General features: G+C 34.3%; 2 protein-coding genes across 3 annotated transcripts; both read left to right on the forward strand.

The window, feature by feature from the left end:
• Window positions 1-2,720: 2,720 nt before the first annotated feature.
• On the forward strand, window positions 2,721-41,237 carry LOC129235879 (sodium-independent sulfate anion transporter). Of its 2 annotated transcripts, none has more exons than XM_054869938.1 (6): window positions 2,721-2,807; window positions 31,561-31,981; window positions 39,148-39,925; window positions 39,994-40,296; window positions 40,364-40,509; window positions 40,579-41,237. In XM_054869938.1, exons 2-6 carry the CDS (start codon window positions 31,619-31,621, stop codon window positions 40,918-40,920), a joined length of 1,932 nt encoding a protein of 643 aa, XP_054725913.1. In that variant the 5' UTR covers window positions 2,721-2,807; window positions 31,561-31,618; the 3' UTR covers window positions 40,921-41,237. The 2 variants fall into 2 exon arrangements, with proteins under 2 accessions (XP_054725913.1, XP_054725912.1); XM_054869937.1 differs by lacking the exon at window positions 2,721-2,807 and adding an exon at window positions 31,289-31,425.
• A 10,243-nt stretch (window positions 41,238-51,480) lies between these two features.
• Window positions 51,481-62,283, forward strand: LOC129253204 (sodium-independent sulfate anion transporter-like). Its single transcript, XM_054891485.1, has 5 exons — window positions 51,481-52,096; window positions 57,182-57,959; window positions 58,028-58,330; window positions 59,829-59,974; window positions 60,051-62,283. The coding sequence occupies exons 1-5, from the start codon at window positions 51,734-51,736 to the stop codon at window positions 60,390-60,392; spliced, it is 1,932 nt and encodes a 643-aa protein (XP_054747460.1). The 5' UTR covers window positions 51,481-51,733; the 3' UTR covers window positions 60,393-62,283.
• Window positions 62,284-67,907: the final 5,624 nt, after the last annotated feature.

Raw genomic sequence — 67,907 nt, forward strand, 5'->3', positions numbered from 1 at the left:
ATTTTTATATCATTATCTTTTTATCACTCATATTTTACAAATTATTATTATTATTTTTATTATTGTGAGGGAATTTAGTACTGCGACCTGAAGGATCTATTCAGCCCTCTTCATGGATTCAGAGTATTTCTCTTCATATTTCTTCAATAATTTTAAGTATTTCCGTTAACTTATTGATTTTTATTTCCTTCTCTGGTAAGATATGTTTACCCATTGGTTTGTGCCGCTTATGCAACACTGCTGGACATGATGACAACATAAGTTTGGCGGTTTCAATTTCCTCCCTACAGAATTTGCATGCTCCTAATTCAATCCATGATGTTCTGCTAGAATTCCTATGATGATTCTAAAATGTATTGTTATTTAATTTCCTCCTATCTTCAAATCAATTTTGATTGCGATAGACCCGGTAGATTATCGCAGGGTGAACTTCTTTGCCTTTCTGCTACTTCCTGGATAGAGAGAAGAATTAACCCCAGAGGAGAATTTCCCAGGCCATAATGTGGATATGTGCCTATAAATGGGGAGGAGATCCCTTTGCTGTCTAATTTATTTATATCACGTTCTGCAATTTCTATGAACGGGGAACCCGGATATGTGTTTGGTTGTTATTTTCTAAGATATAAAATTTATCAAGACATTTCAGCAGCATTTTCGATGTAATTTGGAAAGAGTTCAAAGCCTTGAATGTTGCTTGGCTATGAATCTATTGTTTGTGTTATGTTCAAGGTTAAAGTTAGCGCGAAAGGTTAAAGTGAGCACTACTTTTTTATTGAATTATATGCATTTGTGCTATATTTTGTTATGTCCTAAATGAATGCATGCCAAAATGACCAATATTGTAAGATTGTTGCGAATAATAAAAATTATGTACACCATGAGCATATTATGAAGAGCATACATAATACTTACGGCTTGCATTTGGCACTTTCCCATTCTCCTTCCAAACTTGGTTTTTCTTCTGTATGTTTTGATATTCCTTCAGAGATAAATCGTACATGCTCTTGTATTTTCGCACTTCATCCAACACGTTCAAGCTCTTTTTACAAAAAAATTGCTTTTTCAGTAATTTAATATATTGCGGGTTTTCTTCATATATTATTTGCTTGTTATTTGTCCTCTATTGGTTGTAAACAAACAAATTGTCATCAGAAAAGTAATCCTGAGTATTCAACCCTGAGGAGAAAAATTTCATTTTTAAATATTTTTCCGCCGTAAAAATAACCCGTTCCGACCGCAACGCTGTGCAATTTCATGCGAACAAAAGTGTTCTAATTTTGACAGCGGGTACCATTCAGCCCGTTACCCGCTGTTCGCTGCAATTCTGTTTAAGGGGTTACATGGGTTTCGTTGGTTCAAAAAATCGATTTATTTTTTTTTGGCTTATTAATTTCTACAACATCTCAGGAATATTATCTTAAATTTTCAAGTCGATCCGAATAATAAATTCGAAGATACAGCGTTTGGAATGTGCGCTCCAAGCCACTTTTATTGTTGCTCAAAACTTTAAACGCGTTTTTCTCGGAACTGTGCTTTCAAAGTCGGTTGTCAAATGTTCTCAAAAACTACTCAACCGATCTTGGTGAAATTTTACACAGGTGTTCGAAATACAATTTACTCGTGCTTGAACTAAAGATTTTGTTTTTTTTTTCAATTACAACTAATTAAAAAAAAAAATGTCAAGCAAATTTGACCGAAATTTTCATTTTTTTGGAAAAATGTCTGCCAAAATTCGAATGTTTACTTTTTTTTCTTTCCTTCGCTCAAGCAAGAGTTTATGGTCTTAACTAAAAAACGTATTTTTGTTTTTTTTTCATTTTTGATGAGCCTGTCAGGAGTTATGCTGACAACGCGGACGCACCTTTTTTTCGAGGGGTCACCGGAAATGACGTCACAATGGAGGAGTTTTAATTTTTTTTTGAAAATTTCAGAAATTATTCTTTAAATATGTATGTATCTATAAGACAAAAAAGTTTGAATTAAATTAATAATTTTTTACATAGAAAAAAAAAATATTGAAAATAGGCCATTTTTTACCCGACGAATCCCATGTAACCCCTTAAAACACCACGTATTACTTTTTTACAAAATATTTGTTGACTAGTGACTGCTATTGATCACCGTCGTTATTAAATGGCCTTAGTGGGACTTTCGCTACAGGAATATACGCACCTTTCTCTCAGTATTATATAATTTTCAGATATGAGTTGTTCATAATTGCATGTATGTATGTGTTTATGCACGTCATTATTGGATTGCATCCGATTAACGAGCACTGAATTGTATGATTTCATTAAGCCTAATATTTTACCGCACGATCTGTCGCAGTCGTCGGTACTTCTACTTCCACTACACCTCGCAATTTTTCTGTTTATTTAGCATGGGTTTTTGCATGCCCATTAAAATATGTGTGTTCATTTATATTGCAGTTGTTGTGCGTCTGCGTATGTGTGAGTGTATGTGTATGGGAAGGGAGCACCAAAAATATTGACTCAAGCTCTTATCATTCCATTTTATCTCAAAACATATACAACTATGTTCCGAAGACCATTCAAAGGCCTTCTCATAATTCAGTTGATTTCGAAGTATAAAACGTCGTCTGTCGTTCACAGGGTAAGAGTCGATTTATCGGTTGCGAACGGTTTAAACGAAAGTCAGTGCTGTGCTGTGAGACAAAATACTCGAACGTAAACTAATGGAAGAGCTATAGTGATGATGAAGTAGTTTATTTCGCTACAGAAAAAAGGATATTCGCATTGTAAAGAATTGCATTGCAAAATTTTAACAAGAGTTTCTGATTTTGAAGTGTAAGCATGTAACTTTTTTACATTCGATAAAATATATTCTAGCGCATGCTATGTATTTCCAATAATTCGTATCACGTCAATTCGGTTTCCCTATGAACATTAATCCTTATCAGTGAGGATTCCACAGCTACGAGTAGTGTAAATACAAAAACCCATACATCTTCATCTCGGCAGCACGCGACTTATTAGAGTAATTAACATTTACATTGCGAGTTTTTGCTAAATAAATATACATCTAAATCATTAGAGTAAATTTGCCGGCGCCTCAGTTACTGTATATATGTGAATATAAATGAGTGTTTGTGCAATGGTTGAATTACTATCCTCAGCGACAGCTGGCTATGCGTCAATTTGAAGTAAAATATGTCGTGTGTTTGTATATTTTTGTGGGTATTTAAGATAGCAGTTTAGCCCATTATATCTCAATACAATTTTTCCATCATCACCTGAATTTCGAGCTTCCACAGAAAAATTCATGACTACTTCGTTTATCCGCGGATTTTCAAATTTTTTTTTGTTCGAGTAAAATAAGACATTTTTGTTATCTAAAAAATTTGCATATGCACATAAAACTATAGTTTTTATATAATATAGTAGTGCTGTTTACTCAGTGTTTCATTTCCCTACCAATTTCATTTTTTCAAGGACTTTAAAGTTCGAAAGAGCTAAATTTCCAAAAAATGATTTTAAATGCTTATAAATACTTACTATGAAATATTAATATGGATATCCAACGAAAGAGGGTACAACTAGCTATTATGAAAAGAAATTATTTACTTTTCAACTTCGTTCAAGTTCTGAAAAATAAAAGTTGAACTTTCTGCTCACGGAATGAAGTATACACATTGGGTACTATGAAAAATATATATTTGTCCTGGCGAAAATCAACAATTTTTTTTTAAGAGCTGAATATTTTCTCTAGTTGTCTATCCATATTAATATCGGTTATTTTTTGAGAGCTTGAAAACTTAAAATAATAATATATATTTATATATATTATATAATAGGCGCTTACACCTTTTTTAGGTGTTTAGCCGAGGGGGAGGACCCATATTTGTGATGTGTGTCTTGATGTTGTTTCACAAATGGAAGGACCTACAGTTTTAAGATATTTCTTTTTTTAAGAGAAGCTTTTTCATGGCAGAAATACACTCGGAGGTTTGCCACTTTTTCTTCATTATGGAGTTTCACGGAGAAAAAAATGTCTTATATAATTAAAAAAATTGATTTTGAGCCGAAAAACAAAATTACCGATAAATCTTCGAAAAAATTTTTTTCGGGCGAATAAAAAATACGTGTCTCATTTTATTGACCAGAGAGCAACATATTTGAGTTACTTCGAAATCGAAGAACATGTCCCGAATAGCCCGATTGAATTTAAATGGAAAGCATCACCTACGTTTTCTAAATGATAATACAAATCAGAAATATTACTATTAATCTTTCTTTTATTAAACTCTATAAGCAATAAATCTGTTATTAAGCGCGCTGTACTCGTATAACAAGTTGAACCATTTAGTTGGAAACAAATCTCGTCGATTTTTAGCCGATTAGTTTTTGGAAACAATAATTTATTCAGCATGACTCGATAGTGTTAGCCATTCACCGCGTCTCCTTTCTCATTTCTAAAGACATAGGGGCCGATATGCCGCCGGTGCTCTATGAACTTCGCGAACAGATTTAATTATTATTTTTCACAGTAAGTTTCCACAATTTGGAAGGGTTTTTTTCGTTAAACGATTCATGACGACTTGCCAAATCTTTCAATACAGTTTGCCATTTTCAGCAGTCAATGCACAGTTATCTATATCGATAGTTCTTATGCAGCTAAAAAAATACCCGAGTACAAAGTGTGAATAAGTACCCAATTATTTATTGAAAACTTATTTTTTCGAAATTTGAAGGTTCTTTAAGCATTCAATTTATGAAAAAATGAAAAAGTTAATATGCAGCCTTACTAATACTATTTTGAAGGCATTTTGCACTGCGCCCTGATTTGACCCATAATTACAACATTTGCATATTCACGTTTTCTTGGATGACTTTTACTATCGCCTGATGTTCTAGATGATGGCGCAAAATCAATTATTCAATTTTTTTTTTTGAATAGCTTTTTTAAAAAATTAAAAAAATTGTTTTGAGTGAGGAAAACCTTTATTTTAACATTTACGCGCTCCATTGTTTGTCTGTTCGTATACCGTAGCTGTCTAGTTCAAAAGTATTAAATATGATTGACATACGACGCTATTTGCAAACGTTATAAATCTTTCGATGGGGTGATTCATTTTGCGTCACCTTATTTATATAAATGTTATGCGTCATGCAATTCATAAAAAAGTCAGATTTCTGGCAAAACAGCTCTGGGGCTTTGTATAATGCAACTTCTTATCCATTTTTTTGGACCATTTAACCAAAAATTCGACCCGTGTACTTATAGTACTCCAACCACAGAATTTGCTGGACTTAGATTGCGACTTCTGATTAGTCAATAAATTATAAGGCTACCAATCACTCCACTTCAAATATCGAATTTAACGACTTTTTCTAGAATTAGAAAATATGTTGTCATTTCGGAGGTGACCACTTTGTAGAATATGAAATAAATTTCACGGAATAAATAAAGTTGAAAGCTTCGTTTTTCAAAGTTATATGCATTAATTTTTAGTTTTATCGCTTTTTATAGCCCCATCTCTTAAAGAACTAGCGATGCTCATAAAAATGCTAAAGAAAATTTTAATAAAAACCGAAAGTGCTTAACTCGATGGAGTTTTAATGCGTAAGTGATACATGGGAAAGTCATAGTGAGAAATGGTGTGCCAACCGAGTATTGGATTTTGCAAATCGATGCCAATCAATTAATTTTGCATTAAGCCACATTTAATTACTTTTGCGAAAATTTAACGTAAACTGATTGTGACACTGTTTCGTGCGTTTCTGTGTAACACAAACAATTTTTTTAATTTTTTTACCATGAATTTCAAAATGTGCTAATTAAGTTTGCTAAGTTTTCCACATTTTTTAATTCTTGCTTTTCTTTTTAATACTCATTGAATTTCTGTGATTTACCTTTAATTCCTGATTTTATCATTCCGAAAATATTGTAATTGAGTTGACTTCTCCTGAGTGCAAAACTATCATACAAATATAATCTGGAAAATCTTTCTCACCAGCCTTAATTATTTTGAAATTCATTTTTTTACTTTTCACCGCAAATGATTTTTTACGCTCATCACTACTGCATTTTACGAATGCCCTTGATTGTAATTTATATTGCATGTAGTAAAGTATATAAGCATGTTAGTTTTAAAGAATTTATTCACACACATTTAAAATCACAATTTGCAATACATTATTCGCATGCAAATTGCTAGCGAATACATTCCAGTAGCGGCCGGCGCATAGCTATACTTATTTCCAATACTGCATATATGTTGGGGCATACATTTAGCCCAGGTGCATGATTTTAAAATTTTAAAATTTTAGAAACGTGACTTATTAAACATGGAAAGGCGGAAGTAGTTTGATATATGTGATAAGAAAATAAATGCTTGTTCATTACAATCATACTTATATGGAATTTAAATGATTTAGTTGCGTATACGCCATGACAATCGACTGCGACGATTTCCGATTTATCTCTTCAAATGCACACCAACTAGCAAAGATCGTTGTGCTCTGATTTGAGTACTTCACAGCAACATAACTCGTGATTATTAAGTAAGAAAGAGTGGGCAGATTGCTGTAGAAGCTGCCAAATGGCGAGAAAGATGAAGAAGTAACTGTCCCGCTTGTGTAAAAGAAGGCGTTGTCGCTTTGTCGATACCTTAGTGGAGTGAAGTTGACCAATAAAGTTCATAAAAGAGTTGGTGCAAGAAGTGAAGTAAAACCAATCAAGTGCTATAACTTAACTAGAGGAATTGTTGAGTTAGCACCTTGGGGAGTGACTTATTGAAAATTCTATAAGCAAAGAAAACCATTCTAAAATATGTGTGAACATGTGACTAAAAAAAAGTAATATATTCTACTGTATGAGAGATAACTACAGTATCTGTTATTAAATTTTTCATGTACTATGCCCTATGAGTTAAATGAAAATCATTTATATATAATATTATTAAATTAATATCCAAGTTTATAGCCAAAAGCTGAAGAGCCAAACCATCCAATTCCTATGTAAAAACGGTCGTTGAGTCCGAAAATTCGCATATTTTTCTCTGTAATGTTTTGAGATATTAACAAATAATGGGTTTGGAATAAATAAAAACAAAGAAGACCAAAAAAGTGTATAATATTTTGAGAGTGATTTAACCGATGAAAACAGGTCACATACATCAAATCAAAGGCAAAGAAATTTGCATCCAACGAAATAATGATACTACAAAAACCGATTTTTGTTGGTCAGTTATTAAACTTTACTTAAGTAAGGTCAATGAAAAATGTGTATTCTCCTGCGAATAGCTTTGATTTCCATTAGATGATTTGTTTCATTCATATTATACATTTTTTGTAAATATATTAGGCTTAAGAGTTAAGTAAAAAAATTTTCGAAAATCGTTTTCTTATACATACACGTTTATATTTCTTACAAAATGAATTGAAAAATTTCATATTTTCTTGTTAACTTTGTAAATACCTTAAAAACGTTTAATTTGATTGAAAAATAAAGTGAAGTCGAAAGATTTTAAATTCTATCACCTTTCTTCTTCTTCTTAATTGGCGCGATAACCGTTTTTGCGATTTTGGCCGAGGTTAACAAAGCGCTCCAGTCGTTTCTTTCTCGTGCTAACCGACGCCTGTTGGACACACCAAGTGAAGTCAAGTCCTTCTCCACCTGATGTTTCCAACGCAAAGGAGGCCTTCTCTTCCTCTGCTACCACCAGCTGGTACCGCATTTAATACTTTCAAAGCCGGAGCATTTGTATCGATTCGTACGACATGACCCAGCCAACGAAGCCGCTGGATCTTTGTTCGCTGCGCTATATTTATGCCGTCGTAAAGCTTTTACAGCTCATCGTTCCACCGTCTACGATATCCGCCGTTGCCAACGTGCAAAGGTCCAAAAATCTTGCGCAGAATCTTCCTCTCAAACACTCCAAGTGTCGTTCCTCGGATGCGTTAGAACGGGCATGATGAGAGCCTTGTAGAGTGTTAGTTTTGTTCGTCGAGAGAGCCGATTGTTTGTTTAAAGACAGGAGGTACTTTACCTTTACCTTTAGTTTGATATATTTTTAATACACTTGAAAATGTCGAATTTCGTGCCAAATAATGTGTTTTTGCGGGGAATTCTTTAATATGAAGAAAAAAGCAGCCGAAAGTCATCGTATCTTGGTGGAAGTTTATGGTGAGCATGCTCTAGCTGAGCGAACGTGCCAGAAGTGGTTTGCACGCTTTAAAAGTGGTGATTTTGGCTTGGAAGACGAAGAACGCGAGGGTGCGCCGCCAAAGTTCATGGATACCGAATTGGAGGAATTGCTCGATCAAGATCCGGCTCAAACGCAAGAAGAGGTTGCAAAAACTTTGGGAGTTGATCAATCAACCATTTCCAAACGTTTAAAAGCCATGGGAATGATCCGAAATTCAAATTTCGAAAAAAAACCGCACGAACTTATTCATAGACCATTTGTTTTATCCAAAAAAAAGAGAGAAAGTTAGTTAGGATGAGTTCCATGAGGACGGCATCTATAAGTATCGCAGGTGTCCGTGGCATAAATATTATTTGATGAAAATTTTTCTTTCAAAAAACACGTTAACTAAATTAGATCTGCTCTTGGCTGGGCTTTGTAAGACGGAGTGCTTCCAAGTTCCAAAGCCACATAAACGCGGTGTTTATTTCGCTGTTTAACGTTTATTATTTGACCGTTCAATCAAATGGTCATAAAGAGACTTTAAACTTTTCAAAACACATGCCGCCTTCTTCTCGACTAATGCTCTTAAATCTTCAGTATCTTGATAGTAGTAGATCCGTATTGTGGGTATCTTTTACTTACGATGTTATTTACAGTGCTGTTGATTATTAGAACGATTTAATGGGCCCAAGCGATCTCTTTGATTTCTTCTTCCATTTTATTGTAGCAACGTGAAAACACTATATGTCAGTATTACTCCTATTTACCGTACCATTAGAACGTTGAATGACCTAAGCAATGCTACATCGCTTAATTGTTTTTTTTTTTAATTCCCTTAGATTCTTATTTTTAATATTTTTTGTTTAAAATATTTTTATTATAATATTGTGAATTAATTTTCCGTTCTAAGTTATTTTGTACATATATAGTCTGTAATTGGTTAAAATTGGTTAAATAAATAAATACAAAAAATAGTGTGTAACTGTGCTAGAGGCTAATAATTGTGTTGATGGTCATTAAATTTCTTCGCCCTACCAGCTCTAGTAAGTGCGTCGGCTTATATGAAGTTATATGAATGAATAAGAGCGGATCGAAAAAGGAATAAAGAAACTGTGTGTGAAGTATTAACAAACATCTTTTTTTTTTCAAAGGCACATGTATGGTATAACGGTGACACTGACCTGTGAAGTCCAATTCTTAATAGCTTTGCATTGAATATGGGGAATAGCCAATGGTCATGTTAACTTTGAGGGCATCGACCGATTTCAACTTATTGGAGTAGACGTGCACTTTGTACAAATGTATAGATTAGTATTAATATAAATTTATACTTGATACGTTTGGCGTGTTTTTTTAATATGCATACTTCGCAACAAAACGATGGCACTTCAAATTATGTCCAGTTTTCAATATTTTTTTCTTTGTTTTTTTTAATGTTCATTATTATTTCTAAACGTCTAACTCATTGTCTGACAAAAACAAAATAAATCCAATTTTCAAACTTTATACAAGGTTAGAAAATTTCCACTTTCCATCATAATTCTACGGGTTTTAATCAGAATTTCTAGAAAAATGGTAGGTATGCAGTTTTATAGCTTATTTTTAGTATAATAAAAGGGGAATATGAAGTTACAAACAAATTCTGATTGATTTTTATTTTTATAATTCTTACAACTTCAAAATTGCCCTTTTTTATACAAAAGTTTATTAAGCTGTAAAATAACCACATAAAAATTTGTGTAAATTTGCCGTGAAATTGTGATAAAAAGTTTGTGGATTTTTAATTATTTTTATATCAAATGCAGCTTTCGTTAGACATTGAGCTATAGTTTTACAAAAAAAAAAAAAAACAAAAAAGGGAATTCGAAAAAAATAAATAAAAATAGTCAAAGCTGGTCAAAATGTGGATGAGCTGTCGTTAGCCGCGGTGATGGATCATGGTATAATTTTAGCAATATGGTGACACATTTTTTTTTAATATCAACATATAACATCCTGCATAAATTTTGAGTACTTTTTGTACTATGGATTTTTCACATTTAAAAATTTATGATTTTCATAAACTTTCGCAATTTAATGCAAAAAAGTGATTTGCTGATCTTTTTTTTTTCTTCGCTATTTTCAATGACCACCGTAGTCGATAGTGTTTATGAATTTTATATTCCTTTTCGCTATGAGTACATTTAAATTTATCGCAAGCTTTCATTCAACTTTCCATATAAAAGAATTGCAATAACTGGCACAAAAAAGATTAGCATTTCAAGCAGTAATAATTTATGTGGGGCCTTCAGATGCCATTTACAGGTATATGATAAAGAATGTCGTCGTATTCAAGCTTTGACATTTTGTATCAATTTGAGTTACTGCTGTCGTATAATATTATATTAAAATATTAATATATTAAAATATTAAATTAATGACATTTTGAAAAAAATTTTGTTGGTAATGCATAGTATAGTAAGAATGCGGAAAGACTGAAATTTGAATATGTGGTCAGTTATGTGGTCAGTGACTCTGCTATCAAGTTTTAGATAATTTAACGTGCATACCTATGCTAGAAAATATATTATAATATTTTCATTTTTTTATTAAGACACGTTTTTTTATACGTACACATTTTGGAGGGCATCGTAGTTGGTTAAAACAGAAGCAGTTCGAACTTAGCTTAGATTTCCAATATTCAATATTTTTTCTTATACGTAGTTTCACCAATTCGTTACTATCAATCCTTACTATTTGAGTCAGGTGTATATTCATACATATATGGTATGAGAAGTTTAGGTATTTAGAGTAGGTTTACAAAAAAACAAAAAAACTGTTTGTTTGCATATCTTTTAAAATGTTATTTGTTTACACTGGGGTTGCTTTTGCTTGCACCACGAAACACTATTCAGCCGACACTGTTCTCGGTCACTAAACTAGCCATTACGGCGTTCCCTGGTGCTTGTTATTCTTTTTTATTTTCTGCCCCCTTTTATCCATTACGCCATCATGAGTGCTGAATTAATATTGCAGCAGACTTAGCTTGTGATACCATTAGGACCAACTCCTAGGTTAACTTTTACATAGACAGCCATGGAGCCAGATGCAGGGAAGTAATAGAATGGTTGGCAGCATGTAAGCTACATTTCTATTGCATTCCAGGCCATAACGGCATTGAAGGGGAAGGAAATAGTAGACGATATAGCGAAAAACAGGGTCTCTCTATCCTCGAATTTTTTAAACAAAATACCAAAGCCAATTCGAATATTATACTTGATCAGAAGAGATGGAATGCAAAGATTATGTGTAAACATGACGATCACAGTCATACTCGATTTATATATACTACGACTCAACTTGAAAATATTGTAGCACAAGGATAGGCGTCTGACGGGCCATAGCCCAGTAGCAGCGTATGCTTTTAAGAGAGAAATCTCGGACAGCGAGGAATGCAGGAAATGTGAAATAAACGCGAGTTACTTGTATGAAATTTCGTTAGTGAACGAGGATTAATAACAGCTATTTTTGGTAACCTTTACAGTGGGATCACATAGCGGAACAGTTGCTTTTTATAAAGTTTACGATTTTATATGAATGTGACACATCTCTTTCCCCTCCGCCATATATCCCAAAAACAGAGGGCAAATAATTAAACATTTCCCATTTGGATATCTACCCTAAAGTCGCAAGAAATCTTTCAGCGACCATGATCGGAGTTTTATTGAAATTTAGCCATTGTTTTTCAATAGATGGTTGAATACTTGGCGAAATGTAAACAAACGTATTAATTATTATAATATTTTTATATTTTCGAAAAATGTCTGTCCGTCTTGCCGTCACTCTTCATACAAGTGGTGAAATTCTCCAAAAGTTTTCCTACACAGATTTATTTCGTGAATGGTTTCACTTTAGTTTTATTTATGGTTTTACTTTATTTTCCTTTACTTTTACGTTGAAAAAATGTTTTCACTTAGAAACAATTGCTCAACTGAAGACGAATCCATTTTAATTCTTACTGCATCTCGTCTCACTATTAACTCTCGCCAGCTTGCCGGCAACACAAGCAATTCGTCTTCGGTTTCGCATCCACTCTGTCTGCAACTTAGGTATTACCTGCCAAAAAAATTACCGGCCTAATGTTTGCAAATATTTGTGTTGGATTATTGCATCGCTCAACAAAACGCAAATAACGTATAAATGAGAATTAGAACCGACTGTAAACATAATCCAACATATAAACAAAACATGCACACACATGCATACAAATTAGTTGAGCAAATAAAATTTATGAGCAAATAAAGTGATAAAATGATTGATGGCATTTGGCGGGCGGCTGATTTTTTTGTTTAATTTGCATGCGTTCAGCGTCTTCTAGTGGCACTTCCACAATCCATAAAGAGTTCAAGTGCACAATGTACATGTAAGTGATAACAAGTACTATTAGTGGCATGTGCGTTTATAGTACTTGGAATACATGACTTGCGAAGTATTGCAAATACATACATACATAGTTACTTTCACTGGTTGTGAACAATTTTTTTTATTGATTTTGAATTCGCATTCTTAATTATTATTGTATTTGATCCGAATCATTTTGTTTGGAAATATGCGCAAATGATTTACTGCACATGACTTCAATAAAATATCAATAGTGCTGGTGCAAAGCAAAGAACATTTTAAATTGAAATACAACTTTTTATTGATGTTAACTACGCCACGCCCTCTTTATCTTTCTTATTTGTCACCATCAACATAATTACCACAACGATAAGTGAGCTGCGCAAAAACCAAAAACACAATTAATTTTGATGATAATAATTGAAGTAAGCATTGTGATTTGACTTTAAATTATTCTTTTATGATTGTAATGAAACCAAACGTACATATGTATATGCATAAGTATGTATGTATGTACATATGTATGAATACTTGTAATGAAGATATGAATAAACTGTCTGGGAATACTTATGTAAATATTTACCAAAATTTGCATGGATAGTAAAAGTGTCTCGGCCTTGTCACATTTAGGGCTATCAGTGAATTCGCAAAAATGGAGCAGTTACATTCCTATGTATATGTATGCATATTAGGGTGGGTCAACTCGAGTGGAACGATTTTTTTCGATTTCGAGTAGAATGAATGAGCAGAATGAACTGAAATAAAATTGAAATCAATAATTTACAAAACAGATTCTTGGGCAAAGAAAATTAAAGCAAAATGGGAAAATTATAAATATGTTTATTTAAAAAAATGATTGGGTTCAAAGAAATGTTAAAAACAAATTTTTGAAATAATTTTAAAATTTAGTTATTTTTGTTTTTTGCAAGTTTTATTGCGCATTTTCTTCCGTATAAAATGCTACCGAATATGTGCTTTATGCAGAATATAATTATCAGCATCGTATTGAATTTATTATCCAAAACTGAAATCAGTTTAAAAATTTTATAACGGGAAATTTTCTAGAAATTCTGATTAAAAAATTTTAAGTTTTCAAAATAATTTTTCGAAATTTCTTAAATTTTTGTAAATTTTGCACAATGTATGTACCATGAATACCCGTGTACAATGTCTGCATGAATATATCTGGAATGCGCGTAAAATTAATAAGAACAGATATGCAAAGCCATACGTACATACATATTCTACGCACATACAAATATAAGTGAGTAAGATAGTGCTAAGCTACGCGTGCAAGTACGTACCAGTCACTGCGAGTCAAGTCCGACGAGGCCAAGATGCGAAGATTTCAAATTGGATGCCTTTTCTAGCTATTTATACTTATAGATAAATACATCAAGTCACATGACTAGACAGTTAAAGTAAACTTTTTTGTTTTGGTCAACCGAAAGCATTTTAAATATGTATGTCAAAAAACTCCAGTTATCACATACGTACATATATACCTATGCACCTATTCACAGCTTGTGTGCCTTGCAGGAAAGCTATTGTGGGTGCGTTTATGCTGGAAACACGATGTAAATAATGCGGACCGCTAATCGGCTGTCAACGATTTAGAAGCAACTAGCTGATTGGCTGACGTAACCAAGATCATGAGAGCGGTTTGTTTACGAAAAGTCTGAGATGCTTGGCGATATACGAAAATATCAACATACTATACACCCACGGGTGATAGATTTCAAGGTTTCCTATAAAAGTTATGATGAAAAAAATTTTTTTGATTACAAAAAAAAAATTTTGGCTGCCACGTCACTTGAGATAAGTTTAACAAAGTTTAGCTTGTATTACTGATATGCCATGTAAATCAACACAGCCAATGCTTGTACCATGCCAACGGTTTGTTTATGCGTTATTAAGAAGTGAGCTTTTGTTTAATTAAAATTGATAAGCCAGTAGTAACACACTTACATTTAGCCTTGCGTCTAACTCATATATAGCTGCGAATGATGCTACGTGGTTTCCAAATTGTGGTTTACGCTCGCCCTGAAAAACTGTTTACTTCATTTGGAAAAAGTTATGAATATTAATTAAACTAAAACTCACTTAAAATAACGCACAATAAAATTACGCACTTTCGCACATCTGTATTCACCGTATTCTTAAACAAACCGTTGCCATGGTATGAGCATTGACTGTATTAATTTTTTTAATATCTTACTAGCACAAGGTAAATTTTGTGAAACACATCCCAAGTGACGTCAGGCCATCTGCTAAATTCGCTCTGAGCTGAAAAACGATCTGCTACGTGGTACATCTCTAAAAATATTTTCACCATGCTATACACCCATGTTGCTTCGTTGCCATCTCAATAACGATTGATTGGACGAGCTTGTAAATACGTGCGAAATTAACGGGTAGGTTCAAGATGAGTCTATTAAAAGTGGTATTGGTAGACCAGCCGATTTGTTTTTTTTTTCTTTTGCGTTGTGTATCCGGATGTCAGTATAAAATTAAATCACGAAAAGCCCTTCCATTCGCACTATCGTAGTGTGCTTCTAGCTCCAATTCATATCGGCTGTGCAACATAGTTCGCACTTTTAGTTACAAAACATTGTTGTTGGTCTAACGCCACCAATGAGTGCGCCTTGGGTGGAATTCTCCTGGCGAGCACCCAGTGACGTGGCAGCCGCAGTTGCTCTCACAACTTTGCTTCGGATGGCCAAACCGAAAATAGCGAAGAGACCAGCGATTAAAGCTAAGCAAAACCTTTACATTTTGTTATGGCGTTTACATTGGAGCTGCAATATAAGCGCAGATCTCTGTACTATTTTAGTACCTCAGTCGAAACAAATAGTAACACCGAAGAGGAAATGTTGCTGCCTTCAAGTTCTAATTTATTAACTAAAATGTAGAGGATGCCCACATTTCTGCATCTCCTATTAATGGAGAAAGTCAAAAACTCGGTTCGTATTATAATTAGTACGAAACTTTAGGACTATTCTGTAAAATTCACAAAATTTATGGAAATAATTATCAAAACGTTTGATTACGTTTTATTAAAACTTGAAAAAAAAACTTAAAAAAACTGTTACGAGGGTTGCCGAATAATGAAAATACAGTAAAGTAATAATGCAAAGAGCTTTATTGTTTTTCAAAATGTTCATCTTGAAAATCAATACACCTCTGCATTCGCTTGAATCAATTTTCAAAGCACTTTTGCCATTCAGAAGTGGTTACCTCCAAAACGAGCTGTTTAAGCATATAGGTGAGAGCTTGCATTGGCTTGGTGAAGCATGATTCGTTTCCGGCAACTGGTTTTCCGAAAAGTTGTGGCAAACAAGATGTTTTATATTACACAGAATTGACTGCTTTAAGTTTCTCGACATGCCCACATTTTTTAAAAGACAGTCCATCCTTTGTTTTGAGATACTTTTCCCGCTAGCAACTTTTGTTAGATTAAACTCGTCTTGGAAGACCCATACTATTGATTGCTGTTTTGTTTCCAGCTCACATGCATAGATCTAAGATTAGTCATCTGTTACATAAACGTGCTTTGAGCCATCCGGTTGAATTTCTTCAATATTTCTTTACACCAATCACATGAGCCTTTTTTTTTGGGCAATTGTCAAATTATTCTCGGTTACAATTGAGAACAAACCTTCTTAACGTCCATATGTTTATGCAATACTGGTGATCGCAAGAATATCCATGGATTCCTCTATCTCGCGATATGTCAAATGACGATCTTGCATTATCAATTGGGGCACAGCATCGATTGCTTCTGGCACAACAACCGTTTTCGTACGGTCTTGTCGAAATTCATACTTAAAGGAATGAGGGCCTTCCAACGTGTACCAATGTTTGATAGTGGCTAAGTGTAGTGCTTCAACGCCAAAAATCAAAGTAAGGTAATCAATGCATTCCTGTCTCGATAATCCACGTCGAAAATCGTAATAAATCATAGCACGAAAATTTTCACTAGTTAATTCCATCTTTTGGGCGAGATGAATTTTTCGCCAAACTGAAAAAAGAACAAATAAAGCTCATAGAAAAAAAATTTCGATAAAAATATCGAATTACAGTTCATTGCACGTAGTGTTGCAAAGACAACTCTATTAATAGGCAATTCATTTTCATAGTAGAACCATTGTACCTAGATTAGATTTGATTAGATTTTGGGGGGGTTGGACAAATCCAAACACTCAGGCAGGAGACCATTGTACTACACTCGGATAGATTTCAGTAGAAAGAATAGAGAGATAGGAAAGATAAAATGTGGGTGGTAAGACGGAAATATTAGTTTGAGGCCACTCTTCTTGGATTCATTGATAAATCTTAAGAGATCCGGAAGAATAGGAACTTTATCCATACTCAGCACATCGTAACCCAATATCCTAAGTCTGATTCTGGAAAACGCCGGAATCGCACCTAAGAAACTATTAATGGTAACCATAAGGTAAGTTGTAAGTTATTTAAGTATTTAAAAATAACTAACATAAATGTAGGACTTCAAAATTCCAAAATACGTTAATTATGAAGAAAGAATGAAATTCAAGGCGCGTTTAATATGATAGAAGTGGAAACCCAGTCGAACTCTTTTATTTCTGGAAGTCTACTAAATAATTCGACGAATGGTAATTCCGATACGAAAGAAAATTGTGAAATGTGTTGTGATGAATGCACAATTTTTACTATCGCTCAGTGTCATTTAAATTGAAATACCGACATTTTGGAAATATTTCAAATTATCGTAAAATCAGCTTCATTTCTGTAGTTATTGCATTTGAGTTCTAAAGTATACGTGAAATTAATTAATTAATAAATTACATACTAACTAAACTGAGACACTTGCATTTATAAAACCATTTTAGTAAAATTTTTGTTTGTATTCGACCATTGTTTTTGAGCACTCAATTTGTTATTGAAATACTTAATTTTAAAGTATATTCGACATTCATTAAAATATGTCTTGATTCCTTCAGCTAAATTTACATCAGAATAATTTAAATATTAAATTTTTGCAGTCCGAAAATTCAAAAAAATACTTTTTTTCTTATATTCACAATGAATTCTAAGTAAGATTTTATCAGATCATCATTTGAAATTTAGTTCACTCACGCATTAGAGGAGAAATTTTCTCTTCATATTCGGTAATGTATAATTTTCGTTTAATAAATTTATGTACTGAAATTCGCGCCAATCGCGCAGTTCACAATTTGAAATTAAGATGGAAAATTTTTAATTACAAATTTTAAAAAGTTAGGAATTTACATTTCCGTCGCAGCTCAGAAGAGAGAAATAGCGAAATCACTTCTACCTTCTTGAATATGATTTAGGTGAAATCCTATTCTACACCCATCCCAGTTACGTATTGTTTCTTAAGTTTCTTTCAACGTTTCCACAGGTTTGGTATAAGAGGTGAAAAATTCAAACCTGTTCTTTCTCTAAACGCGTACCCGATTTTCCTGCTGGGGTCTTACTTACTTAAATCGCTACCTGCAATACATAAAGAGTTCATGTTTAACAATTGGCTGGGTTAGCCCGGAAGCCGACTACTCATACGTCAGCAAAACAAAACGCGCAATTTTTTAAGCCATACTTATTTTTAGTTTGGTAAAAACCTGCACGAACAATAAACTGATTGATTGACTAATCAATGAGCAGACTACTCGCAACAAAATTTTGTCAAAGTGTTTCTAAGAAGTAGTTTTCTTGCCAAAAAAACTGATCAGCTTTTTCAAGAATTGAATGTTATTAGCCATGTATGTATGCACGTATATAAATGTCCATGTATCCATATATAAAAATATAAGTACTTATGCACATGAACAAATTCTAATAAAATGTCTTACAATAAGCGAATGCTATTGTACGGGTGCTTATCCGATTAGGTGAGTGATTTTACAATTGATCACAAGTGGCTACGATGTAATTAGCGCATACATACATGCATAATAATAATTAATAAAAAAAAAATTAATATTTAAAAATAACTACATAGTGAAATGTATGCACGTGTACATAATTATTATATCTAATTGCATTTTAATAATCATAATTTCTTTTAAATGAAATGCATTCATATAAATCTTAACAGAAAAGTGCCACAATCCCTGCATATATGTATCTACATTTGTTTGTTTACCAACACTAATTGAGGCACGCTCGCCTTAGACAATGGTTGAGCAGAAAAAATCCCCATACGTAAAGTGTAATTGTTCCGCTAAGTAGTTGTCTGGTGCATTGCACTGCCGTCGCAGCAGACGTTTGCGAGCCGGTGAGGTGATGTAATTTTATTCTTTGAATGAATAATACATATTTTTTTTTATTATTATTTAACGGGTTATAATAAAAACTGCACTACTTCTACGCACGTTTTCTCCCAAAAAATGTTGGTATTGCATTGCCCGCTACTTTTTGCATGTTCGATTCTTAAAAAGTATAATCCGGCGAGAAAATTCTATGCTCAATTCTGAAAATGCCACACCCAACGAAGGGAAGGGAAGCAAATGCTCTCCGTTAAGTGAAAATGGCTTTAAAGGAGCAATATTTCCGGTGGCATGTTGTACGCTTTTATCAAAAGAACATAAATAAAGATTAAAAATTTACATGTGCTCACGTGAGTGTGAAGAGCGGGTCAAAAATAACTATTCAATCCACAGACTTAAAGGCAAGCCAGTTCTGTAAGAAAACTGTAAGACTAAAGTTTATGATAAAAAAACCGTAAGACTAAAGCTTATGTCAAAAAAAGCAAAATGCTTTAACCCTTTGTCAGTTAAGGTTTATGTTTAGGGCCCCTTCTCCGAAAAATGATTGGACCGTGTATTTCTGTTTCGCGCCAATTTGAGTGCAGTTTTAGTGAATAAAATTTACCAAAAAACATTATTCTCATTATTTCCAAGTATCGAAGCCGAAGGTGTGTAGAGTGGAAACGGCAAAATGGCATTGAAATGTTGGATTAGCTTTCACAGTCGTTTGATGCCAACCTATTAAAAATGTTTGATCAATAGTTAAGCAAAAACTCAAAGGCAAACAACTATGGATGGTTAAAGAGTTATCAGGCCAAATTTGGCTGATTTCGAGCTGATTACCTCCACAACGTGCGTAGAAATGAACACGGAGTATATCTCGAAGATGTGAAGCCATTATAGCTAATTAAATACATATATATATATATATATATAGCTCTAATTAATTAAACTATAGCTAATCGAATTACTCAAATAGTTTCTATTTCAAATAGTTCAAATATCCATTAAACAGACTGTACATCATACCAAATCAGTAAGATCACCTCAGCTCTTACATGCTAAATTTGAGTCATCAATATCTGAATACCAATTCTTTGTTTTCGTTATTCGGAATAGTTTATTATGTTGAATAGATATAAATAAATAAGCAAATAGTTGCATGCCAATACCCTCACTACAAACAACGCCCATTTTAACTCTCTTACTTTCTTACTTACTTTCCTCACAAAGCAGCTGATATTTCTGTTAAGTTAGGTAAGCTCTTTGCCTCTCAATACTTTATGAAAATTCTGTTTTACATTATCACTCTCGCCATTAGTTATGTTAAAGTTATATTTGCTTGCACTTAGAAGAAGGCACTTATTTTCATATATTAAATATTTTTATACTTGCATATATGTACTTATATTTTTATACTGTCCCAAAAAACGAGGCATTTAAGCAGCTGCTAACTTCTGTTCTCTGGCAACAAAATTTTATTTCACATGAATAATCAACAGCAGTTATTATCTAAAATAAGCATATCAAAATAAAGAGAACCAAAATAGGAAAATTTAGAATAAAAAAGTCCTTAATGGAAGAAGATGCTTGCATAGAGAATTAAGAAATAGTGGCATTGTTGATTGAGGTGATGAAAACCACCTTCTTTCTTTAGGGCTTTAGTACTTCAGTTATTTACGCATTCCACTGTTAAAGCAAAGAATTGCGGATAATTTTTATTTGAATACAGTTTTTAAATTCGACAAACTGCCACTTCTCACGAAATTTTAAACAGCAAATGCAATTGAAGCAGTTGCGAATAAATGTTGCTAGCATCACGTTGGCAACATGTTGCGTTCATAGCTTTTTATTGTGAAGTTTCACATATATTTTATGGCGTGAATTTTTATATGAATTTTGATAGCTGTTGCATGTGAAATAAGAGCTGAGTACTATTCCCAATACCTATTACTAAACAGATACTAGTAATAATAATTGGCGTTTACACCTTTGTTGGTGGTTTGGCAAAGATCCTCCTCCCATTTGTGGTGTGCATCTTGATGTTTTTCTGCAAATACAAAATACTTACAGATAAGACTCAAAAGTAAATTTGATTTCAGCTTAGACAAATTACAGATCTTGGAAAGCGAAATCAAGATCAAGTCCATTAAACATTCAATTAATTTATTAATAGTCATAATAATAAGGCCGTAATTTAAATAATTTAATTTAAAAATTTTGGAATCCCACGGAAAATGAAAACGCAATAACCTTTGGGGAATATTGAAGCTTATCTGTTCTAGTAGATCTGGACAGTGATACCACAAACAATGTCGGAGATAAACATCGGTGAGCAAAGTAGATTTTAAATTTAATAGCTACATTTGCAGACAACTGCCAGCTAATAGCAACTAAGAAGCAGCAAAAACACTGCAAAATACGCTATTAGCTACAACAATTTGGTTTGAAAAATGGGGCGACAATGTGAATAAAGAGAAAATCTGCCAGACAGCCTATCCAAATTAACGGAAAAGGCATAAAAATACTCTCAAGTGCAAACTTACGTGGAAATAGCACATATTGAACAAGAGAAATGCGATGAAAAAGCAATTCCGACAACTCAAATAGCTATCAGGAAAACAATCAAGCCTAAGCTCATTTAATAAGCAAATAATATACTCGTATAAATCAATATTAAGACCGGCATAGGCATCCGGACTAGAGATATATGAGACTGCCAGTAAATCAAAACAACAAATTGTACAGAGAAATCAATCTAAGATACTAGGAACAATCACAAATGCAAATTGGTACATAAGAATAGACACATTCACTGGAGCAGTAAAGAGAAGCAGCAGTAAGCATATCATCTGACTACTGGAGTAAAAAAACATAAAAATGAGACTACTACCGGGAATGGAACTTCAACCAAGAAGATCAAAGCTCAAAACAACCACAGATCTTGCTCGTATTTTAATATTATTATAATTATAGGAATCCATGTTGTTTGTCCAGAGCAAAACGACAAAGCTGCGTCGAACTCTTTCTATCCTTTGGGAATAAACAGTATGAATTGGATTCGAAATTACCGAGTCGTACTCCACCTTTAGCTTCGCCAGAGAATTATAAAGCATTTTCCTAGTACAAGGGCCCGTAAAATCTCGCCCATAACGTCCCAAAAGGCCAATATGGGAATAGGGGAGAAACGCAATTTTCATGTCGGTAGATCAATTCTTAATTCTTCAAGGGTCAAGTTTACAAACTCAATACAAATCTGACTATGCTTATGTAGTTCTGATCTTCATTTAGACGTTTACGGCTTTTTGGATCGAAACTAGGAAAATTGAGGAAGGAAATTCCGCAAGCTCTCAATATGCAGATACCATGGCTACAATTTTCCCCTCGTCAACTCAAGAATTGGCATTTCTTTAATTGAAGTTTTGAGAAAGGCTAATAACGGAATAAATTGGATCAACTTTTACAATAAACTTTGAGTTTTTAAATTTCAATATTGGCGCTTGTAATGAGACTTCCCATGTGTCCGTACCTGCATTCGTATCATTGTTGCAATTTTTTTCTCTGTATTTTATTCGTTTTTTGTGTATTTATGTGTTCGTAAGAAGCGTGTACGTAAATTTAAGTCATTGTAATGTAAATTTATATAATACATACAAATATGCATTCATACATGCTTACACATATACTATGCAGTTGAGCGCTGCCCTTTCTTTCGTTTGCACACATCCAGCTAGTGCGAGTATGTTGAGCAAATAATTTTTTATTTCGCACAAGCCACTCAACGCAAGTTCATATCCTCGAGTAAATCGAACTGTTCCAACTTGGTGCAGTGGAAATGCTTTTGGCCGTCTACTCACTGCAGTTGTAGACTCCTATACACACAACGAACAAAATCATGCCTTAGTCTACAGCCACTGCACTCTCCATGCATTTCTCGCTAGTTGAAAGACAGTTTCGTGATGATATAAAACCAGTTTATTGGTGCAACTACCCATGCTTACAAATTTACCATAAGGGCACAATTCGGGACGAATGGATTTCCTTGCTTGGTGCTGCCTCATCGTTTAACGCGTGTCCGGCTATAAAAAACTTGACTTTCACGTGACCGTATTCGATATTTACGTATAGTTTGTTTACTGTTGTTTGTTTTTGATGATATCACAACTTTTGTGCCCATTCTTTTGATGGCTGTTTTAACTTTTGTTATTGGCCATTATTTGTCTCTGCGACCGTCTGACATGGCACGTGAGCATCATATGGAGAGGAGCATGCGCAGAAAGTAGGATCAAAATTAAGTAAATAAACAAATAAGTGTATGTGCCATAGTGCGTGCTTATGTAAGTAATGAAAAATATCAGTATAATACATACATACTTACATATATTCGTGTGTAATGCAATCAATTACTGGCAATGAATATCAGAAGTAGCTGTTGCAACAGTCGCTGGAGACTTCGTAAAGTTAAATTATTTATGTATAAATGTGTGTCGACTGGTTCTCTTCGACTGGACATGGGACTTTCAAGAATTATTCTTGGGCTATTATTATTTTTTTTTTTCAAAAGACCCCAAAAAAAAATACAATTAAAATGTAAATAAGTAAAATATGTATAAAATAAAATTAAGTTGTTTATAATTGTCACATCATTATACATAGGGTGCTACTCTGCTGGTAAATCTTGGCGGCATTTCTTCATTAAATCTTGCACTTTTCGGAGGCGGGGAGAACTCTCCAATTAATAGAAGAAAGATAAGGGATGTGTCAAATCTTATGGAGTTGCCATAGTGAGCATAAGTGAACTTAAGTGCTGCATCAAACTTTTGCGGAAGGAATTCCTTTTCTTCAGATGAGGTAGAGTCATTATTATTATGACAGTAACTCACTCGTTGATCATACTTAGTAATATAGGAATATTATTTACGGCAATTTATTTGAATGGCTTCATAAAAATGTTGCCGGAATCGTTTAGCTGAGCAGTGTTTCTCTTTAAATCGCTGCTTTGATTTGGTCGCATTTTAAGATATTTGCAAGAAATAGCAATTGAGTGCTTGAATATGATATAATCAGCTTAATTTTCCATTTTCAGATTACGTTGTCGCAGTGCAATTAGAAATGAAACTTTTGTAATAGTCTGTTAATTTACTTGACAATAACAATCGTTTGTGGTAAATTGCGTTACCAACGGAACAATAAGAAAAAGTCTAAATATTTTCTTGAAACTGTAAAATGTTTAAAATGAAGCCCAGACTATTGAAACTAAATGTGAACTTTCAAATTTAAGATGATTTTAAAAGAGCTGGAACTAAAACCAAATTTTTAAAGAAACCAACAAAAAGAGCCAAACTTGTCTCAAAAGCACCAGTTCTTCATTCGCGAATGCACGACAATCACAATTTTTTACCTACTTTTTCACTTTTCAACAAACTGCATTTACTTCTTCGTGTAATTTCTTCAAACTTCTTTGTCGTATTCGTGAACGTAAACGACACAGAAAATGGTGGAATGTTCACGTTGTTGAATAAATTCAAAGATGTATAAATATGAACGTTCTTAAATTAATATTTCCGAGCACTGCTTATAACATAATTATTTAATACTACAATTCATGCAAAAAAATAATTGAATAATAATAATAATTTTTTTTTTTTTACAAAATAAAACGCTATTAGCCACTTATTCCAATTAAGTAATTTACTATTTTGAATGTAAAAAATTTTTAATTGCACGGTGCAATTCAAAATTTGGACAAAGGTGTGGACAGCTGGCCTTACTTAATCGGGGTCTTCTAAATTCAATAATGTCTTCTGTTTTATCAGATTTACTCCCATTTTCGAGAAAATGGTAATAGAAATGTGCGGCGGCTGAGATTCTCATGTTTGAACAATCGTGTCGCTGGGAGCTATATGTTAAAGTGATCCAATATTGATGCTTGTTAGAAATGACTGAGATTATATTAAAAACAGTCCCCTACAAAATTTTAGCCGAAAAGCTTTAAGGGGGGAAGCTGGTCTAGAATTTTGAAAAAATCGAAAAATTTTTTTTTGTCTTAAAAGGTGCTTTAGGGTCTTAGAAATAATACACCAAGTGAGGGATGCCAGCAAAAATGTCTAAATGCCCAAATTTTTCATTCGACGGCAGTGCCTCGCAGGTATGCCCCGAACGCTACTTACAACTTTAAACGCGTTTTTCTCGAAATCACTTTTTTTAAACTGGCCGAAGACATAACTCGAACAAATCTTTACCGATTCTTACGAAATTTTGACAATACATTCGAAATACCTTTCTCCGGAGACGTAGTAGGATTTTTTATTTATATTACATAGTTTTTTTTTAATCAACAATTTTATGTCGTTCTTTATAGTGAAAATTGTAACTTTTTGTTCAAACGTGCACCATTTCGCGAAAAAACAAAATATCGAAAAAATCCTACGTACGTCTCTTTCTGTTGTTATATAGAAACTAAAAAAATTTTATTTTTTGATCCAGGACAAAAATTAAGGAGTTTACGTCTTCGGCAATGGACCCACTAGAAAAAAAGGCGCCTTAGGAGAACTGCTGGACAGCGGCCATTTTGAAATTAATTCAGACGAAAAATTTTGTATTTGTACCATGAAAGCTATATTATTAAACCTATTCCACAGATTTTCGATTGATTCCTTTGTTGAGTCAAAATAAATTCATAAAATATGCCCATTTTTTGCGCTCTAGACCAGCTTCCCCCCTTAAAACTGGGGTATTTATTTACAAAAAAGCTAAAATTCAAGTTAAATTGTTAAAAATCCACTAAAATAAAAACTAAAAAAATATTAAAATATATTGAAAATAATTATTTTCATTATACACAAGATGGCGCAAAATTAATGACCCTTAATGAGCCGGAAGATTTATAATTTTTTCAAATGGCATCGTACGTACATATATCATCTTTGGCACTTGTGAACTAGACGGTTGCAGTATACAAAAAAAAAAAAATAAGCAATGGAGTGCATAAAGAACAAAATAAAGATTTCCATCACTAAAAACTTTTTTTAAATAAAATTTATTGGTGATTAATTTTGCGCCACCTTGTAGAATAGTAGTTTTAAACAATTTTCTCATTTAAAAATGTATAATGTAAGAAAATTTTCAAATACCGTTTTCTCTAAAACTTTAGTAAATCTGACAAAATGGGGGATGTCATTGAATTTAAAAATCCTCAATTAAGTGGGAACAACTTTCAAAACCCTCGCTCAATACAAAATTATTAAATCCGAGCACTGTGTTAATTGTGTCGGTTTTAATCAAAGAGAACTTTTATCGATCAACGATAATTTAAAAGTGCGCTTCTGAAAGAAAGCTTCGTTTGACAAATATAGTCATTACTCGTAATCTTCAATGATCAGTTAACAAAAAACATTTCACTGACTTTTTTTCTGCGCATACATACAAATCTTAAATTTTGTTAATTTACGTAATATATATGTATGTACGTATATTAAGGTACGAATTGCCGTACTTCGATTGCACTTCGTTACTTTTCAATGCGACAGAATTATCATTAAGAAATGCAGTAATATAATATTGATCAAAAGAAATGTTTCTGGATGGAAATACAAAAAAAAATAATTATTCAATTTTGTTTTTGAATAACGTTACTTTACTTTTCTAAATAAAAAAAATATTTATTTCGATCTTTACGGACTCCATTACTTGTCTGTTTGTATAAAGTACTTCAGCTTTCTAGTTCATAAGTGTCAAATATGATTGCAGAAATTATAAATCCTCCATTTACAAAAATTATAAATCTTTCGATAGGAGATTTTGCGCCACCTTGTAATATTAAGAATTTCGAAAGCAATCAACATCATTTTTTAAGCCGCACACACTAAAGTTCTAAAAGTTGCATATTAATGCCAAATGAGGTCAAATCTTGAACTACTGAATCATCAACCACTGATTCACTAGCCAAATTTATAACTCCAATCGATGTGTGTGCTTCCCCACAAAGTTTGCTTTCAACTTTTCAATGCGGCTTTATCGTCTTTTCCAAAAAACGTCTACTTCGGCTTAAATCAATTTTTTACAACAAGTAATAAAATTACACGTTTGCGCATCTTTAATATAATTCGTGGAATTTCTTAAGAGAAAGCCTCCGTAAAAGGTACGAGTATAAGTAGAAACTGGCCACTAATTTGTTTGTTTATTTTTTCTTGTTTTCGAATATGCATTTTATCCAAAATAAAAGAGAGTTCGTTGCACCAAGATTTGGATCGCACTGAAACGGAAATTTCTGCATTAAAATATTCGTGAAGTGGATTAATAAAACCTGGTCGGCGGTTAAATAAGCCTTACAGTTTTTATTTTCGTCTTCTTAAAGCCATTAATTTTGAATTTCGTTGTCACGTGACGTAAATGCCACAATTCCTTTGCTCTTCTTCGGGACAAAGTACAGTATGCAATAAACGTCCATGGCAAACATTAAAATTTTGCACAAAGGCCACAGACGATACATTTTCTGACCAGCGCTGCGCTTTTTGCGCACACACACGCCTAATGACTTGCATGATTGTGAAATCGAAGTAATTTTCGTTATAGGTACTTAATTTCGTATTACTTAATTGGTTGTTTTTATAAGTACTTCTTTTTTTGTTTTGCTAATTAGCTTTGTGCCATTAGAACATTCGAGTTACTCACAATTGCTTTGGCTCTAATTATTAATTACAGCCAGATGGTACTGAAAAACAAGGAAGTGGTTAAAATAAATTCAGTGGCTGCCTTTTTGACCCTAAGGTGCTCGCGCTTTCAGCATTTTGAGACATGCGAGAAGTTGCTTAAAATTGAGGAATGTTTATCTAAATTTTTCCAAAGTTTTATTTTTGTCTAAAAAACTTTTAGACTCCTAAAGTTGAAATACATGAAATTAAACATATGAATCTAACTGTGAATATTAGTACGAATTTAATAAGAGTAAGAATAATAATATGAATCTAAATAAATATAAATGAAAATGAATTGGCCACGGGCACATTTGCCGTAACGTTGATTCTCTAGATTAGAAGTTTTCCTCTTGTAAATACCTCGTAACGTAAGCCCTACAGTATAAGAGATACTTCTATTAAATCTTCTTCTATATTTTTCCATAAATAGAGGGACCTACAGTTTTAAGCCGCCTGCATATGGCAGATGAGTTTTTTCTGAGGAACTTTTTCATATCAGAAATACACTCGGAGATTTACCATTGCCTGCCGAGGGGCCTTAGAAAAATTATTTTCTATAATTTTGGTGTTTCGTATCCGTAATGGGTTTCGAAGCCGCACACTACCGACTAGTAGTCACGTATAAATCGATTCGACTACGGTGGCTCAAAGCTAAATAATAACAAAGGTAGTGAAATTCAGTCAAGACAACTTTTGCTAAGACTGCCAGCCCACCAAAAAGAAATTTTCTCGCTGGCTCGACAATTATCCTGGCAGCCAAGCTGCTATGAAATGCTTCCAATTTAACAGTACAACACCAATCCTTTAGAACGGAGGGAGTTCTGAATTTGCATCACGGGTTTCAGGTTACAGGCGCATTCCAGGATGTCGTTTCGCATATGGACTGGTATGGAAAGGGATCAATTTACTCTTTACTCTTACTAGAATGCAAGCATACATATTACTATTATTTTGCAATCAATCCAAAATTGGCACCGACGGATTCAACTAGTTCAGCTTATGAAGGAGCCACAAAAGATGCTGGAACTGTCTTGCCTTGACACTTAAAACCAATTTATCTGTCAAACCTGTGGTTTTAAACATTTAAAGATTAGCACTTATTAGAATACAAAATGCCGACATAGACAAACCAGCTGCCGCCACAATAACCGCATCGACTTTTACGGAAAGGCGAAATTACGCATGATTTACGACATTCACGCTCCATGTAGACACCGCTACTTTGTTCTTGTCGAATTTGACAATGCAGTGACGTCAGTAGAATAAAAATTTTTTTGTTTACAAGTTAATTGTTTATGAATATTAAGTGAATGGTTTTGCGAATATTGGGATTTTTAACTTTTTTTAAATTAAACAAATAATAAAAAATAAGTGCGGCGGGTTAAATTGCGAACGTACGAGTGATAATAAAAGCACCAAATGCAGGATTTTTGCTTTCCCGGCTGATGACGCTGTGGCAAGAATGTAGGTAGAATTTTGCCGGCAAGATAACCCATTTAATTTGAGCTCGAGCGTGATTCGCATGAATCACTTCACGGACAGCCATCAACAAACTCTTTAATCAAGCAATTAATTTATTTATTACAATTTGACATTGCCCAAGCCTCAGTTGCAAACAAATAAAAAGAAAAAAGGTGCTTGTGTTTGACAGTTTCCACTTCCCTTCGCTTGCTCTGCCTCTTCGTTTTGTTTGCTTTTTTTGTGTGCTGACGTCACGGTACTTGGGAAGACATAATCTAGTATTCTATCATTATTGGGCTCTATGTACAATGGAATTGGACCTAGGAATGGAGGGCAAAATATCTTGATCGCTCTAGGCTCAGCGAAAGGTATATAATAGCACACTCTCTACTGGATATACTCGGCAAAGGGATTGAGAGACACAGAAGCAAGAATAAAGTGGAAATTGTAGTTACTATATCTGTCACTAAGTCATAGCGGATTTTTTACGTAATTTGTATAGCTTTAGGGGAACGTAAGGGAAGAGTGAAGATCCTGCGGTCAAATTCCCCCTCAAATACTCCCTCTTTTCGTGGTACAGTGTTGAAAAAGAGAAGCAAGTTTTCACGTCAAGACAAAAAGGTAAATTACAGAAACTGCTGCGGTTTGTTTGATTGACTTCCCGTTGTTTTTTTTTTTCCTTTTAAATTCAGGTGCTCTAAAATTATCTGCATTTACTACTTCAACATAAAAAATCCAAAACTGCGAAAAGTGGTGGGATTGACCGACTGGCTGCATTGAAACTGAGTCATTTAAAATTAATTAATTATAAAGCCAGCATTCTTGGTTTGTAAATACTGAGACTCCTGAGTTGTTGTTTACTACACAAAGTATATTTGTACTCTTCTTTTTAATCAATTACAACTTTTGAATGAAATCATTCTAAATACAAGCCGTACTTGCGGGCTTTGTAACGAGCGTCGAGTTTCTTAAATTCCGGCCAGGCGCATCTTATTTTTAAACACCTGCAACAGCATTGCGATACCTTTTTTTTTTGTAATATGTGGTATCAGTGATTTTACGTAACAAGGTCTTATTGTGCATAATTGATTTTCTTCTTATAAGTATGACAATAACAGGTAGCAACAACAACCGGAGCTGATTAAATGCGTCACAAGCTTTTATGCAAGTCTGGTAAATTTTTGATCACACGAACACTTACATTACGGTACAGAGGGTTTGGGGCGAATGTGAAATTGCAGTTGTGATTTTCATAATTACAACATCACATGGCAAACATTCCAACTGAAGTGACCTGAAGTGACATGTTTTTGCTGTCTTCCCAGAGTTGTTATTAAAATCGCGTTATAGTAAGCTTAATTCTTTTTTTTTTTGCTTTCGTTTTTGTGTTTGAGTCAGTAGCTGAGGCGATTGAAGGTATTGCGGCACGTGCTGCTGTTGCCACCCATAATTCCCACAATGACTGACAATAGCAGTGGCTTTACAAGTGCAGCACGCTTTTCTTGCTTACGTTTCAATGTCGTGATTCAAGTTTGATCAAGTGTCGATCGGTGGGAGAGTTCACACGATCACTTAACGAATGTGGATGTAAAAAATGTCCTCTAGACAGGGAACCATAAATGGTTCAATTTTCATAAGCACTTTTTAAGTACAACTGCAATTATTTAATTTCGCGGGAAAGCGCATTTAGATTCTAACCTCTGAAAGCTAATCAAAGTACGCTGCTAATGTCAATCTATATTTAATTAATTTTGATTACTTTTTAATTCCGCCCACTGGGTTGTGGTGATTGTTGATATTCATTTGTTGGTAGTGTAATTTCGTAAGTTGTAATTATGTATATATGCATATATACATATGTACATTTGTGAATTACCTCCAAGTGTTAAGTGCTTGCTACGCGCACGTTCTGCTTTTTTCTTTCTGTTTTGTGCTCCGCGGTCGTCATCAGTATTGATGAACGAATGTACGAACGAATGTACGAACGAATGTACGAACGAATTACGGCTCGCCGATAAAGCCTCCTCACTCAACAGGTGAACTGTATGCACACACATTCAGCTGTGCGCGCGCCATTGACCATAAAGGGTTCGGCTTTAAGACGTGAATGATCAATGATCGTGCGACTAAACCAACTTACGAGTCGATTTCGGTTACAAAAACCACCTATTAAAAACGCAGTTACAGGCAGTTGCAGACAGACGTGAACTAATTTCAGCTGTTGCTGCTGTTGTTTTCGCTGCATTCCGAGTGTCAAGTTCGTGTATACGGGATTTCCGCTCTTTCCAGAACTGATACAACCGTTCAAAGCGCTGCAAGATCGCCGTAGTTTTTACACTTGACACGCCCTGAGATTGTGGCATTCGCGCACTCGACGTTGAGTTAGTGACACACGTTTAACGCCGGTAATCCTCGCAAAACATACGCGTCCCTACTTAAGTGATAATAAATTATACCTCCTCGTACTTGATGTATTGCATATTTTAGTGTACGTAAATCATAACTTACAAGCTGTTATAATCTGTATCTTTGGTTAAATAATATAAGGACACGCGTGTTAATATACTACTCAAGTAATTCTAAATAAAGTGGTTTGTTCTTCTTTTTAACTCTTCAATTGCAGTGTAAACAAATTATTCTTAGTGAATTGATAAACACACCAAATTCGCACTAGTCGACAAATGACTTCAGACAGATTGAGTACGGTGAACCCCAGTGGTCAAGGCAACGACAATTACGGTTTGGAAGTATCCGTAGATATACCACCAAATGGTCTATATTCAGGCAGCAGTGATTGTATAATCCAGGATGATGATCCCAAAAATAAACGCGGCTGTTGTAATACAACTGGTGATTGGCTAAATCGCACTGCTTCGAATGTTTTTCGCAAAAAAACGCTCTACAAACGGTTGCCAATACTAGAGTGGTTACCCAAATATGATCGACAGGATTTTGTCGGTGATTTGGTGGCTGGTATAACCGTCGGTTTAACTGTGATACCTCAGGGATTGGCTTATGCAGGCATAACAGGTCTTGACCTACAGGTGAGTGTAATGAAATGTTTGTATGTTAAAATGTGATAGCATCAGTGATATAAAAAGTAAAGAAGAGTTATGAACTATAGTTCGGTTCCTTACCAATGCTTAAGTGGATAGTGCATTGATCTAAGGAGTTCAATGATCACTGTCTTTTTTTTTTATGCAGTCTGTGATAAATATTACAATCTTAGATGATTGCCTACTAAAGTTAGCCTATATAATGTAGAAGACATTTTTACGTTCAAGAGAGCAATAGTTCCTTGCTAGCAATATTAGCTACAAGCTAAATAAAATAAAAGAAAAATAAACTACGCACTATTTCCTTTGGTAGAGATGGAACCAAACGCGAAATATTATTTAATTCAAAAAATGTTTTCCTTAAATGAGAATTTTTGTAGTAATTTGAACTGCGTATACCCATACAAACTCTTGAAAAGTGTCTAAGGTTACGAGTCGGTACATTGAAATGTAGAAACCATAGCTACTCGCAGTATAATAATCACTGTAAATTAGGGTCAATATGAAAATAATCCTTTCTTTCTCAATATAAATTTGTCTATCTTCATAATCGCAGAGATATAATTGGCGTATTTTTCTTGGTTAAAATACTGCATGAAATGGCCAATGAAATAAGTCCCTGTTAGCATGCTTCTGGTTAGTTTTTGTAATTTGGAATACTCCATTTAGGGCTGATTTGTCAGTTAAACTCTACCATGACAACTAATTTTAATGCGACAATTAAGTACATTTTGGGTATCTTTTAAAGTTTATTAAATTTTCTTGACGGTATTTAAAGGATGGTTGGTGTGCGCTTTAAAATTCGTAGTAAGGTTTAAATAAAACGAATTGACTAAAGCGAACTAAAATTAATTACTGTAGCCTATTGAACCATCCATGGATGTTAGGAAGGGCTCTAGGATAGATTAGGCGGTAGAGGGGTTTTACGTGCTACCTATATATGAAAGAAACTTGTGCACGGCTCATATCTGGGAAGTCTACATCTCGTTCCATCTTTTCTATCAAAATAAACGATTTTTTTTTACGGATAGATCATGAAATTCCAGAGTACATTATCTACAAATGTGCAGCTCTTGCAAGACGAAGATTCGTACACCTAGGTATGGCGACTCTAAATCCATTAGTAATATTGGACAAAAAGCCTGAAAAGGTACACAAATTCATCAGAAGCGGTCATGTACAATATACAACATCAGGTGTCACAGTGCATAATACACCATTAATAATAATTATTATGAAACTGATATAAGTTCTGCATCAGTTAACTGGTGCAAATCCATGACTTTTTCCTTTAGGAAAGTAGTCAAGCGATCAGAGATTTGCTCATGAAAATTTTTATATATTCGATTCCTTTATGGTTAATGTCCTGGTAATAAATTTTCACGAATTTATCAATGCTGTGTGGTATAAATAAATATAAGCTAGTTAATTAGCTAAATTAAGGAGTTTTTAGCTTCAAAGCTAATCATTTGTTATATTACATTAGATTTACCTAATAATATAACATTTAGATGCACATACAGGGTTTGATTAAAAGGTAATGAGCCTTATTTTTTTAAGCAGTTTTATTAAACCTTTTGGCTTATGCAACTAATATTCTTCAAAATAGGAGCCCTGAGCGTCAATACACCGCTGATAGCGGTCCTTCCACTGCAGGAAACATTTTTTAAACTCATCCGCCGGAATCGTGTTCATTTCGGCTGTCACAGTTTTTTGGATCGCCTCGATGGAGTCGAAACGCCTCCCCTTCAGCTTTCTTTTCAGGCGCGGGAACAAGAAGAAGTTCGGAGGGGACAGGTCTGGGCTGTAGGGAGGGTGGGGAAGCACCGGAACCCCCATCTTGGCCAATGCAGAGGTGCAGAGGAAGGCGGTCGTTTGCGTCGTCGAAGGCCTTCTAGGACGCTGTTCGTCTTCGACGTCCTCCCGGCCTTCCTTGAACGACTTGTGCCCCGTAAGCCTCCTTGAGTAGCCCAATGGTTTCGGTACTCGTTTTGTTTAGCTTTACACAAAATTTGATCGAGTAACGTTGCTCCAACGATCGCTGCATTTTCGCCACTGCAAAATCCTAACACACTTTTAAAACAGCTTTCACGCGCGGAGCTATGTTGACTGCACCGCTGTTGCCAGCGAACTGGGATCGGTTTCTAGTGGAAAGGGAAGGTCCAACGATCATTTTCCCCCACTAGCCGATTCGGTTGATCGCTTGGCAGACGCTCCGCGCGCGAAGGCTCATTACTTTTCAATCAAACCCTGTACATCTAAATTTGTATATATTAATACATACCTATAAGTAAACTTAACGCTCTTCATTTATGATAGTTTGAATTTTTTATGCACACATATGATCTCACTTCATCTTTTTACAAATTGCAAAATTTCATAAAAATCTGAGGCCATAATACACATTTAAACGCAAAAAGAACCCCTGAAACAAATATTTCAGAGTTCGCTTTCAACCATCGATTTGGCAAACTTTCCAAGTCATGAGCAAATATGAGCAAGCAAATTTTTTTGGAAGAATTAGTTGCTTATTTTTTGTTTAATTTTTCGACTTGGCACGTCTTTTGTTAGCCACTAAATTGCTTGCTTTTCTCAAAATATTTAATCAATAACATCATGAATTTTTTTTTTTAATTTTTCAACGGCAAGACCGGAGTGTACTGTTGCCCCGTATTTCGGTTATGAAGAATATCACCAGTGCTTTAAGTTTTTTGCATGCTTTCAGACTTTTTTTCTTTAAATGTTGCCTATAAGGAACATGACTAAATACATGAATTATACATAATAAGTAAACCGTTGCTTAACCCTCAGGCGGACGCTATTTTTAAAACCTTCGATGGGGCACCCGGACCTGGTATTTTCTCAATAGAAATCCATAGTTGAAAGAAACTACCTGGAACCTCAAGTCGTTAGCTATAATAGAAATATGTTCCAAGGTCGAAGCTTAAACCGTTGTCGGCTAATTTTACACGTCGAACACTACTGTTGTGGTTGATTTTCCACTTAAAAGTGTCCAAGACTTATTTATTCTAGTTTGATATGTTCTCAAAAGTTATGTAGGCTTACAGATTACTTACATACTAGTGATGTAGTTCGATTCCCCATACCTGAAATACGGCGAGACTGCCCTCTACAGCCATCCCATTTTTTGCGGTTAGAACAGTGGTTACAGTCATACCTTTAGTCACCATTTGAATAAAATTTCAATAAAATACTAAATTTTTCTATGTTATATTAGAATTTATTATTCAAAGCAAAGCCTTTCAAAATCACTTAAGTTGTTGTGTCAAAAGATATAAAAAAGTACGAGCACATTATCGAGTTTCTGATGCGTGCATCAAAGAGATGTTCTTCCAGGGCTGACTGTATAATAATAATTTAAAACAATATTTCTTGTTTGGTAAACACCTCAGATCAGATGGAAAACCAGAGTGTTTTTCCTTATTGGGTTAATTGATTCAATAATGTTCCTGTTTGGTCTCAAAGGGAACGGAAATTAACCCATACAAGTAATTAACCAAATATGTATGTAGCCTTTTATTTTCGTTCATACTCATTCATAAGCTATATACAAATATGTATGTATATACCAGTATATAAGGTATTCATAAGTATTGACGCATGTAAGAATTATTCCCCAGGATTTGCAAAAAGTTTTTTTCAATAAAATACCTGTTTAGCGCTTACGTTTCAAAAGTCTCTTCCTCAAAATAAATATTTCTGTTTTTATTTGAAATATCTTAAAGAAAAGATTTACGCAAATAAAAATTGACCAATTTTTTCGGTCTGCGTAACAAGTTAAAGTAAGCATAAATTTCCATCCATTCGTGTATTTAGAGGAAGGTAAATTAATTTAGTCCATCTGATACCTCACAAAGTTTACGTCATACAAGTGGATTACAAAACAAAATAAATATTAAAATACATTTCCAGCAATTAAGTTGAACTCAATGTAAATATTTTATGTGTCTTTTTGTTTGTTCACCTGTTAGTAACACACCTTAAAGTGTTCATTATTGAATCCTGCTGAGTCAGTAACTAAAAATAAACGTCTGGATGTCATGAAAGGTAATCTCATTATGTGATATTATTTTTCCTGCAATCCAAATAATCACAAAAATAAGTATTGTGATTGTATATAAATATAATTAGTTGAATTTGGTTACCAAAAGAATATTCAAATTATCTTTTCATTTCCTTTGTTTACATCAACTCTTTCGTTTTGAGTTTGCGTTGATTCGAATACGTAAAATTCTACTCGCATACGCGCATCATCTCTCACTAATTTTTTTTTATACGAGTTTGATGTAATGAATTATTATTTTCGCTGTTGTTAAGTAACTCAATCGACTAAGTATGAATTTAATTGTTTCAAGTTGAAAAAAATATATATTTATAATAAATTTAAAAAGAAAGCAAAATTTTCAACGGTCATTCATAAAATGCAAATTAATATTGAGGTATTGAGATTTTTACCAGTTGTGTATTTCATAATATTGTAGCATAGTACCTCATACACTTGTATAAAACAATTTATTGAACTGTATTAAAAATTGGAATGCTCCTTTACAGCGCTCAGAAGAGTTCAAAATGCACTTGTTGACTTAAGCCTATCGATCTCAATCCTGTCTAAGAATTCGAACAAAACACTTGTATTTTATTTTATTGATGTGTTTATGTACGTATGCACCTTTATACTCGTACATATGTACATATGTATATGAATATTATATTTTTAGACGAACGTAGTAGGCGAGCTAATTTTTTTGATTTTTACGACCCCAGAATTTCTCTCTCTTTATTACAATCCCGATATTTTGGGACTAGTTCCGGGATTTGGATATTAATTATTTCTTGTAATGTTTCTAAACAAAATGTATCAATAATGTTTTAGAAGCTCTCCGACTATATAATATTAATAAATCAATGGGTTTTAAATACACTTTTTTAATTTAAACTGAAAAATATTTCATTAGTAACGAAACAAGGACAAATAGTTGAATGTATATGCTTATAATAATACTTTGTATACGTACGTGTATATGTACATCAAATAAAACAAAACCAAAAAATCGAGAGTTTGAGAGTCGCTACAATAAGAATGCTGAGTTATAATAACCCAAAACTACTATTTTATAGACAAAGCCGAGTTTCGTATGAACCCAGAATGCAATCGCTTTTGAAAGCAAAGAAATTGGAGAATGTAATACTTATACAATAGTGCTTGGTATACTTTAGATTAGATTATATTAGATTTATGGAGGGTCGGACAAGTCCAAGCAATCAGTCAGCAAAACCATTATACTACACCCGAATAGACTACAGTGAAAGAAATTGGGAGACAAGATAAATACAGTATGGATGGTAAGACGGAAAAATTGATTTGAACATTCATTGACAAATATTAAGAGATACTGAAGAGTATCAAATATATCCATACTCAGTCCATCGCACCCCAAAAGCCTAACTCTAATTCTAGAGATCGCTGGAGAGCTCCCAACCTTTCGGGAAGATGCTTACTTCAAATAAATATTCATTGACTTTTTGAAAGTAAATAAATAAAAAATTATAATTTCTGCCCTTAAGAATAAATAAATACCAGTCTAACGGTTAGACGCGATAGAAGTGAAACCTTCCGTAAAACAAACTGAGAGAGAATGAGACGAAAGCAGCATTAGGAGCGGGATAATTATAGGTTCATTATAATATTGCTATAAAGTTCATATTTTATTTTCTTCATTTTATTATTATTCATCCTCAATGTTTTCAATTTTAACAAATGATACGAATGGCTTATGATAGCTAAAATATGATACAAATGCTTTGGTTTCGATGTTGTCAACATATCTTTGAAATACCGCGTCAATTGTTATTTTTGATCGTGTTGTCGATTCAGTGCGATTGTTACACATTTTTAAATTGAATGTTGTATTGAGAAAGTCAATTAAAGGAACCGCTGTGTCCAATGCAAAATTTTCGTTAAAATCGCCTCTTAAAATCATTGGAACTTTATCGTAATCTTTTCTAAGTATCCGCGATACTTCTGGTGTATACTTTATAAAATTTTCGTGAATGAATTCCGTGATGCTATTTATTGATTGATTCGGTGAAATATAAATTACCACAATTAAAACTGTTTTTCCCTTGCTCAATCTGGTTTCGCATGCACATATTTCTCCCACTTTAGAGAGCTGAACAGACAGTGATTCTAGTTGCTGTGCATTCAGATATCTGTGGAGTTACAATACGAGCACCGTCATTTTGATTGTGGTATATTGCAACACCGCCTGCAATTGCGGAAAATATTTAAAAATGAAAATATTTACGAATATAAAAATACGGACGCAATACAGCACACGTGGTTGCTATTATGAGCGTCGTAACGCGTATATTACACAGACGTACTAACATATACACAAACATTCGTAGGACGCTTGGTCTAAGCAAGTATTAGATAGTGTAGTATAGGTATACATAATGCCTTCTCGCTCACCGTGGCTCCGTAATACGCAGGCGCGCACACATACGTACTAGCATACATATGTACATCGTATGACGCTTGAACTAAGCACCAAAGCAAGTAATAGGCAGTGTAGTATATATACCACAATACTCACTATACTAGCGTGGCTCAGCAGTACGCAGCCACACACATATACGTATATCAACATATAACGCTTAGTAGCCAAGAATGTCGCTTTTTTGTTTAATCGAGTCTCAAATCACTCCCAACGATTCTAAAGAAGTTTTCACTTCAAAAACTTTAGATCTTTCTGTGTATGGTGAAAAAGCACCGGATCTCTAGAAAAAAACAGCCTGGCGCTTTGTGGTATTTGAAACTTGTAACTTTATTATACCAAAACTCAATCAGTTACTCCACATCCTTCCAAAGACTTATTAAAAATTATGAAATCTTGATGAAATTTTTTTGATTTTTTCTTAATTTTGCCAAAAATTTGGCACTTGGACTTATTCGCGTTTCGTAAGGGAATGGACTATATTTTCATTATAAGTTTAATAAAATTAAAAAAAGAATCAAATAAATGGTCAAAATGTGTCAATAAGCCCTAGCTCTATAGTTATTTAGCTTAATATTTAATAATCGCGAATTACAAAAATCATAATCAAATGCATTTTTTCTTTTTTCTCTTCAGTATGGTCTCTACGGCTGCTTCTTCGGTTGCTTCATTTATGTACTTTTTGGCTCCAGCAAAGATGTACCTGTCGGCCCTACCGCCATTGCCGCACTGCTCGTATTTCAAACTGCAAGGGGTAGCTTGGAGAAAACGATATTACTTACGTTTCTCACTGGCATCATTGAAGTGCTCATGGGCATATTCCAGCTAGGTTTCCTCATAGACTTTGTGTCTGGCCCAGTTAGTGCGGGTTTCACTAGCGCTGTGTCGCTCATCATTTTCACCTCGCAACTCAAGGATATACTGGTTGTGAGCACAGATGGCGATACCTTTGTCGAAATGTGGATTTCAATAGTAAACGATATTCAAAACATTAGCTGGAATGATACGGCTTTGGGCGTTGGTTGCGTCTTTCTGCTGTTGGCCATGCGTTCTATGACTATGGTGAAAATCGGTCCTAAGGAAGGCAAAAAGTGTTGGCAAAGCGTGATTGAGAAGGCTATTTGGTTGATTGGTACATCACGTAACGCTGTACTTGTGATATTGGTTACTATTTTGGGTTACACGTTGCGTAGCTCAGGCAAAGATATTTTCAAAATGGTCGGTTATGTGCCAAAAGGTTTGCCAGAATTCAAAGTACCACCATTCTCTATGACCACCTACACCGACACAACCAGCGGCGAAGTTATTGAGAAGCACGAAAATTTCATACAGATGGTGAGCAGCTTGGGTGCGGGTCTCATAGTAGTGCCGTTGATTTCATTGTTGGAGAATACCGCCTTGGTGCAAGCATTTGGTGAGTTGAAAAGTGGCACAGCCTCAAAGAGAGCAATAATATTAACGGATTTATTTTATATTCAACAGCTGATGGTAAACCCGTTGATGCGAATCAAGAACTTATTGCCATTGGTCTTTGCAACATAGGCAATTCCTTTGCGCAAGGCTTCCGTGGCAATGGACCGATCGCGCGTGGCGCAGTATTGAATGCTAGTGGAGTTAGAACACAGCTATCGAATCTTTACACTGGTATCATTGTCATATTTTCTTTGCTCTGGCTAACACCTGCTTTCCAATATATTCCAAAATCCGCACTGGCCGCTATAATTTTGGCAGCAGTCATCTTCATGGTGCAATACCGCGTCATCAAACCGATGTGGAGAAGTAAAAGTGAGTAGTCAATTTTGCTATTGAATAATATTTTGCTCACCAAACAACTTACATTTTATCCCCATAGAAACTGATCTCATTCCCGGTCTCAGCGCCTTTGTGGCATGCCTATTGTTGCCCCTACAGATCGGCATACTCGTTGGCATTGCCATCAATATCCTCTTTATTCTATATAGTGCGGCGCGTCCAAAACTGCGCATTGAAATTGCAACAGTAAGTAAATTAAAAAAAAAATGTTGTTTTCTTCGAAAATCATCTAATTTGTGACATTTCTCATTTCAGACTTCGAATGACATCAAATATCTCATGCTCACTCCCGATCGCTGTCTGATCTTCCCATCGGTCGAGTTTATGCGAAATGTGATTAACAAACAAGGTCGCAAATCGACGCTACCCGTGGTCATTGATTGCACCTATATATATGGTGCGGACTTCACCGCCGCCAAAGTGGTCTCACAGCTAATTAATGACTTCGAAGCGCGCAATCAGAAGCTCTACTTCTACAATCTGCAGCAACGTGTCGCGCAGGTGTTTGAGGGCCTCAACAATAAGCTGATCGTTATCTACGACGCTGAGCATTTGGAAATGGAGTTATCTGGCAAAGAAAATGAAACAAGGCAGTAGTAACATTGTAGATGTTGTTTGTGTAACAAATTAATTATTAACTAACAACCACTGAAGCAGAAAATCGAGTACTAAAGTGTTAAGTGGCGAAAGTATGTTTGATACCCGTACACTCTTATAAATCGGTTACTTAATACAACCATATCGTCTGCTGTTAAATGGATTTTGTGATATATGTATAGTAATAGCTAAATTTTCGCATTTCAAAATATTTCCCCAGACATTGGCGCCTTGACTTATTTGTAGTGCAGTTTAAATTATTATTTACTTGCTACTACTTCGATATTTCTTTGTTCAGTGATAATTCCGAAATATTTATATTATGTTACTTTATTCCAAAGCAAATATTTTTATTTTTTCGTAAACATCTTTTCTTTTATGTCGGCATTTAAACGAATATTAGGCCTTTAACATCTTTTGTAATATATACAAACACACATACGTATGTATATATTTTTGATTAAATCATTTATCGGCCAATTCGAACTAAACCATGCATACATACACAAACACATGTATATGCTATGGACGTGGTTGCCACAGAGGCAGCAAAGAGAAAGCTACTCATAATCGCCGCATAAATGAACATACACGATGGAGCAAAATTAATCATCCAATTGAAGTTTATTGAATTGAAGATATTTTTACTAAGTAAAAAAATTTTGAGCGATGGTAATCTTCATTTTATCTTAGTTTGGCGTACGATTAATTTTGCGCCACCTTGTGCATACATACACTCATAAAAAAGCACACTGCGTTTTTTAGGATTTTAAGGAAATTATAACTATAAACTCTTATAATTATGAACTCTAATTTCACAATTAAAAGCAAGATGCTTTGACTGCACAAAGGCGTTTACAAAGCTTTGCCTCAACACAGTTATTGCCTAAGAAATAAATATTTTCTGTTACGCACTGCCTCCCAAATAATATTGTTTGCGATATTCTTATGAGTTTCGTTACACATTAATAACCCTGCGAATTATTGTCCAAATATTTTTTTATGTCTGAAAAGAGCTTATGTAAATTATTAAATAAACAAGGAGTTTTGCTGGTTTTAGATTCCTATATTCCAGCTGGGAATGTACAGTGTAAATAAACACCTTTATGGTAACACCTTTAAATAATTATGATAAACGAAAAACAACATAAAATTATAAAAACATTACAAATGGAACAAATATGTATTTCTGTTAGAAAATAATTTGCTAAACTAACAATGTTTTCACTTTTAAAATTTATTATGCGGCTTGCTGCTGGTGCCTGCATCAAATACAATTTTTAATAGAAAAATTCAATCGTAGTATGCATTTGTAAAACACCTAATTGTAATTAAAAATGTACTTATATATATACACAATATATGCATATATGTATCTATTTATAAAAACAAAATATTCACACACATTCTCGAACTCCTATGGCCGCCTTTTTTGCCTAAAAACTTATTGTAAATATTAACTAATGCATTCCCAGATCTGATCGGAGTTATGTGCATAAAAAAATATATATAAGTAGTTGTCAATTTGTATAGTTTTATATACAATTGTTAAGTTTGTCAATTCAACATATAGACGATTAATTTTAAGAACAAAGAACAATAAATATAATACAATATAAAGAACACCTGTTTATGAATTGTCACTGAGAAGTTAGGCGGTCTTGAAATTAATGTTGTACTTTTTTTACGCCTGACACAATAGGACATGGCACTGCCACCGTAACTTTTTTGGTTCATGGTGAAGTTCACGAACGGACAACATTCCAAAATTAATAAAAATTATACAAAAACTCTGACGGGATTATAACAATATGTTGCATCTGTCTGAACTATCAACGCCCTAGTGGATAAATTCGAGTCCACATCCTCTATATTTCATTTCATTTTCATTTTACTTAAGTCTATGATTGCAATAACCAGACAGACCAGATACATATACGAGGGCAGTTCAATAAGTACCCGTGTTTGATGACAAAGGGCGTTCCTGAGGGAAGTGTGTGTTAGCATCGTGTGCTGCCATTTATCAAATGACGCAAAACAAATTTCAGACTGATTGATAGGTTAGTTTGGATGTGGCAGCTTTCGAGTAGCGTGATTTTCGCTAAGAGTCTAAAATATAACAATACAATTATTTTCAGAAAATTTTTCTAAAACTCATTCCACCGTGGGACTTTGTATATTCATAGAAATAAAGATATACTCGTACTGCCCTCTTGGGACATCATACTTTTTAAAAATGCTTTGCGTGGACAAAATAAGAAATGAGAAATTTGTGTGTTTGAACGATTCTGTAAATAATAGTCTTATATGTTATGAGAGTTGCAATTCTAATTTAAATGTTGTGATGTTCAGTTTTTGTTTCGAATGTGTCGACGATTGTGAAGTAGTTCAGTCTATAGTGTCAAATCCAATGCGTCCGGAAGTTTGTCAAATGTTTATTACCAAAGATTTTAAAGTATCTTACTTACGCTCTGAATGCCATTCTCACAACGTCAATCTTTCCAGACTCTTGGAAGAAAGCCAAGATTATACCTTAAAGGAAACCGATTGCAATAAGGCTGTTTCCATCTAAAGTTCTTGAGCCTACGAGTATTATGTATTGCCACATAAACACATTTCGGAACAACAACAGTTTGGTAAACACATTGCATCCGTGGTTTAGATCCAGAAGGAGTTGCACCACGGCCCTCTTAAAAGTGTCAAATGATATAAGACTAAACATTGACAAAAAGCGTGTAACTTTTCTTACTTTACTCGACCATTTCAAACCATTTGACTCTTTAGACCACGAACTTTTAACCTTGATGCTTACACACTTACTTAACTTTTCAACTTCGGCTTTAACTATTGCAAAAAAATATTCTAGTGACTGATTACAAGCAGTATGTGCCGACAAGACTACATCTAAGTTCTTACTTGTAACCAGAGGTGTACCTTATGGCCTCTTTTGTTTTTTACATTCTTGCGAAATAAATTGCATTGGTATCTTTAGTTTAAATGTTCAGTGTTACTTCAGAATATCATTACTACTCAGGAACTCAGATATCTCTAAGACAGACTTATGTTTTCTAAACCTTGCCCTTCACTAATGACTGACTGCAATACTTACGTTTTTTAATGACTGAACTGCAATACTTTGTGTTTTCGTTCCTGTTAAATGCATACTGGTTGTTCAATAAGTTTTGCAGTTGGATAAGAAAAACACAATTTTATGGTTTGAAATACATTTTATTATTCAGTATAGTCTCCCTCAGCATTCATACACTTGTTCCAACGAGATTTCAATTTTCAATTGATGTATTCCATCCCTTAAGTGAGAATCTGAAAGGACTACATAATATGCTACCACAGCTGTTATGACCTCATCATTTGATGATAGACGTTTTCCACGCATGAATTTTTTTGGATCTGGAAACAGATGGAAGTCGCTAGGGGCAAGAACTGGTGAATACGGTGGATGCTCAAACAATGCGCACTTTAATTCATGTGTTTTAGCCATTGTCAAAATGTTCTTGTGATACGGTCCTGGTGAAAAATAATTTTTTATTTGCTAACGCACGACTTTTTTCCTTCAGTTGGTCTAAAAGGTTCTTTCGCACCCTGATAAACTGGTGCTAACATCTTTCCGATTTCTAGACACGATCTCGTTCCGGAGCCGAAGAGCAAGATTCACACCACTCCTTAGCCTCCTGTTTTGATTTAGGAGCATGGTGATAGATCCAAATCTTATCCATAGTGATGAGTCGGCGCACAAAATCCACTTTATCCTTTCGAAAACGCTGTGTTTTTGTTCCATTGTTAGCAAATGCGACACCCATTGTACACTCAGCTTTCTGAAACCCAATACTTCAAATATTGCTTACACTGCCCAATGAGATACATAGAGCTCCTACTAAATCTCTTTCAGTCACTTGTCGATTTTCCTATACGATTTCCTTTATTTTTTCTGCGATTTCTGGTGTTTTTGCTTTTTTGGGCGTCCTTGACGTGGATCGTCTTCAAGCCTTGTATGATCACGTTTAAATTCAGCAGCCCATCCTTCTATTATACTACTTGATGGCGAAAAGCCCTTATGCACTTTCAGCATTCGGTTATAAATTTCCTTTGCTTTTAAACCTTCCAAAAATAAAAATTCAATCACTGCACGATATTTGGTTTTTTCCATTGTAGAAAATACTGTGACACGTCGATACAAAATGGCTTGTAATCAAAGAATTAATTGACAGATTGAAATGAAACTTCACAGGCGTTCATATGAAGAGTACAAACATAAAAAAAAACCTAGGTTAGTAGCAACGTTCTCTGTTATCGAACCACAAAACTTATTGAACAACCTAGTAAAGAGAACTTGCGCTTCAGAAATGAATCGCTCGTTACTTTGCCAAATATTGCTGAATGTACTCAAACAATTTCTCCTTATTTAATTTCAATCAATCCCTACCTCTACTACTACTACTATCTTTCTATCGTTTCTTTAATGCCTTCTACAACTTAATTTTTTTACTACTAACTGTAATTTGAATTTTAATTTAAATATGTACGCTATTCCTAAGGTCAATCATTGTAAAAATAGCCCAGGGTTTTATGTTTGACTTAAATAAAATAAATAAAAAAATAAATATTTATTTTTTAAAAAAATCGATCATCCTGGATTTTCAAAGGTTAACATCCGCGTATGTAATGCAAAATAGGCGGTTTGAACCCCAAAACCGCCGCACTCCCCTTGGTTGCACACATGCTCACGACATTCGAACACGTGTATGTAACTCCCCCCACCTTTTCACATTTGCAAAAACGGTTTCCCCAAAAATGTTGCCAACAACTTTACACAGTTGTCGCGTGTTTGTTCGTTTTACAAACTGACAGTAAAGATTGTTCATCGGTGAGCATGGCGCTGATGAGTGAACTTAGTCCAAATGGTAAACTAAGCGGCGACATCAGAAGCAGCTATATAATCGATATACGAGTATATGAGTATCTGTATATAGATTTTATGGAATTCTATGTAGACGAAGTGTCTGTTAAACAGCTTAGACATATGTAAAGCTGTACAGCTAATACAGTGAAATCTCGATATAGCGAACCTTGTTGAAACAAAAAGCTCTATATAATAAAATAAATATATGCTGAGTCTCTTGAATAAAAAATCGTTATTGCGAAATTGTCCATCCAAAATGCACCATATTTACACATAATGAAAAAAGCAAGAGGACCTATTGGTATACGTGATATTATCGGTAACAGTCCCGTCGACAAAAGGTAGTGTAGTGCGTTAAGTGCGCATTGCTAGTCGGATTGTAATTGTTGTCAGAATGGGTCATTCAATAAAAAGTGAGTCGATTTGCCTGTACGACAAAACTGCAATCAAAAGCTCCAAACATTTTTCGGAATCAAGCATTCTACACCACATTATACATACAGATATTTGCAGATTTGATATATGATACATATGTATATATGTAGAAAACTCGATTGACTTCTTTATCCAAAATGACAAGCGAACAAAATAACAGAATATTTTTAGGCCCATGCAATATTTTTATTTTATTATTTCATGTGAAAAAGAATACTATGAAAAATAGTGCATTTGCGTTACATCGAAGTTTTGATATTCTATAAATACGAGTATAACGAAACATTTGTTCAACTCCTTGAAATTCGTTGTATAGTATCTCGGTTTCACTGTAATTACCAATAAATATACGTACGTATATGCATATTGACATACATTCATGTATAGATAGCCATTAACAAATATTTTTCTACTGTTTAATATTAATACGAGATACTCCTACTTTCGTAAGTTTGTATGTACACAAGTATATGTGTGTGTGAAGGTATCACTATGAACGTGTTTAAGCGGAACAGCAATCGGTACCACAAATCGCTGTTTTGCATATCTTGATTTAATTGCATTTTGTTGTGAGTTTTCTTACAAAAGAGGTCTCTATATATTTTTTATATGGAATTATTCACGTATTTCTTCAATTAATGTGTTATATACTCATAGGTATGCCTTCATTGGAGGGAAGGCATTGGATTTTGCATTTGCAACATTCGAACAAAACACTGATTAAAGAAATTGTTTATGCTTTGAGCAGTACTTAATTTCCTGCTTCCAGAAATTTTACCCGCAACTCAGCTTATTTTTCCATTTTATCACCACATTTTACAGAATCTCGCATAAGATTTTAATATGTACACTCCCGCGCTTAAGATTCATTTGACTTTCCTTAATGGGTAAAACTCTATCTTTCGCACAGAACTATTTCTGTCGTTGTGGACGGCGTTTCTTCTAAAACCTTTTGGCTCCACAATAGTATCCGCAAAATAGTACTTTAGGCCCTTATCCATAATATTCTTATTTGATATTGGTTTTTGTTATTAAACAACTAAATATCTATTATATTAATAAATTTATTAATAATTCGCTTTCACTTCAAACTCACTTCGATAGGATTTTTCTGCTTATTAACATTTAGAAATGCCATCAAATAACCTAATCAAAACAAATTACAACGCTACTGACGTAGTACCATGCTTCCGAAACTCGTTTGGAGTCTCTCAATAAGGTTTAAGATTGTGATGCTTTTTACTGTTGTCACGCATATTAATTACTTTGAACCTAATGAATTTTCAATGCTTGGTTTTATGTGACGCAAAGCTTCACCTTCTCTAATCTCTACACCCATGAATTTTTGCTCTTTTCTCATTTGTTATTTCAAAATTAGAGTACGCCGCCTTTAGAAGACCGTATAACGAAGTTTATATTAGAATTCTTGAACTAGTCAATAGTCCGACAAAACTATCCATTAAATGACGTTACATCTATTCGATCCAAATCGCTCGGTTGGATGAGAAAAAGCGTTTCTGCATCCAAAATGCAAAACAATGGGAGAAATGGCATGCCATTCGACAAGGAATGTGTGAAATCGAATCAACTATTGGCTGTGGCAACATTGAGCAAAGTAAGCGAGAAAACCATATGTGCATACAGAAATTTTAATGTTGATAAATAACTATGTATTTTTACTTTTTCGAAAATGTGTAAGCATTTCGTGTAGTGATAATCACGAGAGAAGTACGCAAGACATTTGCGCTTGGACAAGAAGCATATTAAAGTTCCATACGAGTATGCTAAATTAATACACCGGCAATGGATCTAGGATAGTTGCTTGGATATCCGTTGGCTTCATTCAGAGTTCCAATTAAAAAAAAACAGTTGTGATTTTTTTTAATTTTTTCTTGTGTGTGTAATTTTTCTATTTCTTCGCAGGCATCTTTTCACTTTCCGAGGAGTGGCTTTGACAATGCCCATTTAATAACAATATTTCTTATTCACTAAAATCTTGCACTAAATATAATCAATTTCATATGAAAAAAACAGGCAAGAATTTGTCTGAAACTAATAAAGTAAATAATTATCAGATTTATTCAATGTTGAAAATTTTAGTATAGAGTGAAATATATTCGGTTATTTTTAACATTTTCAAACCTTTTTTAATTTATGGGATCTCTGCTAGTTTCATAATAGAGTGCCCATAACTTTTCGAGTTACATGTCGTAAATCAGAGAAAAATACCGTGTATCTGTTCCTATGATAGTGCTTCACTAGATTTGTTGTATGTATTTGAATATAACTTCTTTAGACTACAAATAATCCAATTTTCAGAAAAATTGAGGTCTTGTCCTAAAACAGCACCGATCATTATATATAAGAAAAGTAGATAGCCACACCACATTTGTGTGCGCTAACAGGCCCCACGAGCTATAAAGCTCCAATAATTAACACAACAGAACTCACCCCAAACTTCAGGTGATCCTCTCGCTCTCCTCTTATCTTGGTTGCGCCGCTCACCCTAATCACTTGTCAGCGTCAGGGCAGGGTGTAACGAAATGCATAATATGCCTTTCTGCTTGAAACACTCACAACACTTGACGGATGAAATAGTGAATTATAGTGTGATGCAAATCGTTTTCCAGCTTGCGAGATTTACTTAGGCAACAAACACAAATATTGCAATAAAATATATTTTTTATAAATAGATATTACACAAGCCATCATCGCGGTTTCCATCAAATTTCTGTGCGACTAAGGCAACTGTAGACCATTTAATCAAGAAAGGGTTTTTACAAAGTACATTTATGGCTTCAAAAAATGATAGTGTAATTTGAGGCCAAAACGAAAGTGTAGAGAAAAGGGCCTCACCTAGGAAAGGGTAATTTCTTCTCTCTTATTCAGGAAGTCGAGAAAATACAAAGAAAATCATATTGGCACCATCTCCTGACTTTATCGCAATCAAAATTTATCATAGATAGCTTTAAACTAAACCGATTTAAATATTGTGTGGAATTATATAAGAATAATTCTGATTAACATATATTATAAAAGATTCCTGTAAGAACTTTCTTACAATAAAAAACATTCAAGTCTCATCACAACTCTTGTTTAACATTGCTGGATCTTTCTAGACTTCTAATAAAACTAATTACAGGCATTCTAACAGGCCATTAATATATTGAATTACCATCTTACCAACATGAGAATATACTCCAATGGAACTTGTAGGTTCTGTAGGGAGCAAGATGAAACCTCTGGTGCTGGCATTTTACTAGAGGAGAAAATAAAACTTAGTAAAACAAGACAAAAACTAAAATTTATTGTTGTGTAAAAGTTGTGCTCAGACAAATACTCTGAATCCATGATCTCATCTGGTCTAAGTCAAAATTAAAAAATGAGTTTATCAGCTAGTTCACACCCCATTATTTTAAACTAACTTTATTCCATGTAATTTTTGCGTTATCGTCCAAAAATAAACCATTAGATGCCGGTTGGAGTTTTAAATTTATATGGAACTCATTTAGTGTTAATTGTGAAGGCGGTCTAAGTCAACAATTTATAGATATTATATAAACATTACTTGAAAATGGCACGCGGTCCTGAACGTGTCAATTCTGAACTACTGAATAAGCCGATAAATGACAATCAAATACTAACATAAACTTGAAAAATTAACCTCATAAAATATTCTACAAAACTTTTTAGATGACTCTAAATTTCACATTTTTGATCTTTCACCTAAAAGGGGAAGACCATAAATATACGGAAATGTTAAGCTACTTCCATTTTACACCACCACTAGACCAGCAACGGAAGAAGAACATAAAGATATTATATGTTTACTACCTTCATTTTTTCAGGAACGTTTTACGAATCCTAAACATTCCAAATGGATTATTTTTTTTAAATAATTAATGAACATTGAATTATTTCATTAAAGTTATTGTTATATTTATGGCTTCAAGTGATTTATAGGACATTCAGTTAATTTTGAAAATGGTCTAAGTCAATTTCAACTTCAAAAACAACATTTTCGTATGAAATTTACATAAAATTTCATATTCATAATAAATTTTCGTTAATCAAGACTAGTAAAATTCTAAATAAAAAGGTCGTGTAATGTAAAAATCATGTTTAATTTATTCCAATGTAATTCATTAAATATCTCAAAAGAAGAAATATATGACTTAGACCACTTTCAAAATTATGAACATAAATAAAAATAATAATAATAGACGAGTGTGAACGAAATTTTGAATTCATCGTACTTACCAAACATGACAGCCCAAGCATTAAGACAGATCGAGCATTATCGATAGGAAATCAGCAGCAAGACGTTTTGATGCCAATAGTTCTTTTGATTCTCCCCAATATGCTATTTGAAATCAGGCGTCTAGTCCTTCTTACTTTTTCAATGGCAATATAGACAAAGCAAAGAACAGATCTACCTGGTTTCTAGTTAGTGAATAAGTCTTTTATGTAAGGCTCACCCGAGGCAAATAATGAACTTTCTATTAACTCTATTTATTTCTATATAACCCTCGTATATTTTATCCTGAATTTTTAGATTAAAGTGACGATTCAATACAGAAAAAAGGAATGGGAAACCTGCGATTATATATCTGGCGCGAAAAAGCTCCTCATAAATTCATCCGGTGCACACCTCAAATAGGATTAGGAGCTCGGCCAAACACCCAACAATAAGGGGGGTGAGCGCTAATTATTTTTATATTTATGACATAAAAAATTGATTTGCTTGAGCGGAACAGCAATACAACCCAGGATTTTGATAGTTTCAAATATTTGTAGAGCAACTTTCCACACATTTGTTACAAAAATCAAAATCTCACATTAAACAGGCAGCATTGTTCATAAAAGCTGCATTATAGGAATATGTGACCGAAAATTTGCATACTGCCAAATATGTATGTGTACGCATTGAATAGTGAAGATCTATCGCAAAGAACTAATTATTAATCAATCAAATACCTTGGTAGTCCCCCAAAAGCGCGACCACCGCGCTGAGATCTACAACAAAGTTCGATGTTAGCGCAGATATCTTCTATTAACTTGAGCCACTGCCAGACAAGCAAAAAATATACGCACACACAAGTATGAGAAATGCTATATCATTCACACAAATGTATTTATTCGCCAATTTTTATACTTCGTCACCTTTAGAAATGCAGCATTCGATAATTCGACGGCGGCACGTACGGTTTGAAACCCACGCGCAAGGTGGGAACTTGAAAATATTTATTTCATAACTGAGCTCAAATGGTATGCGAATTCTCGCATATTGCAGTGAGTGGCGTAACTAAAAAGTAATATTATCATTTAACGACTAACCGTAAACACTACAAAGTAATTACTCGAATAGTGCACGAATGAACGAAATTCCACTACCAAGTTACTGTATTGTTCCTAGAAAATCCTAAATAGTTAGGTAAATAAAAGCTTTTAAAGTGTATAATGTTTAAATACAAATCAGAGGAGAATTCGGCGAGTACACAGTTTAGTGGCAAATATGTTTCGGAAGTGTCCTTGGATATACCACTAGATGGGTTATACACAGGTTCCAATGACTGCATTATCGAGGAAGTGCGTGCGAAAAATCAGCGAGGCTGTTGTGAAATCACCGATGATTGGCTAAAAACTACCGCATCAAAAATCTTTCGCAAAAAGACTCTCTACAAACGGTTACCCATTTTGGAGTGGTTACCTAAATATAAGAAAAATGATTTTGTTGGTGATTTGGTGGCTGGTATAACTATTGGTTTAACTGTGATACCTCAGGGCCTGGCTTTTGCAGGCATAACGGGCTTGGATTTGCAAGTGAGTGAGAGTTTATAATAAGAAAACATATGTATGTGAATATTATGAAAGTACTGATAAGGAAATGCGCGTGCATAGTCAACAAAACGTTTCTAATTAGTTGTGAGCATTTTGAGATTTTCCTACGAATAGAAGTCATTACTGTTTTATGCTTCCTGCCAATAAGAGATAGTTTTCTGATATGTTTTTTTTTTTTCAAAACACAAATACCCTTGAAGATTTGTCGTTGTCTGTCGCACAAGAATCGCTATTACTTTTCTATCATTTCGTTCTTTAGCGTACACAGTTTTGTTTAGTCTATTCTAACAAATTTGTATACGAGAATTATTACATAGTATGACTTTTGCATATAAACTAATAAAAGGAATTCGCTCGTCTTAGTTTAACCATTGTCCAGTGTGTGCATGTAGTTCAACGCAATATATTTAATTTCTTTCCTAATATAAGTCGTCATTAGCTGACCAACGTGCCCTAAAAACTATTCTCATATACTCGGAACTAGCGACATAAAAGTGTATACCCATTTGTATAATAACATTAAGCCCAACACCGCAGCTTAGAGTAGAAGCTTGACCTAAACCGCAGTATTTATTATTATTGAAATTGAAAAGCTGCTCATAGACATAATCAGTTAAGAAATCCGAAATTTGTTTAATTTATTTGCGATTTCAAAAGAAATGCTTGCGATTTATAAATAAACGACACTCGTTAAGTTCTAAAACCGGTTGACTCCTCAATGAAATGGAAGCGGAATAGAATATGGGAATACAAAACCAGCACCGTTGTAAAAAAAAAAAAAAATAAATAAATCTTGCTGTACAAACACAAAGAAAAAACAAAAAATAAATAAAAAATTTCGACTATGGATCTCGGCTGGGAATTTAAAAGTTTAAGTCTAAATATAATTAGGGTGGGTCAAAGTTTGGACCCTTAGGCACATTTTTATGGTAAATCAGGATAGGAAACTACAAAGTGGCGCATTATCCAATTTTATTTTTAAATAACTTTTTACTAAAAAAAAAAAATTGTTGAGTGATAGAAAATCTTTATCTTGATCTTTGCTTGTATGTTTCTACGCTGCAGCTGTCTAGTTCACAAGTGACAAATATGATTGACGTACGACGCCATTTGCAAAAATTATAAATGTTCCGATATATATATATATACAATATTAAATATTTTATAAATCTTCCGATAGATATATATATATATATGTTGTTCCCCAATTGGAGCGGCCTACACTTTTAAGCCGACTCCGAACGGCAAATGGTTTTTTATGAGGAGCTTTTTCATGGCAGAAATACACTCGAAGGTTTGCTATTACCTGCCGAAGGGCAACCGCTATTAGAAAAGACGTTTTCTTCATTTTGGTGTTTCACCGAGATTGGAACTTACGTACTCCGAATTCCGAATGATAGCATCAAGCACCAACCCATTCGGCCCACGACTCTAATCTTCCAATAGGGTGATTAATTCATTCTTACATTTTATATGTAAGCCGTGTTCAGTAGTTCCATCTGAAAAAAACGCAGGGAACATTTTATCTCCCTATTTCTTTCTTGTCTCTTTTGTGGTAAAGGGCGAAAATGCTCTAACGGTGCGATCTTTATCTGTTGCAATGTGAAACAAAAAGCGTTGCCATAAAATTATATCATAAGTCCTTTGATAGGGCAAATGATGGGCGCGTACTTAAAAAAAGCTTAATTCTATTTCGGAAAAATGTTTTTACAGCGTGGCATGAAAAATTGTGCGAAAAAAAGCGGGCAACAGGAATTTGACAGAATCAGCAGATGGGCTGACGTCCATTGAGGTGTGTTAACAAAAAAACTGAAATTGTGTTGGCGACATACGAAAAAAAATTAATCAATGACACTTTGTTGCTATCTAAACAACGACTGATTGGACGTTCATATGTGTGAATACATATGAAATTATCGTGCAGAATTCGGCTAGCGAATCCCCAAGTGACATGGCAGCCAAAGTTTCCTTCACAATTCTCTTTTTCACCATAGCTAAATACCAAACCTGGTAATCTATCATCCTTAAAGTATATGTATGTGGCGAATAGTGATAGAGTCTTTCCATAGACTCTTAACACATCAAAGCTAAAAATTCTTATACTTAAACTCCAGAAAGCGGTCAAAACGGAAAATTATGTTAGGGTTAAGTACTTTAGGGCGCATTGAAAAAAATATTTTCGTAAAATCTCGATATTACATACATACGTGCGTATACACCGTACTTTCGCTTTCAAGTCGCCGATACGAGTATTTATATTTTTCTTTGCTCCCTCTACCAAAATCCATTGGCCTAAACTTTTTTATTTTGGAAAAAAATTGAATTTGTCATACAGTGTAATTTAGCTTATTTCTATAGATAAATTGTCTATGTATGGACATATTGGCTATTTTTCGAAATTGTCATAATTTGCATGTTTGTTGAATGAATAAAAATAAAATTAATATTTAAGGCAATTAAAAATAGTCTGTCACGTTTTGAATACGAACCGAAAACAGGTTGTCCTAGGTTTGTGATTGACTTGCTTAAGATTTTTTTCTTAAAGCCGCTGTTCGCGCTTTGCATACCAGTCATAAGAACGCTTGTGAATGCTCTTGTTTCCTTGTTTTCTTTGGGTGCATTAAAAATGGAAGAGCTTGTAATAATTTATCTAAGTAAGAAAAATTATATGTTAAAAAGAATTACCAAAAATTAACAGATTTTTCAGCAACTTCAATCTTGCACTTCATTATCCTGAATTTAATGCAAATTTCTAATTTAAAAAGTCTGTTAGATTTTTAAAATTTTTGTAAAAAAATTTGAATTTTAGATCTATTTGATTTTTTTAGACAATGCGCTCACTTTTATAAATAAAAATTAATATTCAAAAAAGGAAAAAGTAAAATAGTTAAAACTGACAAGATGTTGAGTTGCTATAGTCTTTTTGTGGGCTGTATTATTCTAAACTACATTCAAGCTGCCTGTGCATCTATGTATGTACATTAGTATATTAGTTTTGGAGACGAACACTCATAAACAGAACAGGTATCATCAGAAAAAGAGTTTATTCATAAGCGAACCTATCGCGATGTTAAACATTATATGAGGGGCTGCTATTCTTTACAAAATCACAGCAAGAGCAATTTTCCTGTCTCCTTTCCTAGGCACTCTGACAAACCCATTCGAATTCTGTATGCAGTCCAGAATTCGGTTTCAGGAAAGAGAAATCGACAATTGCTCAGGTCTATAGCCTCATCGACAAAATACAAATAGCGACCAAAACAAAATCAGCATATTAGGTCCAATTCTGTACCTAATTTTTACACACGATCTACCAACTACAGCGGTGTTCTAACCGGTACTTTTGTTGATGCCAATATAAATGATAAATAAATCTTCACATGTAACCTTTACCACACGCAGAACTACATGCCCACAAACCTTAACCATCCTAAACCTTAATTCAATCCAGCAATTTGATACTGAAAAATACCTAGGAATTTATTTATCTATCTATAAAATGTTAACTGTTACTAGAAAGGATATTTCACCGGAAATATACCTAAAATATTTAAATCAAAGTCACTTTTTAAATGAATTCAAATATTTGAAAAATGTATTCTATGAATTAGAAGTATCGGCAGAATACAAAATAAAATGAAATAAAACAAATATCTACGCCGTTTCTGCAGGTTCTGCTGATTTACTTATATAAGTACCTACATACATAAATTCGATTGCACTCTTGGCAAGTCGAAGAGCCAATTTTTTTTGAAAACTATTTAGTTTTTCCATTTACATACATGCATCGCTCGGATAAATCATTGTCGAATACTAAATTTCACGAAATGTAGGAAATCGAAATAGACGTTTGGAATTAAATTTATCCGAAGAAGTCTCAAAGAATACTACTAGCTTAATAAATTCTTAAATTATTTTATTTTCAATATTAATTATTTTAAAGTTTAAAAGGAATGTTCTTTGGAAAAATATCGTCGTTTCCACGTTTGGCAAGAATGTTTAATATTTTATCGGATGTGTTGCTATACATAGTTAGTGAATGCGGCAATATTTTGACGAGTGCTCAAAGCTCGGAATTTATGTGAAAATTGTCGCACTTTGGGGAAAATTTCTGTGAGGGTCGAAACAATTTAAGCGCCAAAGTCATTTACCCAATATCTGTAACTAAACGAAATATCAAAAAACAGAAAATGCTCATTCAAACTTCTCGATATCTCAATTAAGTTAGTACTCGTATAACTCCATTGTTAGCCAAATTTAGTCCAGCTTTCACCATCGATATTAATTTATCAAGACTGCTATAGCTAATATAGGGTGGTCCATATAGTGGTTTATTTTTAAAAATGCAAAACAAAAAAATGGAGAAGAATCAAATCCTTTCAGTTATATCGGTTAATTCAAAGGAGTAAACGTTCCCATTACTTATGAAACACGATTGTATTCGTCTGACTGCCACGGCTGGCTTCGCAATAGCATATCCTGTTAACCCTGGTTTTTGGAGACTTTAGTGACGGTTGGCTTGCTTGTTACCGTAAGGTTCTGAATCGTAAATGGATTATTCGTATACATTGGTCATTCACGGCAACTACAAAAAAAGTCTAATTGCGTCAAATCGTTACTCCGAGGTGGCCTATTGAAGCCGCTGAGGCGGCTGATAACAAGATTACCGAACTTGGCGCGCAAATATTGTTTGTGGCATGGTGGCATAAACAGTTATTTTTATATTATAGTATTTTCAATGTTTGGATTGTTTGATAGTTTTATTATAGCATTGTATATAGTTTCTCCTCTAATTAGTGATGTACACCTTTTAATTTTGTCATATAGACAAGAAGTGACTTCGGCAGATGCTTTCTATAACAAAAATAAACTAGTAGATTTACCAGTGCCGCTATTAAGTAGAAAGTTCTTATCCATCACTCGTTCCTTCATGCTCACAGTAGACATCCAAACCAGGATCAATCGAAACAGGTCATATTACGGAATGTAAAAATGTTCATATCCTCAAACCATATCAAGTAGCGGTCTTTAATCATTCGTGTGATTTCGTGTATTATCTTGTTACAGTATGGGCTGTATAGCTGCTTCATGGGCTGCTTTATTTATGTAATTTTCGGTACCAGTAAGGATGTACCAGTTGGGCCCACTGCCATTGCTGCACTGCTCACATTTCAAATTGCCCATGGCAGCTTGGAAAAGACAATTCTACTCACCTTTCTTACTGGCATCATTGAAGTGCTGATGGGTATATTCCAGCTAGGTTTTCTCATAGACTTCGTATCAGGACCTGTCAGTGCGGGATTCACCAGCGCCGCTTCATTGATCATCTTTACCTCACAACTGAAAGATATGCTGGCCGTAGAGGCCGCTGGCGAAACCTTAGTACATATGTGGATGTCCATAGTAAAGGATTTTCATAACATAAGCTGGAATGATGCTGCGTTGGGTTTAAGTTCTGTGATTTTGTTACTTTCCATGCGTGCTATGACATTTGTCACCATCGGCCCAAAAGAAGGTAAAACATGTTGGCAACGAGTTTTGCAGAAAACGATTTGGTTGATTGGTACCTCCCGTAATGCAGTGCTTGTGATATTGGTCGGTCTGTTGGGTTATGAATTGCTCCATTCAGGCATCGATATCTTTCGCATGGTTGGTTATGTGCCGCAAGGATTGCCTGAGTTAAAGATGCCAGCATTCTCCGTGACCAAATACGTGAATACAACGAGCGGGGAAATTGTGACTACGCATGATAATTTCATCGATATGGTCCGCAGTTTAGGTACTGGTCTAATTGTCATACCGCTCGTTTCGCTACTGGAGACCACAACGCTGATACATACTTTTGGTGAGTAAAAAAACCCGTAATTGCTTTGCTAAAATAACTGTAACAATGCATTATTTCCCTGTCACCAGCTGATGGCAAATCTTGTGATGCTAATCAAGAACTCATTGCTATTGGCCTTTGCAATGTGGGTACTTCCCTTGCGCAAGGCTTTCGCGGCAACGGCCCCTTGGCTCGTGGAGCTGTCTTGAACGCCAGTGGCGTTAGAACTCAAATGTCTAATTTATACGCGGGCATCGTTGTTGTCTTTGCCTTGCTTTATCTTACTCCTGCCTTCTATTACATTCCGAAAGCAGCTTTGGCGGCGATTATCGTTTCGGCAACGATATTTATGTTGCAGTATCGCGTAATCAAGCCCATGTGGCGCAGCAAAAGTAAGTACTTTATAAAATTATGTGTAACATCCTATGACTGTAAAGTTCCCAACGAAAAATTTGTTGTAAATGTAGTAATACTGCACACTCAGTTTTTCATTCTCTCATTAATTTAATTTTTTAAAGTGTTTCAAAGTACCAAATTTTCAAAAATATTTTTATATACTCACACTCTATGATATTAAAGAGGATATATTTGGATATTAAAAAATTTTTTGCTTACTTTTCGCCAAGAGAAATATATATTTTCTATGACTCTCATGACGTATACCTCATTTCATAGGAGGAAAATTCAACTATATTTTTACGTAGTAGTGCAACTATTTCTTTTGCAGGAATAACTAAGTTGAAAGGTAGAAGAAGCGGTGTTTTGGCCCACGTTGTAATCAGTCTTAAAGTTAAAGCTAATGATAGCTAACTGTTGTTGTTAAACAATCCGGCCAAGACCAACTGAAGTTTTTAAAGTAACTCTTATAGTGTCTTACTACTTTTTTTTAAGTGCGAAGTATCTATCCCTGCAAAGTCTCAGAGGACTTCCTTGAACTTCACTGACTGGCCAAGCGGCAATTATCCGCACACGTGGATATCTACCTGACAATATCTTATAAGAACCAAAGGTGGACGCTGTAGTCGAATGGATTGGTGAGTAACTGTCATTCAAAAGTGCACAGATTTGAAACTGCAGTTAATAGAAAAAGCGTCTTCTAATAGCAGTCGACCCTCGGCAGGCGATGGCAAGCTTCCGAGTATATATTATATATGCCATGAAAAAGTTTTTTCATAGAAAATCATCAGCCGTTCGGAGCCGGCATAAAACTGCAGATCCCTCCATTTGTGGAAGAACATCCAGACGCACACCACAAATAGGAGGTGGAAGTGGGCCAAACACCCAAAAGACACTGTCACTTATTATAAAACGAAGCGTATCTCAAGCTTATTTGCAGTTCTGAAAAAATCGGTTCACGCAGAAATTATATTAGTTAAAAAAATTAAAAAAGTTTAATAAATATTAGCTTTGATCTACTCTGTTTGGATTATCTCTGTTTTGAATAACACACAAAAAAGGAGCAAGCTTCCAATGGATTATATGTATTTTATAGCCCTTCATACTCCTTATATACATACATTTTAAACCTCACTTCCCTTTGAAAGAAATAAACTTGCTGAGGTCTTGCAAACCAATCTTGTCTTTGGATGTGATTTTGCAGTAATTGTAGAAATGCAAAAACATCTAATGTAAACTTATGGGAAACTGTAGGATCCTACCCAAAGACAGAGATTATTCAAGTATTATTTCCATAAGTAGGAAAGGTATTGTTTAGGAAACCTAATAGTATTTTATAGTCCCCAAATAACCATTGCCTAATTAAGTTTAATTCTCAAGCTAAAAAATAATAGGTAAGTAATATACTTAAATGTATTCTAATAATAGAATTTAGAGTTTCCAGTTGGTTAAACATATTTTCTTTATATATAAGCTTATCATATTTTATTGCAGAATCCGACCTCATTCCTGGACTTGGTGCCTTCATAGCATGTATTGTATTACCTATACAGATTGGCATATTGGTTGGCATTGGCATCAATATCGTTTTTATTTTGTACAGCGCAGCACGACCAAAACTACGTATGGAAAATTTGAGCGTAAGTAAATTTGTTTATTGTTTTCCATTCATACTTTGACTTAAATTGCTTATACTCTCACTTTTTTCTCACACAGACATCAAATGGTATTAGATACCTAATGCTCACTCCAGATCGGTGCTTGATTTTTCCTTCAGTTGAATTCGTGCGCAACGTGATTAACAAGCATGGGCGCACATCGACACTTCCAGTGGTCATTAATTGCACTTATATTTACGGCGCCGACTTCACAGCGGCCAAAGTTGTTTCAATGCTAATCAAAGACTTCGAAACACGTAATCAAAAGCTCTACTTCTACAATCTTCAAGCACGAGTCTCACAGGTTTTCGAAGGTCTCAATAAGGGATTGATCGTTATATACGATGCTGAACATTTGGAAAGAGAGCTTTCAGGCAAAGACGATAATTCCAAGCTGTGAATTAATGGCAATAAATGGATAATTGGAAATTGTTTGTTTGGCTGCTGCTGATGTAATAAACGGATGCGCACTCGAGCGGAAACGAAGTGTCAATACAAATGAAGTGAAGGTGTAAAGTGGTGAAAGAGCATCGCCGTAGAATGAAGAGAGTGCGAATACTACAATAATATGAGGCGAGGGCAGTAATATCGTGATGAACAGTGTTGTGTTTTTAATGATGTTTTTGTAGCTCTAATTGCAAGTTTTTTACGTTTACATTTGTTTTTTATAAATATATGTATGTATGCATAATCGTTTTTTAAGCAAATATTGTGATAGAAAATTAAAATACTTTCCATAATTCAGCATTCATTGAGTCATCTCATCTTTTATTTTTGAAAACTACAATTAACTACTCTTGAGTAGTAAACCACAGTTAATTGTCAACTTATCCATCTATCTATAAGTATATATGTAATATATATGTATTATATATTATGACATATAGAAGTATATATAGTATACTGTATTACATACATGTACTAGACCGTACCACATTAAAATGAAAAAAAGATAATTCGGCATACACTCCTGGAACTAAAGTATTATCGCAAGACAACTTCGAATTTGTTTTGGTCGGGTTGCCATGCCAAATTGTTTGTCATTTCTTCCTTATTTAGAAGGAGATCAAAAGCTACGATATATCGATATTTTTGACAGAATTTTTTTGACGAATGCATCCTATTCCTTCGCTGCTACAATCTCGGTATAACCATCTGAATATACTAGAGAGAGAGAATATACCACAAACAAAGTTATGGTGAGTAAGTACTGGAAAGAGAGATTTCCAACTCCGTTACCTGTAAGTATAACTCAATCGCAAAACGATAGCAATAGTAAATGAAAGTATGAGAGTATTAGTCAGTGGTGTTATTAAGGCCCTTATTCAATTAGACATTATTTAATTATGTTACACCTACCGACGTTAGGGTGATAAGAACTAAAACGTGGAATTGGAAATCAATGAACTTTGGGACAACAGCAAAATCTTCTGTTTGAGTTACAAACAACGATATATTGTACATACTTTGAGATCCGAGTGAAAATACCGAAGAGGTTACGAAAAATTCGAAAAGAAAATTTTTTTGTCTAAATATTTCCAATAGCATTATCGGAAAATTTCCTTAGCAAAACTTTAGTAATTTTTGGCGAGCTTTAATATACTGACATTAGGGTGGTATGTTAGGGTGCTAGGAACTAAGATCAGATAGGTATGAATATTGAGACAAATGAATGTTGAAATAAAAAAATATATGCTCTTGTGACAAAAATATTGATACATAATACCCTTAAATCCGCCTAGAAATGCTGAAGATATGAGGAAAAATGTAAACGGTATCCCTTACTTTCGAACAACCAAAATCGGCCTCAAATCGAAATACTTCCTTAGCAAAAGTATAATGAGTTTTGTGAAGCTTTAATGAATTGGCATTTGGGTGGTATATTAAGGTTGTGATAACAGATATCTGGTGATTTAGTACAAGAACAGAGAACTTGGCGCCAATAAACTTTGGACCACACAAAATTTTCTCCTCAAGACAAGTACATCGATACATCTTACTTCAAGATCCGTCTATAACTGCGTCTATGACGAAAAATTTAAAGATGCTTCGGCTAAAAAATAATAATTTTTCGAAATTGTCTTGCAAAAATACTGTAGACTCGGAAGTGCGTGGCAAACTTTGTTTCCGGTACGGTCTAATAAGTTATTAAAAAAATTAATAAATTCATTGAAATTGAAAATATATAGTATAATATTTGCATACATGCTTATTATGTAATTATATATATGTTCTTACAAATATGTTGTGTATAAATCTACGTTTCTATAAACCTACGTTGAAGGATAAAGAAAAACCGCTTGAATATTAAATAAAGAAAATGAAATCAATACTAAAATCAAAATTTTGTAAAATAATTTTCGTTCATATAGTATACCTATTGCAAAACAACCGCCGTTGCGATGTTTTATTTTCTCGTGCTAACCGGCGCCAATTGAAGTCAAGTCCTTCTCCAACTGATCTTTCCTCTTCCTCTGCTACCACCAGCTGGTACCGCATCGCAATACTTTCCAAGCCGGGGCGTTTGTATCCATTCGGACGACATGACCCAGTCAACGTAGCCGCTGGATCTTTATTCGCTGCGCTATGTCTATGTCGTCGTAAAGCTCATACGGCTCATCGTTCCATCGTCTGCGATATTCGCGTTTGCCAACGTGCAAAGGTCCAAAAATCTACCGCAGAATCTTTCTCTCAAACACTCCAAGCGTCGCTTCATCGGATGTTGTCATCGTCTAAGCATCTGCGCTATACGTTAGGACGGGCATGATGAGAGTCTTGTAGAGTGTTAGTTTTGTTCGTCGAGAGAGGACTTTACAGCTCAGTAGCCTACTTAGTCCAAAATAGCACTTTTTGGCAATTTTCAAGTACCCTGATGACAGTTTCGGGATTTAACTTATGAATGTCTCGAACGATATTCTTCTTAAGCCTTAAGTTTCAGGATTATCGAGAAACACTGTAGGAAAAAAGCAGCACTAAGATGACGTTATTTCCCAAAATTGTACAAGTGATTTTCGATTAATTTGCTTTCTCCGAAATATGACACTGACTGACTGGCAATCGAAATTTCGAGCAAGAAAAAACTGTCCGCAAAATTAAGGAATTCTAATATTCAAAATTTCACATGAAAGTTGAAAGACCAACTAATGTTAAGATTTATGCTTGGACCTCCAAAAACCAAAAACTGATGACAATATCGAAAGAACCAACAACATCGTCTTTGAAGAGGTTTCTAGCCAAGGGCAGTATTTTATTGTTTTGACTTAACCCTCCGTTAGACACCTTTTTTAAAACATTCAGTTGGGCACACGAATCTGTCCTTTTTTCGTTCTGTTCGAGGATCATTTTTAGAAACTTATATCCATAAATCTATAGAATATTAAATTTGAGGAAACTACTTGAAAGCTTAAGTCGTTAGCTGTAATAGAAATATGTTACATTCGCGTCCGGAGGGTTAAAAATAACATTTGAATGAGTCCGTGTTAACTGCGAAACTTGAATCAGCACGCGTGCTGAAGAAGCTGATGAATGAAAAATCCTAGTACTGTCTCGAAGAACAAAATATTCGTATGGAGGTTTGTAAGGAGAGCGGAAAGCGTGTATTGAATGTGTTAAGAAATAAAATATTATATTTTACAATGGCTGTCTCCTTATTTAGCTTTTTTAGTGCCGGAGGCCGATATATCTTACACGTTTACAATGTATACCTATTATATATTCAACATTTGGGGGAAATCATGCTTCTTTATTAACATTGCTAAATCGGTTCAGAAATATTTACCATTCGGAATTCAGAGAGAACGTAAATTCGAGTCTCGGTGAAACACCAAAATGAAGAAAAACCATTTTCTAATAGCGGTCGCCCCACGGCAGGCAATGACAAACCACCGAGTATATTTCTGCTATGAAAAAGCTTCTCTCATGCCGTTCGGAACAACATCAAGACGCACACCACAAAGAGGAGGAGCTCGGCCAAACATCCAAAAAAGGATGTACGCGCCAATTATATAATATATACGTTTTGTAGGAGAGAACTGGAATTTTACTTTTTTATGATATTCACACCTTAATTATTTATACCATTATCAATTAATATGAAAACTAGTACCATTATTTTGTTTTTTATTTCGTCCTTAATATACTGCTTTGTGAATTATATAAATTTTGTTTCTTGTTTGGTTTTTATGAGCACTTTCGCAAACTCTAATAAATCCGTCAAATTCGGCCGGTTATTCTCTCATAGGCATTTCTTTTTTGTCTGGAACTAGAAGAGTTAATCACCAGCCTCATACGCATTTATTAGACATATAATTTGAACTAATTAACTTTTTTTACCATAAGTTACATGTATTATATCTTTTGTGTTGTTTTTAGCAAAATTTAATCGACACGTTTTGAATTCAGAAAACCTCTACACACTTAGGGCCAATTTCATGGTGGCGATCAAAATATTATTTGCTATTGCATGCAGTCCAACAGAGGGAGAAAAAAGTAAATATTCATTTATTAGACGTATAATTTGAACTAATGGTCTTTTTTTAATAATCTATTATACTTTTTGTATAGCACATATTATTGAAAAATAATTATTTTTACGAAAGTTAAAATACACTTTTCAAATTATGAAAAACAATATACATTTACCGCCAATTTCACGACCATTCATAAAATTGCAGCAAAAAGTGACACATTTTTAGAATTTCGTTTATTTAAATAATTTAGCAATTATTCGCCTTACTTTACAGCTCATTATTCTTGAGTAAATCGGTGGCATTAATTAATATGTACATACATATACCCGTATGATCATATTTACTGTTTACTATTTATTAAGTCCCGAATTCCACTTTTTCTAAACTTTTTAAATCAATATTTTCGCAACCGATCGCAAGAGGTATCGATTAATCAAAGAAATGTTTATGTATGAATGTATGCAAAGGAAAAAAAGTTCGCCGTATACCTCTGAGTCTGAAGTATTAGACTCTGAAGTTCAGACTAAGGGGTGAGCGACGAACTTTTTTTCGGTAAGCTATATACAAGGGATGTCAATATTTGACCTTTACGATTCCGAATTTTCCGGATATCATTATTACCATCCCGGGGTCTCGAGACATATTCCGGGATTTAAATATTCATTATTTTACAAAACTTTACTCGAATTTCCATCAATATTGTGTGAAAAGCTATCCTACTAAATAATAATTAATAAATAAATGGGTTTTGGATTCATTTAGAGTGAAAATTACTTCATTAGTAACAAAACAAAAGAAAATTGTTAATAATACTTTAGTGTGTACATATCTAATTAATTAACTTAAGGCTTGTGTGTCGAAAAAGTTCTGACAGGTCAAAACAAAACCTGTGTGATAAAGTTAGAATTTTATTTTTTATATACGTGTACTTATGAAAACCACCTGGAGTGGATGGCCGTGGTTCAATATTGTTTGTTGACACACCAATATTAATATATTATTCACATTAGTCATATACTAGTTGAAGATTGGACGCAAAGACCCGGCTGATTTTTACCACAAAAGGGTTGTAAACGAAAAGTGCCTTTAATTGTTGCGATTTTGTAATAAAAGGGAATTTTTCTGTCTCCATTTCATATGAGTACTAAGAAATTACAAATTTTTCGCAAGTAATATCGGGATTTTCAGGACTTAAAACAGTCTGGTATCTTTGGATTGGCATCACGATTATACACTATGTAGGAAACAAAGTTATCCGACCTCTCTTCATATTTTCCCGCTGCTGCTATTCGGGCTGGTGATAACTTTGAAAGTATTGAGCTAGGGAATAAGCTCATAGCGTTTTTATATTTTCTTTTATTTTACAACGTGTTGTTTGCGGTTTGGCAAAGGGGAAGTATTAATTCGATAGAGCTCTTTCTGCTCTACGAAGCTATTTTAACTGTATTTTTGAGTTATTTAATTCTTTATTAGGTTTGAGTCTTAGAAAGGAATACCATTCAAAATCAACATTTTCGACACCTGCTCTTTTTGCTTTACATCGAGTTCAAAAAGCTGCCCAAGCAGCCCGGGACATTTAAGACGTGTATGGAGAAGGTGTCATAGGCAGGTCTATGTACAGCACGGAAATGGCTTGCAAAGTTCAAAAATGGCGACTTTGACGTCGATGACACGGAAGACCTTCTGAATTCGAACGTATAAATTAGGAACGGTCGCCAAACCAGTCGTGAATTGACGCAAAAAATGAACTGCAAACATAAAGCGAGTCCCAACCACCTTCATTCCATGGGATTTACCGAAATAATTGGAGCTCGGGTGCCTCACGAGCTCAACGAAAAAATAAAGAAAGCCGCCATCAATTGCTTCTCAGCATCTCGCCCGCCGTCGGGTCCGGTCATACCCGGTCATAAACAGGGCTTTTTGTATTGAAGCGTCACGGGAGATGAGAAATGGTGCCTTCATATCAAAACGAAGCAAAGGAGTGGCTGGCTCCAGGAGATACTTCTACCCGAGAGTCAAGCCGGATCTTCATCCAAAGAAGATCATGAAATACTCGAAAAGAATGCAACGTTCAACAAGACCTACTACATTGCCCAGCTACACCGTGTGAATGAGGCTATTTGACCGAAAAAACCTGATTGGCATGATCAAACCATACTCCTTCACGGCAACACCAGGCCCCATGTTGAACAAGTCGTCAAAGCCGCACTCCTAGAGCTCGAATGGGAGGTCCTTCAGCATCCGCCGTATTCTCCGGACCTTGCACCGACCGATTACCATCTTTTCCGCTCTCTGTCAAACCATATTAAGGGCGTCACCTTCGATAACAAAGAGGTCCGTAAAGTCTGGTTCAGCAACTTCTTTGACACCAGACTAGGTGATTTTTAGCGGAACGACATCAACAAATTGGTCGAGAGGTGGAAAGAGGTTGTAAACAGCAACGTCGAATATATAATTGATTGATACTTATTGATTTAATTATTGTTTTTTGTTTAAATACATAAGTCTTCGGTAAAAACGCTACAAACTTATTCACCAGCCTAATATTTTTAGTTTAATTGAAAAATACCCTTGCGCCGACTTTTTCGCTTTGGAAACTGTTTTTGAGCTTATTTTTCCGTATAAACCTTACAACGATTTCCTAATTTCAACTGTTTCTTTGTCGTCGAGTCGGTACTTTTTAGCCAAAAGTCACAAGGAGCTGCATCAGGATTGTTAGGATGTTGACGGTAGTGTACGATTTTGATTTATTATAATTATTGCTGAACATTAAAAAAAACGGGTTGCTTTCCAGCCATCTGACAAAACAGTGGTTTTTGGCATATGTTTGGTCAAAAGGAATTCCGGGTGTTGCGGCTGCATTTAATCTCCGAATCGAAACAACGAAAATTTCGAGTTTATTGCATATAATGCAATGCGATGCTATACAACACCAAGCAATGTTTTAATATCAAATTGTCGAACGCTCTTTGTATGGGAAAAAATGTCTGGCACTATCAGCAAATAAAATTGTCAAAAAACAAAGTTATTTTGAGCACTTTTCTTCTTCTTGCACTTTTATTTATCAATACATAAAAATTTAAAAAATACATATATATAACTGAAAAATAAAATATATTAATAAAAAACTGCGAAAAAGGTTTTGGTATAAATAAATATAAAGTGTATGTGAATATTAAATCCAGATATTTGAACTTATCGCACTGAATTATTTTTATTATTATGATAATGAACTCCATACACTGATTTATGATTGATTGCTGCGTCCATAAATCCATATTACTCAACAAAAGCCAATTAGCGTAAATGGAAGCAGGAAACGGTAAAAATAAATTGCTGACACGTGTATTTGTTTAATGTTTATTGCTCAAACTATAGTGATGAATTCTCTTTAAAGAGAATAGAGTTTGCTTATATGGAAAGGGAAAGCTACACGCATACATAAA

Source organism: Anastrepha obliqua, chromosome 1, assembly GCF_027943255.1.
Source record: "Anastrepha obliqua isolate idAnaObli1 chromosome 1, idAnaObli1_1.0, whole genome shotgun sequence".
NCBI lineage: Eukaryota > Metazoa > Arthropoda > Insecta > Diptera > Tephritidae > Anastrepha > Anastrepha obliqua.

Bases quoted from the DNA above. Each gene is read 5' to 3' on its own strand.
- LOC129253204 (XM_054891485.1), top strand. From the start codon at position 51,734: ATGTTTAAATACAAATCAGAGGAGAATTCGGCGAGTACACAGTTTAGT. The intron at 57,960-58,027 runs GTGAGTAAAAAA...CCCTGTCACCAG, and splicing joins AACGCTGATACATACTTTTG to CTGATGGCAAATCTTGTGAT. The intron at 59,975-60,050 runs GTAAGTAAATTT...TTTCTCACACAG, and splicing joins TACGTATGGAAAATTTGAGC to ACATCAAATGGTATTAGATA.
- LOC129235879 (XM_054869938.1), top strand. From the start codon at position 31,619: ATGACTTCAGACAGATTGAGTACGGTGAACCCCAGTGGTCAAGGCAAC. The intron at 39,926-39,993 runs GTGAGTTGAAAA...TATATTCAACAG, and splicing joins CGCCTTGGTGCAAGCATTTG to CTGATGGTAAACCCGTTGAT. The intron at 40,297-40,363 runs GTGAGTAGTCAA...TTATCCCCATAG, and splicing joins ACCGATGTGGAGAAGTAAAA to AAACTGATCTCATTCCCGGT.